A 59,790-nucleotide genomic window follows, 5' to 3' on the forward strand; every position below is an offset into this window, starting at 1 on the left:
TGTTGTCATAGATGGGCTGTGATACCACTGGATCCAGAGCGAACAGCTCCCCTGTAGGCAGAGTGATGGAGGCCTGGAAGCAAAGCCGAACTGAGTTCAGGTCAAACTCTTCCTCCCACACCTTCGCCTCGGGAACTGCAGCAAAGATACAGCAGGGAAAGGGTGGAGTTCACAATCAGGCAACACAGCCGCCGAGCACAGCATCCGGCCAAATGGCTATCAGTATTTAAACATCAGTCAAGGGTGAAGGTTACAAATTACACTTCCTGCTGTTATTGTTACTGTACATACAGTATTTTTTTGCTCACAGTGCAAACAACTGGTTATCAGTCAGATCATTTTTTCTGTGAGTAGTACTTATCTCTCTTTTGTGTTCGAGCACATTCAGTGACCTCGGTTAAACAGTGGCGATGAGTTGTCTTGCTGCCTTTAAATAGGGTTGTGTATATTGTGTTCATGAGAAAGTCCATAGGAATGCCACCTCTTGCGTTATTCACAACCTCACAAGTGGAAAATTTCCCAAACTTCTGAGATGACAAGCAATGACGTCATGGCTAACATTTTCAGAAATGGCAGAGGCCATTGGACGTCGTATAGAGTTTTTCTTTCTTTCATTCTTCTTAATTTTATCATATTTCTGAGAAAAAATGTTGATATGTTAAGTGGCCTCATCTTCACCTCTGTTATTGTACCTTTGCATTCACTGCATTACATTTCCAGCTCGCTAGCTTGCGAAATTGTTAGCATTTATGGCTTTTAGACGCCAACAGCAATTGTTAATATTATCGTCCATATTGCCATTGCCTAGCAGTGATTTTCTCACGACTTGAATGCATATTGTGTGTACCATTTCTCATGTTGAACCACAAGCGTACAAGTTCCTTTTGAAGGCAGCATCTGTATTGCTATAGTGGCTATCGCTGCTCATGCTAACTATACGGTTAGCTAGCTCTGAACAAAGCACAGGTAAGAGCTAAAATAGCATCTCGCATTGGTTTTTGGATCATTGCAGAAAATAAACTCTGTGGCAAACACACATTTCTGATGCTTACATGTTTTGTTCAGTGGGATAATCTTCACAAATTAATGTCCACTTTTATTATGTTTGAAGCATTAATGCAGCAGACGAAATAAAAGCTAACGTCACAGCTGTTTTGCTTCAGACGGTCTCCGACAAGCTAACCAGCTGTTTTGACAAGCTAGGGGGTCCGTAGCCTAATAAATTGTTTATTAAGATAATTAACAATCTACATGAGTTTGCAAGAGCACTGAAAAACACGACTTGAGGCTGTGAGGCGGACTAGAGAGAGAGTTCCTGTCCATGTCTGGCGTGATGACGTGTAATGCCCCGACAACCACTGTAGTCTCTTTTAGCCACTTGTTAGCAACCGCCTTTTTAAGGACACGTAAAAACTCCAAAATCAACAGGTGGGGTATTTACGAACGTATTTTATGTCGTACAACTAAACGCAAACATCTCTTCAGCTTGTGTTAACCACAGACTTTTTTCAGGCATCTACCAAAAAACCCATACAAAATACTCATTAAGTTTGAGAGAATAGTTCCCAGGGAGCTTAAGTTTAAGAACTCATTCCTGTAGCGCCCTATAGAGTGAAGATATCACACTCTCCATAAAAGGTGTCCATTACAGTAGCTAGCTTGACATTAGCAAAATGCATCTACCTAGCTACAGTATTTCACCATTGTTTTGGATAAGAACAGCCATTTTAAGCTAGTTTCTTAGCCTTGCTAAGAAATGTAACAGTAAAGTTAGATATTTCTTTAGTTAGTAATTTTTCAAACACATGACATAATATGATTTTTAAATTGCTCATGCTAACTACCCAGTTAACAAAACTGTTGTATTAATAAGAGAACAGAGAGACACAAGAAGGAAAGGACATCACATTCTGAGTAAAATGTATCCATGCAGGAGCAAGTTTGATATGAGGCAAAAATAATCTATCTAGCTACATTATTTTACCATTGTCTTGTATAAAACCAGCCATTTTAAGCTTGTTTGTTTGACTTGCAAACAAATTCAAGGTCATGAAAAGTGCTTTTAGTGCAAAGCTAGTAGCAATACTAGTAGTCATTTTTAAGAAGATTTTTTTCCCCCCCCGACAGATGAAATCATGACATGATATTAGAAGTTTTCATTGCTGCTAGAGAGTTAGCTAGTTCCTAACACAGCAAAGGTACAAGCTACACTGGCAGCAGGTTTAAATAGGAAGACACAATTCAAAGAAGGGAAAGGAGATCATAGTCTCTATTAAATTAATCCATGACAGTAGCTAGTTTTACTTTAGGCAAAAAACATCTATCTAACTAACATTATTAACTACCATTATTATTATTGCCTTATAAAAAAATCCATTTCAAACTAACTTTGTTTGTTAATTGCAAATTAATAAAAATGTAGCTGCAAACAGACTTTTCTTCAAATTCTCACTTTAAAATTGAATGACTAATTCTGGTTTCAGTACATTTAAAATGAGATTCTTTTGACTTTTATCAATAAATATCCATTCTAGTTCAGTGAAATTGAGTTGAGGACATTTAGGGACTCCCTCCACATCTCACAATAACTTTTTCGCACGAAGATAGATTTAACAGAGAAAGTGCAGCGACACAGAAAGTGCTTTGTGTCGCACACTCATCTTTCAGCTGAGCCACTTACTGTTGAAGGGGTTGTTATTGGTCTGCAGCCTACAAGTGATGGCCTCAACCACATCCTTCTTCTTGACACACTGTATGCCCAGGTTCTGAAAACTGAAAGCAGATACAGTGTAAGGCAGATACAGTGTAAGACAGAAACCAAAAGACAGAAACCACCGAAGCATGCATGTACTTTCTGAACTGATACTATGAATTCTAAAAGGTTTTTTGGTGATGTGAAACAAAATACTGTGGGACCTGCATAACATAACGGTCAAACATCCATTTTACTGTTCACACATAGTGCAAGTGTCTCTCCATTAACCATAGTTTTAATCTTCTTTGCACCTCCACTTTGGACGCTTTTGCTCCCATAAAAGCCACATTTAAAAAATAATGAAGCGTCATCGCTATGGGTCACTGACCACATCTGCGCTTTGAGAGGACAGTTAAGAGTGGAAAAATACTGGAGTTGAAGTGCACTAACGATAGATTAAGACATTTCAGACATCCACTAATATAATACTATAATGTTACAGACTTTTAAACTGATATTTCTAATTTATTATTTCCTGTTATCTATGTGTATATATTATATTCTCTCTCCTAATCCTCATATTACCTCACTATACAGTACAGGCCAAAAGTTTGGACACACCCATCTCATTCAATGCGTTTTCTTTATTTTCATGACTATTTACATTGTAGATTCTCACTGAAGGCATCAAAACTACGAATGAACACATATGGAATTATGTACTTAACAAAAAAAGTGTGAAATAACTGAAAACATGTCTTGTATTTTAGATTCCTCAAAGTAGCCACCCTTTGCTTACTAGAATATACGACATGTTTTCAGTTATTTCACACTTTTTTGTTAAGTACATAATTCCATATGTGTTCATTAATAGTTTTGATGAATCTACAATGTAAATAGTCATGAAAATAAAGGAAAAACATTGAATGAGAAGGTGTGTCCAAACTTTTGGCCTGTACTGTATCTGCTATAACCTGCGTTAGAAACCTTCCTCGTTGAGACTTCCATAGAAATATTGTCATTTATACTACAGTGTAGGTTTATTTAACTTTTTACTCGATGCGGTATACATCTTTCCACGTGAAATACTAATGACTAATATAAACAAGTGCAATGAATCACAATATTGGCAGTGGAGGGCTGCACACACTGTCTATCTTTGTCAGAAGTGTGTTGAAATGCAAACAGACAGACAGACTGATGTCATAAGTTTAAACATTAAGCAATTTAAAGTTCCTCGTCAGTCACTGTTGTTGCGCTTTCTTTCTTCAAAGCCTTTCAGACTTGTATTACTTAACTTCTCTGAGCAGTGGCTCAGACTAGACTATAAACAAGCAGAGGTAAACTTGTCATGAGGTGGTTTTTATGCTGTTAATATTTTACTCATCTCCAAACCCCAAGGTAAAGCCAGCGACTAGTTTAAACAAGGTGACAGTAAACACGTCATCACTTACAAATAAAGTCCTTATCTCGGTCAATCTCAGGCTTTGCCACCATGTTTTTATGTGGAACTGCAGTTTCCTTGAGGCACTTCAGTGTAATTTTGAACAAAAAGTGTCATCATTTCCTTGTGTGTGAGACCCAGAGCAGCACATTCTCTCTCCAGTCTACCTGTGTATTCGTCTCTCCTGCAGGTCTGCTTCGTAGTATCCATGCTTGCAGTCTTTCCCCACCAGCTCGTGGGGGTGGGGCTTGTGCGGCGTGTTCTTCGTCACCAGCGAGATGCGAACACGCAGTGGGCCGCTGTAGTTGTGCACCTGGAGGGGAAACATGTCACACATTAGTGATTCCAAATAAGTAAAGGGCACTTTAGTAACGTGGTTGCTTGCTTCCAATTTACAGTCAGATCTTACTCACACAGCCGGTTGCTCAAACGGAGAATGTAATCATTTATAAATGCCATATAGCATACAACATGTTGTGCTTGATGGCTATTACTGTGAAGCATTTTGTAACTTCTGTATTTATCCACTCCACCAGTTATATTTTTGATTAAGAGATTGATCTTGTCTACAAATGTCAAATAATTAAAATAATAATAAAAATAACATTTTATGTATATATACATAGGAACGGAAAAAAATATTAGACCATTGTTTTCTTCAATTTCTTTTAAATGTACCTTTAGTTGTACCAGACATTAAATGAACAAGAAAGCAAGGAGAAAACAAGGGTGGTCTAATATTTTTTTCCCATGACTGTAAATGATGTGAATGACAATGAACTCTTGGTATTTACAATAATAATAATAACAATTGCCAAGGTATTTAATTTGGAGTGGGAATTTCACTGGATTTCACTAGATAGATAGATAGATAGATAGATAGATAGATAGATAGATAGATAGATAGATAGATAGATAGATAGATAGATAGATAGATAGATAGATAGATAGATAGATAGATAGATAGATAGATAGATAGATAGATAGATAGATAGATAGATAGATAGATAAATTTAACTTTATTAATCCCTTGGGAAGGTTCCCTCAGGAAATTGGCAATTCCAGCAGCAGCAGTACAACACCAATACAATAAAATAGAATAAATAGAATAAAATTATTAACTAGTCATACTGTGCAAAATAAGAGAGTTCAAGACACAATAAAAATACAGGTAACGCTTTATAATAAGGTCCTTAATAACCATTAATTAACAAGTAATAAGGCATTGTTCTCGCTTTAGATCCGGTAGTTGCAAAAAACATAGTTAACTTATAGTTAACTTATAATAGATGAGCAATAAAGTATATTTTAATATCAATAAGCAAACAAAATAAGATTAATAAAGGCATGGCAAAGACATAATGGGTGGGTCATGGGTGTTTGTAATGCCATTATTAACACTTATATAAGCTTATAAACACACAATAATGTTTATAAGCATCTTGTAAGGACTTACAAGGGCCTTATTACTTGTTAATTAATGGTTATTACAAGGACCTTAATATAAAGCGTTACCAAAATACAATATGAAATATAAAAACAAGGAGATATTATAAATTATGTTATAAATGCAAGGAAATATATACTATAACTATAAGAACAGTACTTGGTTAGTGCAAGTGTAAGTGTATACAGCAGCCATCATAGTACCATATTCATTTTAATGTTGTTGTTTTTTTACCCAAGCTTGTAGATCACATGGCTACTATAAAATCTGAGCTACATTAGATGGATCACAGCAGGAAACTATGCAGAATAAGTTGCAGCCGTCTAAGGACCTCATGCTGTATTTAGACCTGGAGAAAATTAAATATAATCTGAGGGGAACGCCTGAAAAATGTGTTTCTGTTTGGGGCTGTATGATTAGTTACATAGCTAAACTGAAGACGCTACAGGATAAATAAAATGCTCTCCCCTGACAATTAACCTCTCACCATATTTAATTTCTCTCTCTGCCTCATTTCAACCCATGGACAATGCTATATCTCTGTATGTTGTTGTTTTTCATGTACTCATTTATTTTTCTATCTGCTCATGGTAAAAAAGAAGGATGTGTATTATTTCTAATTTTCTCTGATTTGTAACAAGACTATGTAGGACTGGGAGGGGGGGAGGAGGGGAAAAGGGGTTGTTTTTTGTTTTGGGAAAAAGAAAAAAAGTCTTTATCTCTCACTGTGTGTACTTTTGCCTGTCGAATGAATAAAAACATTTATAAAAAAAAAAAAAAAAGAATAAGCTGCAGCCGTCTCACCTTGATGGCTGGGTGGGTCTTAGTGGTGTCGTTGCTCTTCTCTCCGGGGATGCTGCCGGCCGAGCGGCCCTCACACTTATAGCGAAACCTCATGCCCCTCTGCTTCGGCTGCTCGATGATCTCTATGAAGGGGTTCGCTGTTTGGACTGATGGACATGTGGAAGTGTCATTGTGTATTTTGGAAATACATAAAAACACAACATCTGAGATTTTTGGAAAAATTGTTTTTTTTATTTTCAATTTTTGACGACTCTTCACTTCTTTTTTTCCAGATGTGTATTTGCTACATCACTGTCAATTGTAATGGGACAGAGCATTTTCATTGTATTGTCTGTATTATGTAATAAGTAATTGGATATTTGTTTTCTGTGGCCACAGTGTGTTGTTTGTTGTTTTTGTCTATGTTGGAAAATGCAATAAAAAATATTAATTTAGTGGGTGCACATGTGTGAGTAAGTAAGTGTATATGTGGTGAATATGGAATAGCTTGTCTACCTGCACTCTTCAATTAATTTGTAATCGATTTTTGTTTGATTTTTCTGTGTTTTTTGTTGTTGTTGTTGTTGTTGTTGTTGTTGTTGTTTTTAACTGTAATTATGTGTATTGTGAAGCACATTGAGTCTGCCTTGTGCATGAAATGCGCTCTATAAATAAAGTTGAATTGAATTGAATTGAATTAATTTAAAAAAAAACAAAAAAAAACACAACATCCAGATTGTGCAGCACGGCCTGTCTGCACTGATTTGTGTGAATCAGTGTGTCAACACAGAAACAGCTCTGTTATCGATCGTCGGTACACAGAGTGATGAAATGTTTACTCATGGAAGGTATCTAAGTCAGTCCTGGTTCGTGCACTCATTTACAAGAAAAAGCTTCTTACCTGGGTGGAGTGGGTTCAGGCCCCATCCTCCATACACACCTGTGGTGGACAGGAAACAAGAAAAGACATGTCAACCACTCCTTAGTCCAAGTCCTACAGCGATTAGTGGTTCACCATGCACAGTACATGACACACAGCATACAGTGGCAGCAACGATGACAAAAACCAAAAGCTGCTTTCAGCACATATTTGTGGTTTAGTAAGAGTTTGTCATTTGCTCTGTGGTCGGGGTGGAAATCTACCAGACGGTGCAGCGTCCAAAGAGGTCATAGGGTGCTGAGATACAAGGGCTTCCCAGCTAAATATAATTGCTCTCCATAAAAGCGCGGAAAAAAAAGAAGAAGTGCAGAATAAAGCAAACAATGACAGGCAGGGTGTAATATCGGTGTCAAGTTACCCGCCTTGTTGCGAGGACTCTCCCATTGTGAGTGAAGAGAGGGAAGCGCTCCAGTTTCAGCTATGCAGTTAATGAATTGTTGAGATTCAGTGAAAGAAGCAAGGTGTGACACGAGATCAGGTGGCCAAAGCTCCACCCATCAGCTAGTAGGACTTGTTAAATGTGAAAGCAAAAGCATGGACAGCATGCTTTCCATGTTGGAACATGCCTGCTTCCCAGCTTCAGACCAAACTAACAGAACATGGATCAAAAGACTACAGTACCAGATTCTTGGGGTCCTGGAGACTGTTTTTTAAAAGAAAATGGCTCTAAACTTCAAAGTCATGTACCTATGTGATCTGGACGGACTTGAATATGCTAAGCGGGACAAATACCTTTTGAGAGTGTTGTTAGTGGGGGGAAAAAGGCTCTGACCAGGAAATGGCTCAAGAAAGACAAACCGACAACAAATGATTGGATTGATGTCATTTACAATATATATGTTATGGAGAGAATTACATTTAAACTAAGAAACCAAACTGATGTTTTTGAAGAGAACTGGTCGAAATGGCTCAGCTATGTCCCTCAAAATCCAGACTGACAAATTTTCTAGAATATGGTCTAAATGGACTGGGTATGTTGATCATATAGGCTTAAGATCAGATTTTGTTTGAGTATTTTTTGTTTTTGTCTTGTTGTAATTATCTATGTGTATGCATGTCCCTTTTTCTTTATTTATTTTCTTTCAGAGAATTAAAGTGAAACTCCCTCTTATGTTCGAACTGTTCATAATGTTAATACATAAAAATGTTAAAAAATTGGGCCTGGGAAGAAAACTGATGTTGATGTATATCTATGGGTACAGAATGAAAATCCTGATGGTTATCTTTTCTATGATTTAGTTTTGTTTTCCTTTCTTTGCTTTTCCTATGTATCAGGAACCTGTACATATAAAGAAATTATGTTGTTGTTTTTTTTTAAGAAGGGAAAATATCCTATGTTGTATGTAACCTGTTGGCCTCACTAAAGAAAAAACATTTTTTTTTTAAATGGCTCAGCTATGTGTTAACTGTAAGACCTGATTTCATATAGATCGCAAAGATAACATCAAACCCTCTATTAAGATTTTTTTTTTTTTTTTTTTTAAATGACTTCGCTATTTTCAAGCAGCATCCTTATATTTTTATGTATGATGTGCTTATGTCGACTCTGCTGTTTTACTTAATGCACAATCCTCCCCTTGTTATGTTATGTTTATGTTTACGTTATGCTGTATGTTCTTGTGCCCACTGGCACTTATGTGTATGTTACTAAGAAAAAACGAATAAAAAGTAAATAATAATTTAAAAAAAAGACTATATACTTTGACTTTTACTTATATCACATAGGCGCGGCGCTGCTGCTGACCCTGTGTTTCACCTGTTCTGGCATGTCTATTTTATTTGTGTTTTCATTTGTTTTTGAATGAATGGACGTGGATTTTGAGTGGGAAAATGAAGATTATGCTTGGAATGATTTTGTGGCTGGCTTTGTGCCTTGTTGGATGGCTGGTTGCCGAAGGACGAGGTGCTGTAGGCTATTTTATATTTTCCTATCCTTGAAATGTTTTTCTTTATTGTTTTACTATTTATTCTGTTTGTTTTGAGACATGTCTATGGTGAAACCAAAGAGGAATTTCCACTCAGTGGATAATAAAGTTTTCCTATTCGTATTCGTATCATATGAATTAATGTGGAACTTTAAATTAGACAAAGCATGAATTGTGTAATACTTTCACTTTTGACTTTCTGAGGGTCTAATTATTGAGTCTGACGTTGTGAAAGTGAAACTAAATGTCTACCACAAGTTTGCCTTCATAAATCACTAAATGCACCAATATTAAATCAGTGCTGAAGCATCTGAGACACATGTGGGAATAGATTTCACTAGAATTGCCCCAACAAAGGCTTCCACATGTTGTTGACTTCTTGTGATATGGATTTGTCTTAGAAATCATAATACATGCATGATCATAGCTCATCAATTTGACTCTCCTCTCCCTAGCCATATTCTGAGAAGGTAAAATTGTATTTAAGCAAGTCAGGATGTGGAAAATATACAACCTGATAGCACTTATGTCCCAATCGACTCAAACTTAACCCTTAGCATGTACTCATGTGTTGTCTTTTGATTTCATATTTGCTTGTGTTGTGTTAACTCTCAAATGTACGTCACTTTGGATAAACGCATCTGCTAAATTATATGATAGGATTGTTGAAATAGCTCCTAAATTATCAAACACCATTATGAAATAGTGCAATTTAATGTTCTTTAGCTTATAGGCAAAGGTAAATGTGACATGAAATAGAAAAAAATATCAGCTTCTAAATCGTCTCATAATACTCTTCACATCTGCATTAATACGTTATACTTGTACCAAATTATGGTGCTATTTCCATCATTTCTATATAGATTTTATTCCACGAAAGTGCTGTTACATCAGTTTAAAGTTGACATTGAGGTGGAATGTGGTTTTTGTGATCTGAACCCTGAAACTAGCTCACATTTATTTTGGTCTTGTGAATTTACATAGAAACTCTAGAAGGACATTGCGTCATTTGTGAACAAAAATCTTTTCACTGGTTTTACTATGCATTATAAATATGTCATATTTGGCTGTTTTGATCACAAAAAGAAGGAGGATGATGCATATTTTCTTATAAATTTAATTTTTCTTTTTGCCAAATACCACATACACAAATGTAAGTTTTCAAGTAAAAAAAACAAATTCCTTTTTGTTGAAGTCAAAGTTTAAACAGTATATCTCAACTCTCTTCTGCCTACAAAACAAAAAAGCAGTGAAGATTGCCAACACATGCACTTAACATGTAATCTTGCGTCTGTTTATTTTATTATTTATGTATTTGTTTATTAGTTTTTGTTTCATTCTTTTCCATTTAATTATTCTTCTATTTTATTTCTTTAAATATTATTTACTTCTATTTTATTTTTTGCATTGTTTATCTTTCTGTAACTCGTTTCTTCTTCTTTGTAACTGTGCACTGTATTGCTGTTTGATATAAATAAATAAAAATTAAAAAAAAAAAAATAAATTCCATCATTTCCGTCCACTAAAAACTAAGGTGGGCGTTTGCGTGCAGAGGGGACCAATCATGATGTACCAATTTTTAATTAAAACAAGTTATTCCTGGTGTGTTATTTGTCCGCCGAAGCCAAGATTCGGTATTGAATATAACAGACAATAATATTATTCAACATATATTTTCATAAATAAACGGATGACCAATAAATTGACAGATATTTGAACGGAGTCTGGCACTATCCATGAGGTGGACAAACCCAACAGGCCTCTTAGAGGCAGCTCGAGACTGTTTAGTCCGCGCGTGCCAGGTGAGTTAGCTGGCACGCGCGACACACACACACACAGGGTAAAAATGCACCCAACTCTCACTCTCATATGGCAGGGACACGTAATATAAATCACAAAGGTCTGTCAAACTTCCTACTGTACGTTAGCTCACTATCCGGGAACAGTCCCTCTGTTAGCGCAAACCCAGTGATAGCGGGGCTTTCCCCTGTGCGCAAAACAACTCCCTGTTAGTTCCACCTCCACGGTCTAAACTGAGTAAAAAAGGCCGAGCAAAGAAACCCATTTCCGCTTACCTTCCATGGTTGTGTCCGGGTCCGACACACGCTTCTCCGTCGACACCACTGTTTATCTATTGTTTGTTTGTTTGTTTTTATTCTGCTAAAAAGGACGCGACAGTGAAGACTCTCTTAACAACTTCTTGACATTGCTGTTCGGTCGCCTCCTTCGCTCCGCCCACAGCTGTCTGTGTGACACTTTGCGGATGGTTGTGAAGCTGCACAACGCAACGACAGCACGAGCCTTCCGGTGAGAAAAGTGCAGAAGAAGAAGTCCAACTGCTTGCGTAATGCACCGTCAACGTGGTGACTTCACTGTTTACAGGAACGTCTGACATGTGAAAAGTTTCACTTTAGTGTCTTCATCGAAATATCTCTGTCAATAATAATAATATTAATATTATTATTATTATTAATAATAATAATAATAATAATAATAATAATAATAATAATAATAATGATGATGATGATGATAATAATGAAAACTCAGATTCAGATTCAGATTTGACTTTATTAATCCCACAGTGGGGAAATTTCTTTGTTACAGCCGCAAAAGGTTCACACAATTAAGATAAAGATAAAAAATAAACAATCTAAGAAAAGACATATTAACAATATACAAATATACAATAATAATAATAGTAATAATATACTATATACAACTTAGTGCAAATTTAAGTGGAGAAATGTGCAGAGTGCAGATTTATGCAAAAATGTTCAGGTTGTGACTTCACTTTAAGAATGCAATTTTAATGCAATTTTAATTAATTACAAAAAGCCGAACGTAATAAAAGCTATACTCTTTCCTCCACTTAAAATAATAAATACTTAATACTTATTATTATTTATCATTTATAGAATTAATAATAATAATAATAATTATTATTATTATTATTATTATTATAGAATGAAATACTGGATTTTTACTTAGACTGTTCTCAGACTGTTGTCACAGTCTAAAAATATCATATCATTAGATAAAGAGTGTAATTTTAATTATATACATAGATTTTTACATCTACAGTAGTAGTAGTAGTAGTAATAATAATAATATTGTAATCAGTAGTGTAATTTTAATTATAATAAATTACAAAAAGGCAAACATTACATAAGCTATAATATTTCCTGCCATTAAAAAAAAACTTAATACTTCAATACATTTTAATGTTTCAGTTAGGATATTTGAAGTGTTCTCAGTGTTGTCACAGTCCAAATATATAAACAAAACACCTCACACCACAAGATAAAAATCATTTTATTTATATAAATAGATCTTACATTTACAATAATATTAATATTAATAATAATAATAATAATAATAATAATAATAATAATAATAATAATAATAATAACAATGAAAAACTGAATTTTAGGCATTTACTTATTAGAAATAATACATTAAAAAAATCATAATAAAAAGCTTATATAATATTTCCTCTAATATCAAACAAAATACTTTAAAAAATACAATTAATTATGCATCACACAACATATCAATGTCAATCACTTATAAATCTTTATTGAGAAAGATATTTTGACAATAAAGTACTTTTTTATATAACTTTATTATATGTACCATGTTATATTAAAGTTGAACTGATTCCAAGTGTTTCCCCCTAATATTGCACAATAATGGTGACGACACTGTTTAGGAAATGTCAAAAGTATTTAAGTAATTACCTAAACAATAAACACTGATCTTAATTTAGCAATATTAACCCATATGTGCCCAAAGACTATATTATACTACAATTACGACATATGCCACATATGTTCGGTTTCAAATTTTTTGTGTCTTTCTGTCTATGTCCTTTCAGGTTATATTTCCCAGAGTCATCTCAGATTTTGGACATTATTTGGGGAATTTTGGGCTGTCTGGGGAACAAATACTAGTGATTTATTTTGAGTTAAAATAATATAATTCAATAAAAAGTTATTAGATGTATCATGCACTTATTCTACACATATTCATAAATCGCATATCTTATATAGTTTGAATAAAATACTCAGTTAAACTTTTAATTCAAGTAATTATTAAATTATAGAGTTGCTGTTATTGCAATGCATACAGTGTCCTTCATGTTTTGTTTTGGTTCTTGTTTCTTTTGTTTTTTTGTTTTTGTTTTTGATTTTTGGGGGGGGGATTCATACAAAAACAAAAAATTATGTGGGCATTGGTCCAAGTTTTCTTTTGTGAATGTTGTATTTTTGTACATGTTCTGTACTATCAGCGCTCAATAAAAATAAATGTCAAATTATAGAGTTGCATTTGTATTTATTATTTTGAAGGGGAAAGTCGTCTGTTTCCGGTGCTGTCGCCTTGCTAACTTGACGGAGCTGCACAGTTTCGACTTTCCTCTGCCGTGCAACTTGCCACCACCCACTCAAAACAGTGCGGAAATACCCAGATGACGCACTTGAAAGCAACAGAAAAATAGGTTGTGAGTGGGAGAGGCAACAACATAACTTGTGGCTTTAGTCATAACCTGGAGAGAGTTTTAGTCTGGTCCACTCAAAACAATCTCTGTTCCAGGCCTCAACAATGGCAAAGTAGTGCCGATAAACATGAAGGGATCCTACCTCTTTTAAATAATTTTTATTTTTATTTTTTCTAATTATTGGTTCCACTTAATAAAATGATGAAATAGTCCCAACAGTTTATTTAAGACCTAAACATTATTCGCATCTTGGTCAGAAGAGGGCGCTGTAAGTATATAAATAAAATAAATCTACTCTCACTGTCCATTTATTCCTGATCATATTTAGTGACTGTGCTTTTTGTAAACTTTCCAACACGTTTCTTCATTTTAAACTTACTTGTGTCAATAGAAATGGATCTACAAACAGTATCGGATTCAGATTATAATTTTCTTTGTGATAACTTTATTAATTACTTTATAATAAATTATAATTTATATTTAAAGAGTCTAAGTTATTTACTTGTTGCACTCTTAGTTCTTAAATTAGTTATTTGAAAGTATTATAACAATTATTATCACATTAACAATATTCTTATTTTAAAATATCACAGTAACCTGTTGCAAAAGCCCTGGCTCCATGGTGCTTTCAAGTACGGTCGGAAATCACACTACAAGTTGAGAAAACAGCAACAAAATGCAATTCAAAAGGTGGAAATTGTCCATTACAGTTTCCATTGATTCATTGTTGTCCACTTGTTTCCATTGGGGTCCTTTTGGTTTTGTTTGTGACAATTTGTATCCTTTTTGTGACTTTCAAATGCTGATTACAAAGAGAAAAATGGTTACAAATAGGGGCCAAGTATCACAGGCAAAAGATACTAAACAGCTGCAAATAGACACAAAGAAACTATGAAAAGGGGCAAAACAACTACAAAGAGACACAAATTGGCTACAGAATGGGGCAAAAACAACCACAGAAAAAAATAGAGCAACAATAGACCATCAATTTAAAGGAGAAATTGACTAAGAAGAGACACAAAATGGGCACAAAAAGATGCAGAACAACCACAGACAATATCACGTACAATAGACCAAATATTACGAAGAGACACCAAAAAGCAGCAAAGCGACTTAAATCTTCTATGAAAAGAGGCCAAACAAATACTAAGAGACTCAAATGGAGTACAAGGAGACACAAATTACTACAAAGAGGCACAGAATTACTACAAAGAGAAACAAATGGGTTACAAAAAGGTGGAAAACATCATAGAAAAAAATATAGCTACAGTAGACCAATAAGAACAACTACAAAGAGACTCAAACAGCTCACAACGACTATGAAGGGCTAAACAACTACAAAGAGGCACAAATTGGCTACACAATAAGCAAAACAAACCTGGACGTAAAATAACCACAATAGACTAGATAATTAGTGACCCAAAATAACTGCAAAGAGACCAAAAATGGCAATAAATAATCAAAAAACCTCAGAAAGATGTGTAACGACTACGAAGAGACACATAACAACAACAAAAAGATAGATTTAGAGCAGATAAATCCACATTGCCTGTGGGGAAATGCAGCTAAGTACATTTACTCAAATACTGCACTTAAGTACAATTTTGAGGCAAATATTGTACGTTCACTCCACTACATTTAGCAGCCAGCGTTAGTTATTTAGTTTTCAGAGATTTAATATGAAAAAATACAATTCATATAGAATAATTACACATTACCTTTATAAAGTCAACTACATAACAGTATCCTTAGTAGTTAAAATGAGCCCTACCTTGCTTACATAAATGCATCAATAATAATAATAATACAATAATATATTTGGAATATAAATATCAATCTTCTGCATTTACTTTTGATTGACTTTAAGTACATTTTGATACTGGTCATTTTGTACTTTTACTTAAGTAAGTTTTGAATGCAGTATGGAAGATGATTGGGGCTAGGTAGGAGAAAAAAATAATGAGAGGAGGAATTATTTTTAAATTATGCAATAAAGTTAAAATATGATTTCGAGAAATACAGTCAAAATGGCGATCAATAAAGTCAACTTTTTGTGCAAGCTACAAATCTGATTTTCATCAATGCCATAAAATAAGCAATAACTATAACAGTAACAATATTTAAGGGTGCAGTAGTACTAAAATCCCCAGACACACAAATTATTATTATTATTTTTTTTGACATACAGTCATGGAAAAAATTATTAGACCAACCTTCTTCAGTTTATTGTTCATTTTAATTCTTGGTACAACTAAAGGTACATTTGTTTGGACAAATATAACGATAACAACAAAAATAGCTCATAAGAGTTTATTTTAAGAGCTGATATCTAGACATTTTCCATGTTTTTCTTGATAATAACCAAAATAATGTTAAAGAAAACCATGGACAATGGCTAGATATTATTAGACGTATTGAGGAAAATCAGGTTGTAGCTTGCAGTTTACCTTTTCGAACTCAAAAAGTTGACTTTATTCTCGGCATTTCAACTTTTTTTTCTTGACATTGTATTTCGACTTTATTCTCGTCATTTCCACTTTTTTCTTGACATTGTATTTCGACTTTATTCTCGTCATTTCAACTTTTTTCTTGACATTGTATTTCGACTTTATTCTCGGCATTTCAATTTTTTTTTCTTGACATTGTATTTCGACTTTATTCTCGTCATTTCAACTTTTTTTTTCTTGACATTGTATTTCGACTTTATTCTCGGCATTTCAACTTTTTTTTCTTGACATTGTATTTCGACTTTATTCTCGTCATTTCCATTTATTGTCGAAGTACATAATACATTTTTTTCTCTCCCCTCATTTTTTTTTCTCCTACCTGGTCCTAATCCTCTTCGATAACAACAAAATAGCTCATAAGAGTTTATTTTAAGAGCTGATATCTAGACATTTTCTACGGAAGCCCTGAACCGCAAGTGAAGAAATTTTTTTTGGAGATGTTATCTTGTTATTTCGAGATCATATCTCGTTATTTCAAGATAATATCTCATTATTTCGAGATAATACACATATGTAAAAAAAAAAAATAAGAATTAAAAAAAAGAAAATCTTCCAAAATTTTTTTTTTCTTCAGATATTATCTCATTATTTCGAGATAATATCTCGTTATTTCGAGATAATATCTTGTTATTTCGAGATAATTTCAACTTTTTCTTGACATTGTATTTCGACTTTATTCTCGTCATTTCCATTTATTGTCGAAGTGCATAATACATTTTTTTTTCTCCCCTCATTATTTTTTTTCTCTCCTACCTGGCCCTAATCCTCTTCCGTAGTTAACGTCTTTCACGGTTAATTAAAAGCTCTACTTTATGTGTTGGAAGCTAGAGAATCCGAGGCGCACTCTAACGCAGCATAATAAGTCCTAAACGTAGGTATTTCGACTTTATTCTCGTCATTTCAACTTTTTTCTTGACATTGTATTTCGACTTTGTTCTCGGCATTTCAACTTTTTTTTTCTTGACATTGTATTTCGACTTTATTCTCGGCATTTCAACTTTTTTTTCTTGACATTGTATTTCGACTTTATTCTCATCATTTCCATTTATTGTCGAAGTGCATAAAACATTTTTTTCTCTCCCCTCATTATTTTTTTTCTCCTACCTGGTCCTAATCCTCTTCCGCAGTTAAGGTCTTTCATGGTTGGTTAATTAAAAGCTCTACTTTGTTGGAAGCTAGAGAATCCGAGGCGCACTCGAACGCAGCATAATAAGTCCTAAACGTAGGTATTTCGACTTTATTCTCGTCATTTCAACTTTTTTTTCTTGACATTGTATTTCGACTTTATTCTCGGCATTTCAACTTTTTTTTTCTTGACGTTGTATTTCGACTTTATTCTCGGCATTTCAACTTTTTTTTCTTGACATTGTATTTCGACTTTATTCTCGGCATTTCAACTTTTTTTTCTTGACATTGTATTTCGACTTTATTCTCGTCATTTCCATTTATTGTCGAAGTGCATAATACATTTTTTTCTCTCCCCTCATTATTTTTTTCCCTCCTACCTGGCCCTAATCCTCTTCCGTAGTTAACGTCTTTCATGGTTAATTAAAAGCTCTACTTTCTGTGTTGGAAGCTAGAGAATCCGAGGCGCACTCTAACGCAGCATAATAAGTCCTAAACGTAGGTATTTCGACTTTATTCTCGTCATTTCAACTTTTTTCTTGACATTGTATTTCGACTTTATTCTCGGCATTTCAACTTTTTTCTTGACATTGTATTTCGACTTTATTCTCGGCATTTCAACTTTTTTTTCTTGACATTGTATTTCGACTTTATTCTCGTCATTTCCATTTATTGTCGAAGTGCATAATAAATTTTTTTCTCTCCCCTCATTATTTTTTTCCCTCCTACCTGGCCCTAATCCTCTTCCGTAGTTAACGTCTTTCATGGTTAATTAAAAGCTCTACTTTCTGTGTTGGAAGCTAGAGAATCCGAGGCGCACTCTAACGCAGCATAATAAGTCCTAAACGTAGGTATTTCGACTTTATTCTCGTCATTTCAACTTTTTTTTCTTGACATTGTATTTCGACTTTATTCTCGTCATTTCAACTTTTTTTTCTTGACATTGTATTTCGACTTTATTCTCGTTATTTCCATTTATTGTCGAAGTGCATAATACATTTTTTTTTCTCTCCCCTCATTATTTTTTTCTTCTCCTACCTGGCCCTAATCCTCTTCCGTCTTTCATGGTTAATTAAAAGCTACTCTACTTTATGTGTTGGAAGCTAGAGAATCCGAGGCGTACTCTAACGCAGCATAATAAGTCCTAAACGGGAGGCCAGAGTCTTTTTTTTTCGACTTTATTCTCGTCATTTCAACTTTTTTCTTGACATTGTATTTCGACTTTATTCTCGGCATTTCAATTTTTTTTCTTGACATTGTATTTCGACTTTATTCTCGGCATTTCAATTTTTTTGTGCAAAATAATACATTTTTTTTCTCTCCCCTCATTATTATTTTTTTCCCTCCTACCTGGCCCTAATCCTCTTCCGTAGTTAACGTCTTTCCTGGTTAATTTAAAGCTCTACTACTTTATGTGTTGGAAGCTAGAGAATCCGAGGCGCACTCTAACGCAGCATAATAAGTCCTAAACGGGAGGCCAGAGTGGGAGGAGGTTGGCGGTGCGTTTGTGTGCAGTGAGGCGGTGCCTGCCCTGCCTGCTCCAGACTGCGGCGGGCTGAGCTGTTTGCTACAGAAATGGCGGAGGGGGAGTTGGACGTCGACTCGCTGATTTCCAGGCTTTTAGAGGGTGAGTTTACATCCACACTACAGTCATGTTACCCCGCTGTTTGCTGCTAAAGTCCTCCAGGATTATTGAGTTTAGCTTTTGACACCAGTGAGACAGAAAAGGGCCCGCTACATAGTATCCCGGTGTAGGAGTGAACAGGACTAGTCCCGTATGTGAGCTATGAAATCATACCTAATGGCATGTGATACTTTTTGATAAATGGAGTTATGAGAATAAAAAAGTGCGGCTTCACGATTGAAGGAAAGTTATAGTTGGAGAACTGTTTTGTTCCCCGACAGGTCGAGTATGGTAGACAACACTAGACCAACCTTAAAACTAAGTAGCAAATTATTGTTGCCTTCATTAATGTCGCAACACTTATGTTGCACCATTATTGCTCTCATTACTTTGGCATTTGCAAGCTTACAAGCCTTAAACATAAAAACGGGTCTGCCTAATGTGTCCACAAGATTTTAAGAACAAAATACAGCATTATGGGCGGTAGCTTGCTGTCCCATAAGTTGACATTTATTTTATAATAAAGTGCTGATTGGTAAATAAAGTGTGCCGAAATTTTAAGCACACTTGTCTGATCTCTGGGGACACATAAACGTATAGTTTTAGTGTCTATATATTGTTTGCCACAGTCATAAACAAAAAAATGTGAAGTTTTCAGACGGGATTTGGCACGAGGGTTTCTCAGCTGAAAAAGGAAGGCACGTCACAGGGTTTTCGTGGTGTTTATGTGGGAATATTGCTGAATGGTAATGTTTACACAAGCCACAGGCCTTGATGATGTTACACTTTAAATAGATCTGCAGAGTTTGTACCCTGTAAGTGTTTTAAAAAGTTTGTCAGTCCATGTATTGTGTAAAAAGTTTACTTTGCTTCAACATAACAGTGCATGGATTTTTTTACATTACATTACATGTCATTTAGCAGACGCTTTTGTCCAAAGTGACTTACAATAAGTGCATTCAACCTGATGGTACTATACATAGACCATAGGAATCAAGTAAGTACATAACTTTAAGAGCTAACTGTCATTGCTAAGGAGTGCTATATGTTAAAGAAGAAAAGAAGAGAAAAGAATATGTTTTTTTTAGTTTTTTTTAAATATATCTGTTTGGTGACCATTTGATTTGATCCTTTTAAAGATTTTAACATTAATTCACCTGCGGGCAGATAATAAGCTGAACTTTATTATTATTATTATTACTTTTTTTTAATCATAATACAAATGTTGAGATATAATTTGTGTTGTTTCGTTTTAAAGCCATTAGTTTGAGTCTGTTTAACTGCACAAAAGTAACCTCGGTACAGAAAGAGTTGCTGCTCCTCCACCACTGTTATGTGTTGGGTATCAGTGGATTTTTATGGTGCTAAATAAGGGATCCTGAGATAAGTGAGCTGATATGCAAAACCATCCGTCTCCTGAGAACACAGAGACAGTGTCCCTCTGTGTCTTCAGTAAACATGTGGACAGGCGAGGCAGCAGTGAACAAACATTCAAAGTGCTAAAAATCACACGCGCATAGAAAGTGTTTGGCACAATGTGGATCAACATGTCAGTAAAGCCCAATCATCTGGATTGATTGGGGCCAGTTATAGAATAGTGCTTGTTGTGTGTCAGCTGTTCAGTGGCAACAATGTGAGCGGGCAGTCAGCTGGGCAAGGCCGTAGCCTACTGTAGCTAGTCGTTAGCTGCCTACATATTTAGTTGCTTTTTTATGCAACAACTAGGAAACCTCAGCGGAGGAAATTGGAGGGATCGGGCCCTAAAGGCTTCCAGATGTGAGCGGTGAATATATCCAACCATCCATCTTCTTTCAGCCACTTTCTCTTTCCATCTACAGCTAGTTTTATGATTCCGGTTGGCTCATTTTAGGTCGCAGATAATAAGCACATTTTTCTGCTGAAGTTCTCAAAGGCTTAGTGTCGTCCAAACACAAACCAAGAAGTTTTTTTTTTACCAGTTTTAGAACATTTTATTTTGGCAGAGTACAATAATCTCCTCTAATCGTCTGTTCTTTTTCATCGTCATCAGCAGATGAACTTTGCTCGTTGCCACTGTACAGTGGGTGTTCATGTTTTCCATTATTCTTCGCACTTTCATTGTCCCTTTTTGCAGAATTTAGATTTGGCTCAGGAACTGACTGATCAAAATAGGTCTGTCTGTGTTGGTTATTTTCAATGTTGATTAACCCATTGAAGCCTGGAAAGCAGATACGTCGTTTTGTAGTATTTCTATAAGCTCTCATACTTTTTCAATTTCATTTCTATCTGCTACAGAGGCTGAAAAATCTATTATTTAGTAGAAGCGTTGACACTTCTGTTGAATTTCCAGAAAAACTTCAGGTTTTAGGGGCTTATTTTAAAATCGCCCAGAGGTTTTACAGGCGTTTTAGGCGTCAGTTGGTTAAGAGAATCAATATCAGTTTTAGTGACCGCAAGGTAAAACAGTGAAAGTGTTCTAAATATAGCATACAGACAGACCTTTCTGACAGGGAACTGAAGCTGTTAAATGCTTTCTTTAAAGCCACCAGACTCCATTAACAAAAAAAGGAATTTTACCTTGCAGAACTCGAGTTACTGGTCTACCGCTGCACAGATTTGTTTGTTTAATTGTGCTGTTTGGTGAATCTAAACCAACTCTTTAATACGGCAAAGTCAGACAATAACACAAACTAACTCTGGTTCTGCAAGGTAAAATTACTGTTTTTGTTGATGGAGTCTGGTGGCTTTGAAGGGAGCGTAGGTGGAAGTAGCGGCTTCAGTTTGCCACGTGTTCGGGCTGTCTAATGGCAATATTCTAAATATAACATACACTTTTTTTTTTGGTGGCTAAAGTACATGTCGCTGCTGACTGCTTCTCCAAATTGGGGCCATGCCAACATCATCTAGATACAACCCTTCTACCTAAAAACATGCACACCTAAGAAAAATCTCTATCAGTTGAAGTGCACGCTATATTTGGAATATTTTCACCGTTTTGCCTCGCCAATAGACAGCCCTTTCTAACGTAGAAATGAAACTGTTACCAGGCTTCTTTGACAAAAACAGTTATTTTACTTCTTTTTAAAAAAATCAAAACTAACCCTTTACAACAACAATAACACAAACTAACCATTTAAGCTAGTGGTAGAAGGGAAGGCCTCCTCTTTTCTTCTGCAAGGTAAAATTCCTGATTTTCTCAAAGAAGTCTGGTACAGGGTAGAACGTAGAAACATGATCTCCAACCTAAACGACAGAGCAGACCGTTTGTAAAAACCACCCATAACGACATGTGAGCGTTTGTTAAAATGAGCGTTTCACTGCTCTTGGTACTGCGGAGCGTTCTAAAAATAGCATGCAGGTCGTTATACATACATGTACGTAGGGATGGCTACCTTTCACATTTGAACCGATACGGTACCGGTACCTGGGAATCGGTACCGGTACTCAATGGTACAAATTTTCGGTACTTTTGCGTTTGTTTGTGTGGTAATAAATGTCAATTTGTTTAATAATAAAATCTAATTTTTTCAATTCAACATATTTATTTCTCAAAATATAAACTTCAAAACAATATAAAATCCAGGATGAGCAGTGCTGTATTGTTGAGCAAACATGCATTTTGTAACATGAAGGTTGCAGTTTAAAGTTAACGCCGTTTAGGTACCGAAACATGGTACCGTTTGATTTTTCATGAATCGGTACTCGGTAGTACCGGCGGAATTCCGTCGGTACCTATAAAAGTACCGAATTCGGTACCCATCCCTACATGTACGGTTCACGATTGTAAAACATTTTTTAAAAAAGGCTGCAGTTTCTGTAAATTTAGGCTAAAAAACCACTGACTTAGGTTTAGGGTAATAAAACTTCCTGGTATGGCGTTCTAAAAGACAGTTTAAACAGTAAATACATGTACGTCAATGCCGGAAGTGAAGTAGGTACAAGGGTGAGCCACGTAAATTCCGTTAAAAAAAAAAAGGAAGTTACCTAAAAAGTTCTTTACTTTAGTTTTCACATGTGACACGAACCCCATTTTCTTGGCTGAAAGTCCGCCATGTGTGATATCCGCCATTTAAACATCGCCGTCGATTAAGATGTCTGCGGAGGACAGTCGAAAACATAAATGAGTCGTATTTTGCCGCCCGTACAAACGCCTTATATTAACTTTTTTGAGGGGAGAACAGTCTGAACGTAGGTAATACACACTATGGTTCATTAAACCCCACTTAACAAAGATCCAAACTATCTCTTTACATCAATTAGATGTTAGATGTCGTCTATAAAATCTCAGAAAATGGTGAAAAGTGCATGTCATGATCTGCTAAATCTCAAGCGAATATATTAAAAAAAAGTTTATCAAAACCAGCAAGTGTCGTCCTGCTCTCTTCTGCAAATGTAAGATGTAATCGAGCTGTATCATATCAGGTGGCTAATGCTATGCTAATAGAGACACACAGGCAAAAAATACACCAGTTTGTCTTTACTTGTCTGTAAGGGCTGCGTTTTATTTTAAGACCTGACCTTTCAACAACACAAAGACGTCTCACAGGTTTTCCTTACTGATGAAACCTTGATATCCTTCATCCGAGCTTACTTTACAAGATCACATCTACAGCCTGCTTTGATTTAGATGTTTACTAAATGGGCCGTCGGTGGCTTTCTGCTGGCATTCGGCTCAGGATTCAGTCCCTGCCGGCTTTTTTCGCTTTTTCTTCTCTGCAACAATAAAGGGAGATTTTCCCCCGAAGCGAGGATGGGACTTCTATTAATCACTTGGATAGGACTCTGATCTGATCTCTCACTTTTCCAAACGGTGCCAGTTGGGAACCTACATGCTCGTGCACACAGGCGCCCATATGGAGAGCTCTCTGATCTCCTATTAAATGTCAACAGGCACAGCTGTCCCTGGTAGAAATTAACCTACCCTTTTGGTGACACACACAGGGGGAGAGTGTAAAAAGGGCAATACAGTAGACTTTCTGCTCCTCTCCGATGAGGTCCTCGTGTCTCTATATGTATATGTATGTATCATATATGTGATAACGTGTGTTAAAGATTCTGGAGTTTGTTATTATATGAAGTCAACACACAAATAAATTCACCCTTCCCATCAGAGATAGATAGATAGATAGATAGATAGATAGATAGATAGATAGATAGATAGATAGATAGATAGATAGATAGATAGATAGATAGATAGATAGATAGATAGATAGATAGATAGATAGATAGATAGATAGATAGATAGATAGATAGATAGATAGATTAGCTTAACTCAAAATCCGTGGAATAGCCAGAATCACTAAAATTTCCGTGAAACTGACACGGATTTCGCTACAATGCAAATTAATGATGGAATAGCCACGGGATATGACTATTGGTTTGTTCCAAGTCACGTGACTTTCAAGGTTCCGGCGGTCAGAACAAAAAACATGGCGGACAGTTCTCTCATTTTAAGTGAAAAGATCAATATTTTGACTTAGTTGCTGCATAAAAATGGATTTTGATCACATTTCTAGCAAGAAATATATGTTTTATTTTCTAAATATTCACTCAGTGAATGTACATAATCACTTTGTATGTTGGAATAGCCACGGGATATGACTGTCATTAACTTGCATTGTAGCTAAATCCGTGTCAGTTTCACGGAAATTTGAGTTATTCCGTGGCTATTCCACGGATTCCTGTGAGACCAGGTTGATGGATGGATGGATAGATAGATAGATAGATTGATTACTTTAGTCATCCCCGAAGGGAAATTCGGTTGTCACAGCAGTCCGGTATTTAAGTACAATAAAAATAAAATACAATAGAATAAAATAAAATACTGAGGTAGCATAAATAAAAACAACAATAGAAAAAAACACAGAATAGAACAGAACAAGGACACTTAAGAAGTTAAAAAAAAAAAAAAAGTGCTCCTTCTGAACGCCAGCATGTGCTCAGTTTATCGTCCCTCTCACCCCCACAGTCTGTCTCTAATACATCCATGGCCTGTCCCCTGTCCACGTCCCCCTGTCCCCCCGTCCACAAGCACAAACAGAACAGTGTTGTGTCGTTTGTATGAGTCACATTGTTTGTTTCCCATGTACAGAGCCAGGCCTGTGTATGAACTAGAGCTGTCAGTTTTTCTCTATAATCCCATCCAAATTCCTTTTTTTTTTTTTTTTTCAAACTTCTCTTTATTGGGTTTTTATTCTTTCGTTCACATACAAAAATAAAGAATGTACATGTTCATTTATGCTTAAAATCAACACGAAAGAACAGAATTATAGTAGAAAAATAAAAGCAATAAAAAAAAAGCCACAAAAAAAACAAAAACAAAACAACAACAACAACAACAAAAAAAACCCTAGGTGGAGTCAAATCAAATATCAAAACAAAAATAAGGTTTACAAATAAAAAAGATTTAAATATTAATAATACAACTCGGAGGATGTCAAGTTTTCCAAAATTTACATTTGTTAATTTTTCATGGGGTTATATTTAGTATAATAATCCATAAATGGCTGCCATATCGTGTAAAAGGTATCTATCTTACCTCTCAGGGTGAATTTTATTTTTTCTAACTGCAAATGTTTCATTATATCATTCATTAAAGTTTGATAGACTGGAGGATTTTTTTGTTTCCAGTTCAGCAGAATTATTCTTCTCGCTAACAGTGTCACAAAACAAATCACATTCTTTTGGTTGTTTGACAAAGAGAGCTCCATGGCAACTGACCCAACCCCAAACACTGCAAGAACTGGGTCTGGTTTAATTTGTCCAAATTCCTTTTGACTATTATTTATAATATTCAAATTATAATAGGAATTGTAATTCTCAAATGTAGTGTATTATTTACATTTACTGTGAAGCTATACGCTGTATATACAGGCCTACACTGTAATAAATTATTCTGTAATCATTTAATTTTACTTAATATATTTGATAAAATGTATTAAATATAAATGCGTCCTTGATTTTGAGGCAGTTGTTTAACTAATTTTAATTTTAAAAATGTTTATGATGGTAGAATCTACTTATTTTGACCACATTAAATATAATCTTTATGTGTATGTAATTCTAAATCGAGAGAATTTTGAATGAATCCAACACAATAGAATTAGTCCGTTTTTAATTAACAGGCACTTCCTGTTAAGTTATTAACTCAACTTGTAACTTAGTTAGATTTAATTAACAATATTGCATGCAATCTGTTGCCTAAATTTAATTGAGTAGCTATTGTTTATCTTTTTTTTTTACAGTGTACGCAGATGCCACAGGCAGCATGTGGTTGTTAATTGATCACTTTAATCTATAAGGTCAAACAAAAATATTGTGTACATTACAAGAGCCATTTGAAACTTTTGATCACATGTTTTAATAACTAAATTGTATTTTAAATGGGACTGAAATCAATATGTAGCCAGTGTCTGCTCAGCTGGAGTGGCTTCACAAACACGGAGTGTGCGGTAACTTAATGACGTTATTTGAATAAATGACAGCGGGGACTGTGATATGAGTTGGCTGGCAACTACATATTTGAATAGATATATTTAATTTTTTTATTAACTATGCAATTTATATCAACCCGAACTAAACTGCAACCTCCAGGGCTGAATAATGAAGCCAATGTGGAAGTGCCTAAACTGCAGTTCCTTGAATGTCCACTTGAGGCTGGCTCCAAAAGGGAGTTGATCCACATAGACCCCCTATGGTAAATTACTCAACTTTACAGCAGAAATAAACATGTTTACAACTTTCTTTTTTTTTTTTTTTTTTTAAAAAGCAAATTTCCTGTTCATGACAACTGAATTTCTATCTAACTCAAATAATATTAAGCCTTAAAATTAGAGTCAGGGGACTGTGGGGAGATTTTCTCAATTAAACAGAAATTGCATTGGATTACAATCTTAGATCTTAATTTAGAAACAAAAGTAAGAATCTTAAGACATTCCAGCAGCTTTGATAAACTGTGGGTTGTGCTAAATGCTAATTGCAGCAAGCTATGACGCTAACTTACCAGTGTTTAATAGGTGTATTATTTAAAATGCACTTCAAAGCATGTGCTAATTGGCACAAAACTCAAAGCTAACATCGATGGGAATGTCTTTAGTGTTTGAGTTGTGTAGATAAGACACAGATTTCAGATTGATCCAAAGACACTCTTTCTTTGCATGTGTCCTCCAGCAGTTGTTTGGTGAAGCGGTTGACAGGCGTTGTACAGCCGACAGGCTAAACCTGATCAACTGACAACACCGTTTACAATCACTGAAACCTCCTCGGTGGCCTCCGCGTGCAGGTTTCTGCCCTCTGGTTTCATTTGTCACTCTGAATACAATTTCTTGTCTTTTTCTGTCTTGTGACCAGTCAGAGTTGAAATGGTGTATAGATGGAAGCTATTTGTCTGTATAAATAAATGGCATTTGTATGTCTGGCTCTATCTTTACCTTTTTCCACAAAGGTAGTTCCAAGGTAGTTAATCTTGAACCAGTTATTCGCTTTTCGACTGCCAAAGAAGCAGCTCTCTGCCAGGAAAACTGGTTCCAGAGCGTCACCAAGTCTTTGCTGGTCTTGAACCACAAACAACTTTGGGGGCTGGGGGCGGACCAATGAAAGCGTGTATCATTCATTTGATTTGATTTGTTTAACTGCAATGTTGTGGCTCGGCTGTGGCTCAGTTAGTAGAGTTGGTTGGCCCCCAACCGAAGGGTTGGTGGTTCGACCCCTGACCATCGCAGCCTACATGTCGAGGTATCCTTGAGCAAGATACTGAACCCCAAATTGCTCCCGATGCTGCGTTCTTCGGTGTGTGAATGAATTCCTAATGGTGGCAGGTGGGACCGTTTAGGGTAGCCTCTGCCACCAGTATGAATGTGTGTGTGAAAGGGTGAATGAGCATAGTCTGTAGTGTAAAGCGATTTGAGTGGTCGCAAAGCAACTAGAAAAGCGCTATATAAGTGCAGGTGCATTTACCATTTACCAAGTGCAGGTCCATCGATATGTGCTCACATTAGCTGGTTAGCATTAGCGGTCTAGCCTATCATAAGTTTACAACAAAGTCTAGCATTAACATCTTGCATTCAGTGTTATTAAGAACTTAATTGCCGTCCATCAAGACGAAATTAATGTGTTGTACATGTCACGTTTGGATGCCAACGTAGGCTCGTAAAGCCAGGAGCAACATTTATAAAGAGATTATGTAGTCCAACATTGTTATTATACTTGCTGAGAGAGCGGAGACGTTTCCAGACGTATACAGTGCCTAATGACGTCTCGAGCCTGTGGAAAAACAACCAGGTTCTGAGACGGTTCTGGGTTGAACCAACTGTGAACCAGCAGCAGCCCAGCAACAGAACTAGCTTGGTGTTGCACTGCAAAAAAGCTGACTTGTACTTTTTGGCCTAAAACAGTGATTTAATTTGGTAAAACTTGGAAATATAAATTATTAACATTTAGGGCAATAATGTAAGTTAGCACAACAAAGGAAGCCAGTTGTTTGCTCAAAAACAAGTTTGTGAGTTGTTGTTACTTATATCTTTAAGTTGGGGTTCACAACAAGGGACAAAAGTTCTGATAACTCTTATTTCTTTGTTGTGAAATTTGGTCATTAGCGACAGCTAGCGGCTAACTGATGCTAGCGGCTAACTGATGCTAGCGGCGCTGCTTGTTACAGCTACAAGAGTAGCCATTAGCGTATCAATGCTAACTCAAAATTGTGGTCACAACATTAACTGACATTTCATAGTGGCGTTACAATCGTGCCAGAGAAATTCAGAGTTGAGCAAACTCTAAAACAAAAATTAAAATATTTAGTTTAATTGTCCAACTTAAAATTTTATCGAAGTTTGTTGCCTTGAAATTTTGAGTTCACCCAACTTTTTTTGCAGTGTGGTCTAAAAGGGGTATTTTCGGGTGACTGCAGGGAGAATCAGTCAATACTGTCACAGCCACGTTACACACTAACGCGTGTCACTATTGGAAACCGGTCATCTGTTTTAGTACAACTCACAGTAATGTGTTTCAGGTTTCACAGCAGAATCATGGAGTTGGCTGCAACACATTTGAGCTGACGTTGCAGTTTTCACAGTATTCATAGAAATCCTTCAGTTGTGTCTACAGTGAGATGGCCCGTTTCTCTCCCCTTGTTTCTCTGTTTGTTTGTTGAGTTCTCCATAACAGGCCCCACCTTCTCCTGCTCATTAGTGTTTACTAGTGCTGTGTCTCTGTCCTGTGATTCAGCAAAGCAGCTATTACAGCTTTCCCAACATGCCCACGCTAAGCCCACACTGGGCCTGGCTTTAGCGACAACAGGCCCTCTGTCTGGCCTGCCAGCTCAGGTGCTCTGTAGGCTTTATGTGGCACAATCAACACCAAGGCCCCATACATGAGCCGGGAAGAGGGGGAGGCGGGATGGAAAGTCGCAATTCGGAGCCATATTGTCATTTTAGTTTATGGGCAAAGGAGTCAGCCAAGTTGTAACCCAGTACGGGTGCATGAAGTCTTTATAAAGGGCATTTCTTTATTTAGGAGCTGTCCGGGTTGTCTTTATTTCCTGAAGTGGAATCCTCACTGTTTTTGTTTTTGGACTGATAATCAATGCATGATAAAGGCATGTTAGGGTCAAATCTAAAAGACGGATACTTTTTATTATTTTCCATTTTTTTTGTTTTGAACCCAGTTCCTATAGTGTTTTTATATCTGGAAATATAAAGGAGATCCAACCAAAAAAGTAGCTCAGTAAGATAATGGTTAGGGCTTGACAGATATATCTGTGTGTTGATCGATATAATTGGCCGATATTGGTTTATATGTTTACCAATGTGTTATTATGAAAACTTTTTTTAACATAATATATAATGCAGCAAAATGTTGTTTGTTGTGATTTTTTTTAAATAGTCAGCAAATGAGTGACACTGAGCAGTAATGATGTTTATTTATTTAATTACTATTTATTATTTATTTTCTTCGTTATCATTTATATAATTGGCTGACAATGAAGTGCATTGTTTGTATAATGTATAACAATGTTAAATATTATTGAATTAAGTTTTATGTTGAATGACATTTGCAGAGTGGTAACAAATTGCTGCACAATCCACATAAAAAAAAAAAAAAGGTCTGTCATTCCAGCTAAATTTCTTTTTACTATATCGGCCATCATATAGAATAGAATAGAATAGAATAGCCTTTATTGTCATTGTATATATACACAACGAAATTGGAGTGCAACTCCCATTGGTGCAAAATAAGAAACTCAAAATATATATATATATACAAACACGGAAAAAAAAAGAAAATAAAAATAGAATAAATAAATAAATCAAAACAAAATAGTCTTTTTACATGGGCTGTGCTTAAAAGTGTGTCCTCAGATATTGTTCAGTAAATTGTCCTTGTGGAGTATCAGCATATCGGTTATCAATTAATTTTCCCCCTCTAAATATCAGCATCTGTCTAAAAAATCCCACACTGGTCAGGCTCTAATAATAACATGATAATAATATGCCATCAATGTTATTGTTTACCTCCCACCAGCAGCAGCTGTGAGTGACGCCGCCCACTCCGTCACCACTAAACTCCAGACTATTCAGAATGTGCCAGTGTCTCCTTCGTCAGGGACAATGTGACATATTATAGTTTCATTTGTCTTAATAATTGGACACAAATGGTCCACAACGTAAAGTTTGCAAACAGTCAAACAAAGTCAATTGTCAGCTATGTAGACTGGTCCTCTTTATGAAGTTAATTTATACATTAGTTTAATGCTGCATGTTCTTCAAAGGGTTCTTGAAGTGTTGTTGTTGATTCAATTAAGCCGAGTTTTTCCCTTTTTGCTTTATTCACCAACCATAAAAAGAAAACAACCGAACCATGCATTTCTGTTATCAAATCCCTTCAATTTAACTATTTTTGTTCAACATTATTCCCATTCTTTTTTTATTTTATTTTATTTTTTTTATTTTTTTTTAGAGATTCTATAAAATCAAAGTCAAGTCAAGTCAAAGTTTATTTATAGAGCACATTTAAAAACAACCTCAGTTAACCAAAGTGCTGTACAGTTATTAAAATAGAATAAACCATACACAAATAGGTATAAATAAAAACAATGAAAACAATAAAATGCTAAAAACAATCAAAGTGCAACAAGTTCTTAAAGGGATAGGTCAGAGTTTTTGAAGTGTGGTTGTTTCTGGTTTTAGCCATGGGGGAAAAAATCAGTTTAAGCATATGACATTTTTCAAACTTTTTCACCACTGTACCTTGCTGTGACATAGCCGTGTGTGAGTTTACACATGGGGAACCAAAGTCATCAGATCCATCTATGTGCTCTTCAAAAGCTACCAGACTCCATTGAGAAAAACAGTACATTTTAACTTGTGGTTAGTTTGTTTGTATTCTTATGACTTTGGAGTTCAGAATCACCAATGTCACAAAGTAACCCAAACGCTGTGTTCTGTGAGGTAAAATGTTTTTTTTAATGGAGTCTGGTGTCTTTGAATGGAGCATAGCTGTACAGGTGCATCTCAATAAATTAGAATATCATAGAAAAGTTAATTTATGTCAGTAATTCAATTCAAAAAGTGGAAATAACAAATTCTATAGACCCATTACACACTGAATGAAACATTCATGTCTTCATTAATTCTAATTATAATGATTATGGCTTACATTTAATGAGTGTCTCAAAAAAATTAGTAATACAAAAGACCAATTTTAAAAAGTATGTTTAATATGAAAATGTTGGCCTCTGAAAAGTATGTCCATCTATATGCACTCAATACTTGGTTGGGGCTGTTTGACATGAACTGGAAATTGGACTTTTCCATCATATTCTAATGAATTGAGATGCACCATAACGGATATGATATATAGATCTCTAAAATGCATTTAGCTGCTTCCCCATCCACAGCAGTGCATTGCTTAGCTTCCGTGTCAGTACTCCTGGCTGCTTCTAATGGATTTAGTTTTGTCCTTTGTACAGTAATGTCTGGCTAAATTAAGCTAGCAGCAGCTAACATTAGCCATCATAAGCAACATGGTCTCACAGAAATCCGTGGAATAGCCACGGAATCGCTCAAATTTCCGTGAAACTGACACGGATTTCGCTACAATGCAAGTTAATGACAGTCATATCCCGTGGCTATTCCAACATACAAAGTGATTATGTACATTCACTGAGTGAATATTTAGAAAATAAAACATATACTTCTCGCTAGAAATGTCATCAAAATCCATTTTTATGCAGAAACTAAGTCAAAATATTGATTTTTGTCACTAAAAATGAGAGAACTGTCCGCCATGTTTTTTGTTCTGACCGCCGGGACCTTGAAAGTCACGTGACTTGGAACAAACCAATAGGAACAAATATTCATGGAATAGCCACGGGATATGACTATCACTATGTGGTGAAGATCTCGCCAGAAAAATATGACTGTCATTAACTTGCATTGTAGCGAAATCCGTGTCAGTTTCACGGAAATTTGAGCGATTCCGTGGCTATTCCACGGATTTTGAGTTAAGCGAAACCCGTGGCTATTTCACGGATTTCTGTGAGACCAGGTTCATCATAAGATATGCAAGTGAGTGAGTGAGAGAGGACTTCTTCATCTACTTTTAATGGTGTGTGATAACCAGAAAAGTTCAACAACAAATAGAATATTCTGCTCTTTCCTAACACACTGTACGTTGGGGTCGCCCTTCTTGTTTTGGTCGGGCTGCTGCTGCGTTGCGTGGTGTCGAGGCTGCTGGCGTGGCATTCTGTTATGGAAACAACAATGGTGGAGCCTGTTTGGCGGGGAGCGTTCACCCCCTGGCACCAAACGTGGCACAGAGCTCACCCAGGCTTTCAGCTGCCCAGCTAGCCTTTCCAATAAACCCTCCCTCCCCTTTCCTTCCATTCACTCCCTCGCCGTCTTCGTCTCCCCCACTCGAGCTTCACTCTCCCCCGACATTTCTCTCGTTTTCTTCTCCTCTCCATCTCTCCCACTCTCTGTGCCCTCCTGTTTATTTCTCTCCTCTCAATTTCATCCTTTCTCTTGGCCCTCACAAAGACAGCCATTCACCCGTGGCACTTAAACTCGAACAAAACGTCCTCTGAAAATGCGAAAAGCCTGCACAGAAATGCCATCACAGTCAGGATTTCTGCCTTAAGATTCTCTCCCGCACTCTCCTCGCCAGAGTTGCTTTGTGTTTCTCGTTCACTGAGGGGTCAGTGTTTTCCATCGGGCCTGTGTGGGAGAGAGGGATAGACGGAGGAGAGGAGGGGAGCCGCTGGCCTCGTGCCCAGTTGGAAAGAATAGAGAAGGGAGGGCGAGAGCTAAAAAAGGTCTGACAGGGCATCTTTATTGGTGCAGCAGTGACGAAAACATGCACATGTCATACCTGCTTAACATTCATGGCTCTGCTTGACCCGTTCCAAGTCCCTTTGCATCTGTTTGCTTGCCAATTACAGATAAGAAAATGAAAAAAATGTTGATCTGAACTTCAAGTAAGAACATGTGTATGTATGTATATATATATATATATATATATATATATATATACACTACTGGTCAAAAGTTTTAGAACACACCAACTTTTCCAGAATTTAATTGAAAATGATGCAGTTTAATGTCTCAGTGTACTCTGAAATTAATGCACATTTGCAACATTTAAAATTCTTTATTGAGCATGATAGTGTTTTGAAAGTAAAAAAAAGATTCAAAATCACATTTTATGTTGGACTAAAGGACTAAAAAAGACACAAAATGACCAAAAAAAAGACACAAAATGACAAAAAAAGACACCAAAAGACACAAAATGACAAAAATGAGATACAAAGACATGAAAAGAATTAAAAAATTGACAAAATAGCCCAAGACTCCATAGAGTTAAGTTGTTAACCCATTTCTTGTTCCCTGAAAAAGGCCTACTTGTATAACTCTGAAATGTACATTATTTTTTAGTTTTGGTTAACCTTACCTTTTTTTATTTACCTCTGGCAGTTCACCACTTACCTTTGTACCCTTTCAAGCTGTTCATTTGACTTGAACTGCTTGAATTTCAATAAAAAACTGGAAAAATTGGGGTGTTCTAAAACTTTTGACCGGTAGTGTATATATTGTGAAAAGTGACCACTCCACAGAGATTTGTCTCCTGTCTGCGGGGAGCTTCAGCTCATTATTCAGAGCAGACTGGGCTTTTTCAAGAGGAGGTTTAAAGATATGGACCTCAATTTCAGCGGATTTTCATGAAATTGTTTTTATGAAGTCACACTTCAACCTCCAATCTCCAACCTAAAGATAGAATAGATTGTTTTTCAACACCACCCATAACGACTCATATGAGCGTTTGTCAAAATGAGCGTTTCACGGCTTATGGTACCACGGAGCGTTCTAAAAATAGCACACATCATTATACATACACGTATACGTTACGGTTGTAAAAAAGGCTACAGTCTCTGAATTCAGGCTACAAAACCACTGACCTAGGTTTCGGAAAAAACTTGGATTGTAATATTTAAAATTGTTTTTTATTAGTGTATAATAACCTTAAGAAAGTAGGAGTCATGAATAGTATTTTTTTCATTAGCTTCAAATGAGCCCTTCGTCTACATCTACAGTAGCCCAGAATGAACAAACTAAACACTGGCTCTAGAGAGGACCATTTTAATATTATAATTATTATTATTATTATTACATTTTTATGTCATCTGAAAGCCATATTAGGTTCTCTACATGTTCAGGAAGGGAGGGGTGAGAAGAATTGTATCTGTTCTTTGTTTCGTAGTTCTCATCAACTTCAGCTTCAATTAGCTGTTTTTTGGGGGTTTTTTTGCAAAAAAAGCTCTCCAATCTTCTGTACACAGCTGACAAAGGAGTTAGCCACTAGCTGGTGAACATAGTGGAGTATTTAGCAGCTAAAGAACCAGACATTTGCCTCTCCAAGAGTTGGTGGAGATTTAAAAAAAACAAAAAAAACGGGGAAAAAGTGAATATTGGACTACATGGGTGATGATTTCTCTGTGTGCTGGTAAAATCTAACCAGAACCTAAGACAGAAAATAAAGCAGCAGCTAAAGTAGAATGATTTGCTGTGTTGGAGCAGTGTACAGTAGTAGTGAGATGAGTGTACAGTGTGAGAGTTACAGCTCTCAGCAGTGCAGCTGCTGGCTGCTCTGTGCCGGGCGAGTCGCTCCCTCTTTGTCCCGGCTGACGAGCTCACTTCCTCCTTCCTCCAAACAGCAGTGCCCATATATGGTAATGCCTTCAAGAAGCAATCTGTCTGAAATCCACTCATCTGTTGCTCTGTTTGGCTCCAACACACACTGTTGCAGTGAACTCTGCTCTTTTTAAATGAACGGAAAAATAGTTGACCTCTGTGACCCGGAGCTTAGTGAGCGACCAGAGAGGCAGAACAAATGATGACTCCAGCTTGATTAAAGTTAAAGTTAGTTGGTAGACAAGTTTGATTGTGTGGTCGGAGTGTGTTAAGGTGTGTGTGGAACAACTGTGGTGTGGCTCAACACGCAGCACAATGGTGGGTTGGGCTCAATCCTACCAAATATTTAGTGGTTTAATTTAGCAACTCCCATCAGGCAGCTGGACAGCTGATGAGCTAATGAGACAGATTAACTGCTGGTACACAGGTGAGTGACTGCTGTAGTACATTATTTTTTTTTATTTTTTTTATTTATTGTTGTTTGCACTTAAAAAACATACAATCGTTAGGAAATAACAGTACAAGAAACAGTAAAAAAAAATGCAGGAAAGATCAAAAAGCCCAAAGGGCTTATACGCGACCCTCCCTCTTAAACCTATAAGTAACTATACTTTACTTAAATTACATAGCAAGATGAAAATAAAAAAATACAAACAAAATTTAACATCTATTTTGATAGATTTTTGAGCTTGATCTTAAAAGTATTTAAAGAGGAACATGATTCTGTTAGATGTTTTATGTCATTCCACAGCACCATAATAAACAAATGAGAATTTGGCCACAGAGGTCCTACAGAAAGGAATATGTAAATCAGTCTTTCTTCTTGTAAGATGTGCATGTTAATGAGAATTAAACTCAAAGTAACTATGAAAAAAGTTAGGTAAGGATGCAGGAAGGCAAATTACTTTATACATAAGAACCCCTGTTTGATACTTATTCACCTCATAAATTGTAAGTAGTTGCAATTGTTTAAATAATGGTTTAGTTGGGGCTAAATAAGAAGAGTTCATGGCAATTCTTACAAAGGATTTCTGAAATCTATGAATTGCCTGTAAAGAAGAATGGTAAGTGCTCGCCCAAATTATATCACAGTAAGATATGTAAGGATAAATTAAACTGTAATACAATGTTAGAAGTGTGCTTTTTTCAAATGGTGTTTAGCCCTTTTTATAATGCCCAACGATTTTGAAACCTTTTTACAGACAAGTTCACAATGATTCTTAAAACAGAGTTTTTCATCAATGTAGACACCTAAGAACTTTACTGATGAAACTTCTGCAAGTGCACTGTCATTGATATATATTTTGGCTCTCTCTGCATTATAAATCTTGTTCTTATTTCTAAAAACAATAAAGTTAGATTTCTTGACATAAAAAACCCTGAACCCCCAAACTGTTATATTTTATATTGTATTATAATTTAATCAACAGAAATTGTAAAAGCGGTCATTATCATCTGATTTTCAACTTGCCAACTGTCCTTGAATGTGTCATATTTGACAATCACTGAATCTTAAAATGGAGATATTTCTTTATCTTTCTTTTCTTAATCTCATTTAAAATTTTGCAAAAATTAAACCATTTCCACTCACTAGATCCTGTGAAAAACACTTCATTCTGCCACCATCAGCACAATTAACAAGCCTTGATTGACTCTGACCCTGATATAAACAGTCTGAAGCTGAACTGCAGGCTGTTTACACAGAGCAGAGAGGAGAGGACAAGAGAGGTTGTAAAAAGTTAAATGTGTATAGCATGTGGAGCCCCCAACACTTGTGGGCAGTTGGAAAAATATAGTATATATAGATTTTAATTTTCTAAATTCTTTTGTGAAGTACATTTTCAAAGAAATTAAAATGGCCTTTTTTTCCCCTTTTTTTTTATGATTTATTGCACTATAGCTGTGTTACATTCATTTTTTACATTTTTTTTTAGATTTCCGTACTTTTAGCCATGATGATGATTTCTGTATTGCAGTGAAAAATGAGGATACGGAGAGTAAAATGTGACAAACTCTCTGGAACATCTTGGTTTGGATTACTTTGTTAAATAAGTAATTTCACACAAAATCTGCAACTATTTTTTTAATCAATTAATAGAACAAACGGCTGACTTTCACCCAGGAACTTCCGTGGCTCACAGTTTGTGAATTATGATTTATTTACGTAATTCTGTTGTTAATGTTACTTCCGTTTGGGAATCACGTTTTTTTCATTACTTGTGTTTTTTTTCCCGTAACTTCCATTTTTTCCGTAACCTCCATGGCTCACGTCACTCTCATAACTACTTCACTTCCATTTTAATGCATTTACATACATTTATTTACTGTTTAAACTGTCTTTTATAACGCGTAACCAGGAAGTTTTTTGCCCTAAACCTAGGTCAGTGGTTTTGTAGCCTAAATTCACAGAAACTGTGCTATTTTTAGAACGCTCGGCAGCACCGTGAGCCATTTAACACTCTTATGTGTCGTATGGGTGGTATTGACAAATGGACTATTCTGTTGTTTAGGTTGTTGGTAATTTCCTCTTTTTTTAAATGTGACTTTTTGCTTCTTTTCTATATTTGAAAACTGCATTTAAAAAAAAATTGTTTTGGACTGTTGGTCGTACAGAACAAGATGTCTGAGGACATCATATAGAGAAATAAGATGCATTTTCATTCTTTTCTAGCGTAAATTATGAACTGTTAAATAATCTGTAGAAGGTCTGAAAAGCCAAATGAAACGGCAGCTTTAGTTTTTATTTTTATTTTTATTTATATTTATAGAGCACATTTAAAAAACAACCTCAGTTGACCAAAGTGCTGTACAGTTATTAAAATAGAATACATCATACACAAATAGGTATAAATAAAAACAATGAAAACGATACTAAAAACAGTAAAACAATAAAATAAAATAGAATAAAATAGTAATAAAAGCTCAATCCAAAACAGAGTTGGAGATAAAAAAAAAGACAAATAAAAGGGTAAAAAAGAAAGCCAAGGATTCTTGCCTAGCTGGGACTGAACGCCAAGGAGAATAAATAGCTTTAGTGTTTGTTTCAGCAGCTTAAGATCTGTTAAAAACGTTGTGGTTTCCTTTCTTTCCTAGTAAGGTATCATGTTGGTCAAACTGTCCTACAGGCCGAATCCCATCCAGGACCAACATTGATTTCATTTTAAAAGTATTTTAAAACGTTTTAGATCTTTATGCATGTTGAAGTGTGTACCCCCGTTCAGCCAGAGCTGTTTAGGTCTGAGAGGGTCTGTGATCTGTCTGGAATGCAGAGACTCTGCACCTCTGGGAGGGGGACGAGGCCGTCCTCTGACGTCAGCACGGTTCACAAGGAGAGGCGGAGGAGGGCCATGACCCAGGAGTTCAGCCTCAGCCAAGAATGCAACTTAAAGATAAATAGATGGAGAGGAAAGGGAAAGGGAGGGTGCAGAGGTGAAGGAAAAGACAGAAACGTATATATAAAGAGAGAAGAGCTGTGATCTAGCAAGAGAAAAAGACACGGCATACAGTCTGAAGAGGTCACGGACCAAAACTTTAAAGCTCAGGCAGACCGACACATGCACCTGACCAAATTAGGAGAGATGAATGGGAACACAGGGAGCTTTGTCAGAGAGGAGATTTCCTCTAATCTTTCATAAGAACCAGCTGGGAAATGCCAGTGGAACATCAGTCCAGATGTTTTTAGCCAGAGACCTGATCCATTCTCACTGCTGCTACCGAGGAAGTGGTGACACTTACTGCTAAATGTTGTGTATCTGTTGGGTTGTCAGTTATTGAGCTTGTGTGTGCGTGTATTTGATAAGCGGGCCTTAGTACTTGATTTATAAATGCATCTGAATCATTGTTCTCAGGATTGCTGGAGTACAGGACAGTTTGTTCTTATTAGTCTAATAGTTTTTTAGTTAAACCTTTAGATTGAAAAACAGGTTTTTCAGAAACTGCCAGAAAACTTAATGTTGCACCAAACTGCATGCTCTTAAACTCATTCGCACTGATAGCATGGAGCTGTGAGCCCATAGCCCCTTTCATAGTGTATGGCGTCATATTTGAGTCAAAAGTCGCGCGAGCGATAACACATCTGAACGCCGACCTCGTTCGCGGCAGTTAGCTACAGTTAGCTCTGTAGCAGTACAGCGTGTATGTGCTGCTGCTGCAGGAGGTGTTCACTTAGCGATCTCTGTTTGTTTCATAGACTGTATATAAATAAACTTCAGGTCTGTCCCCGCCCATCATGACGTCTTCAAGTTGTGAAATACGTTAACCTGAGGTACTTTATTTTGAAAATGTTTTATTTTGTGTCCGTGCACGACTTCCTGTCCCGAACGATCTGCTCTGTGCTGAAAAGGCACCCACATGGAGGGCTGGAAAATGACCAATCATAAGAGGCCTGGGGTCAGCCTTGGCCCCGCCCCCAATGTGTCAAAAGTCCTCGCTCCGCGCGAGCAGAGTTCCACCACGAGCAAGCACGGGGGAGAATCTGCTTCACTCGGTTGCTGAGCGCGAAGATCAAAAAAGTGCGCGCGCGCAGTTGAAATCTGCATGCGTGACACGAAATAAATGCGCGTGCAGATGTGTTATCGCTCGCGCGACTTTTGACTCAAATATGACGCCATAATAGTGCCGTTTCATGCCGGGACATTTATGGCTCTGTAACGTCTCGCCTCCACTATGAACGTGCCCGAAGCAGGGTGCTGGGATCAAATGATCCCACCAATAGGTAGTCACAGAGGCGGAAAATTGGTGGGACTGTTGGAAGCTGGACCACTATGAATGGGTCCCGACAAGGCGGATTATTTGACGTCGCTCATGACGTCTAACACACACCGCCCACTTTGTCCGACAGTCATTGTATCACTGTTCACTGCGGCCACAGTCGCTAACTGTGCTTATTGTAAACAAGCGGGCATGCTAACTGTACACGTGGTGTCTGCCACTGATCGTAAACAAACCGGCATCGCTAACTGTGCACAGTGTCCGGTGCTTGTTGTAAACAGAGGTCGCTAAGTGAACACATCCTGCTGCAGCACATACACACTGTACAGCTACAGAGCTAACTGTTAGCCTATTAGCACTGTGCTACTGTGCAGCACTGCTGCACAGTAGCACAGTGCTTTTTTTTCTTCCGACAATACAGCTGGACCGCACTATAAAAGGGGCTCATGACGGCAGTAAAAAATAAAGTGGAGACAATGTGCTTGTTAGATTATTTAGGTGGTCAGATTAGACAGTTTATGGAGACAAGGCTTGGACCCAGTGTCCAAATAAAAGCAGATGGTATTATTGATTTGCCTGCTGTGTTTGAGCTGTTAGCTCTGTAAGCTCTTTTGGCAAAACGAAAAGATCAATAAGTCAACAACATCCCTTTTGAAACACTCTCGGTGTGGTATGAAGCCATGTGGAGGACAGAACGCTCTGTGACAGAGCTATGCAGCCAAACACTCTGTTGGCTGCTAAGAGCTAACGGATATCTAGCTCTCCTCGTACTGACTTCCACACAGATTTGATGTTCAGAGAGATTAGCTGCGGACTGACAGACACACACAAAAATGCAGACACGCGACCAAATGTATGATCCCCTCCAGGCTGACGCCTCGCTCCAGAGTAGCTCCCACACCCTAAAAGTCAGACACAGACACAACAGCTAGAAGTTTTTGTGCCTAGTCATGCTGCTAATAGAAAGTGCTATTCCAGTGATTTTAGTATTATACTCAAAATTAAGGGAACTACGAGAGACATGCTAGACTTATAAAAAATAAAAGATATTGCTCATAGATGGTGCAAAAACACAGGATCCACACACATTTATAAACTTTATGCCAACTAATTAAAAACCTAAAACAGTTTTTCTTTTACCTGCAAAACAGTGCTGGGAAGTACATTTAATCAACTGCACTTAAGTACAATTTTAGAATTATGCTTACATAAATGCATCAATAACAATCCAATAATATATCTGGAATATATCAAACAATTCTGCATAAAAAAAGTACTTTTACTTTTGATACTTTTGTACTTTGCTAAAGTAAGTTTTGAATGCAGGACTTTTACTTGTTGTGGAGTAATTTCATAGTGTGTACTTTTACTTCAGTAAGGGATCTGAATACGTCTTCATACACTGCTGCAAAAGTTCTCCCCTGCATATTTTCTGTATGAATATCAGCTAAAACACAGCCAGCAGCAAGGCAAGGTGGGGAGTTGTTACCTGTTGCTGTCCTTCCTGTTGGTGTGTGTGTGAGTGTGTGTGGGTGTATGTAAAGCAGTAGAGTGGGAAAAAAGTGATTACAGCAGCAATATTAAATCCTAATAACAGAGTGTATTTTGGCTGTGTTGTGGCGCTCCAGTGGAGCAGCGTGTTAGTATGCAGGGCGTGGGCTGGAGGAGACGCCACTTTATCTACAAATCAGCACATATAGCAGCAGCAGCAGCAGCTCGGCTCACCAGCACCTTCCAGGCTGGAAATTGGTCTTGCTGGGTTGCCATGGTGATCAGATGTGGGGAACCCCCACCCCCCTTCTTTCTCTTCACTGGGGAAGCTGCAGTGCAGTGGTGACAGGAGTAAAGGATGCTGGGATACTTCCCCGCAAGCCCGTTAGTGGTACGATCTGAAGTCAAGGTCACTTGATCAGTATCTGTGTGTGTGTTTTCCTGACTCTGCCTCAACTTTACCATATGATGAAAGGGGATCCTCCCAGGCAAGGGGTACTTGTGTGTGTGTGTGTGTGTGTGTGTGTGTGTGTGTGTATGCGAATGTGTGTGTGTGTGTCCTATATTAGGCCTTCTTGCCTGTCAGCTGAGCCAGCACAGACCTGCAAACGCGTCATCGCAGAGCTGAAAGGGAGGGGTGTGAAATCACACTCGGCAACACACACACACACACACACACACACACACACTTCTTGCTTGTGTATTGTGCTCACTGTAGGCTAATTGTTCATACAGACCAATATTAAGCTTTAAAGCTGATGATAAATGTTAATTGGACCTTTGGACAGTCTAAATATAGCCCTGTGCAGGTGTGTGTGTGTGTGTGTGTGTGTGTGTGTACTTGTCTTTATATAGTTGTGAGGGCCAACCCCTGGCAGAAGACCAACATTGTGAGGACATTTGTAGTTGTGAGGACATTTTGCCCGGTCCTCACAAAGAAAATGCTAGGATAGCCTCAAAAGGCCTTAATTAATCATCTGTATGAATTTCAGGGAAAGTCCTAACAGAGGTGGTAAACCATGAAATGTGTATGTTGGGTGGTGGTCCTCACAAACAACTCAACGATCGTGGCCCTCACAACTATATAAAGACGTGTGTGTGTGTGTGTGTGTGTGTGTGTTTATCACCTCAGGCCTCCAGGTAGAAATAGCAGGGTCATGTTGCACATGTACACACACATTGTTGTGCTTTAAAACTGGATGTAAAATACCTTGAGAGCTGCAAGGAACAGACACCTGCAGGCCTCACATACTTCTCCTTTCTAAAAACAAACAAACTGGTCTGGCTGTGGAGCTGCAGGGTTCCTCTCACCCGTCTGTTTGATTTACCTATTAAGTGGCGTTTGACGCCCGCTAGGATTTCCATCATGCTGCTGTGGTGTCGTCTGACAGCAGCGGTCTTAGTCAGCTGTGGCCCACTTCTGAGCTTTAAACAGGAGTCTGTGCACTGGGAATATATAGGGCAGCAGCAGAACATGGAAACACTGCAGGGAAAGTTAAACGTTTTCTTTAGTTGCGGTTATGGGAGAATATTTTGTTATAGATTCATTAACCCATAAGAACCCATGGTGACACCAGTGTAACAAACACTGTAAATCTTCTAGAATCTCTCATATTCAGCTTTATGCTTCACATTAACTCATTAAATACTTAAGTGATGTATACTCAACACCCTGGTGTGGTGGTCATGTGACTTTAACAGGAAGTGACTTCTCCAAAATGTAGCTGTGACTGGGAACAGAAATGTGAAAAAGTAGCTAATTTTAAAAAGCTTATTTTTTGTTACTTGGCTAAATTTAAACCCATTTAATAATTTTAATCCGTTAATAGGGAACTGAACAAATTAAAGTCACAATTTTGATATATGTTATGGAGATGCAAATGAAAAAGACACATTTCCTGCTTACAGAGACACCAATTTGCCTATTTTTTTTCTATTTTAAAATAAGAAATATCATAAACATAAATACCATAAACGGCCAATGTAACGTTCATATGTCACATCACAGATCTTTGGCATTTAGGGGTAGCATTTAAAAAATAAAAAAAAACATCAGAAATGTGTTTTATGTGGTCAATTTATAGAACACATCCTTTAAGGATAACTGGCTCTGGGTTCTTATGGGTTAAGCCCAAGGTGACCTCTTATAATGTCCTTTTGCCCAACCAACAGTCCAAACCTTTACCACATGCATTGGTTGTAATTGGTCTCGGGTGGACTTCTTCAAGTTTTGTTTTTGGGTGTTTTTATTTGATAAATATTGGATATTTTATGTCTATTCTAGCTTTTCCAACTTTTTGTACACATATTTTATAATGACTATAATAATGGCCCAAAAAAATAATGTGAAATGTCATATCTTTTTATTGGAAAATGTAAATATTTGTCTGATTCCGATATATTTAGGCTGAATATCAATATACGATGTATATCCCGATATTTTTTATGGCAAAGTGAGAGCAAATGTTCAGTCAAAGTCAAATATGACGTGTCACAAGTAGTTTTATTGAAACCGTTTATTTTAGTGAACATAAATACTGTATAACAGGAGTACCTTTTTTTTTTTTTTTTTTAAATCAAAGCCCCATAAAGTGCACATTTAAATAAAAAATATCTTAAATAAAAAAAAGCCTATGAAATAAAACAATCTTTTATCGAAATAAATATATTTATATGAGGAAAAAAATAACGAACATTACAAAATAACTAAATATGACAAACCCTAGTAAGGGCATCATTTATATATAAAGCAGCTTGTCTGGAGGAAGGATCACAGCACAAATTTGAACTTTATCGATATATGCAATATGGGCTAATTCCATATCACATTTAAAAATATATCGATACATTTTGTATATATCAATAAATCTCCTAGCCCTATATGGGAGGATGCCAGAACCATTTTCACCACCTCCTGCTGCATATGTGCTGATATGTTTTTCACAAACCCTGGAAAAGCTCTGTCCTCTACTGAAGAGGGTTAGGGCCAGGACAAAAGGGGGACAAAAAAATAACGAGAGGAGGGAAAAAATGCAAAAAAGAAAATGCATTAATGCACTTGGAGAAAAAAGTAGAAATGACCAGAATAAAGTTGGAATACATTGTCGCTAAAAAAAGTCAACTTTTTGAGTTTGGTACAGTAGACTGCAAGCTACAACCTGATTTTCCTCAACACATCTGATATACACTACTGGTCAAAAGTTTTAGAACACACCAACTTTTCCAGAATTTAATTGAAAATTATGCAGTTTAATGTCTCAGTGTACTCTGAAATTAATGCACATTTGCAACATTTAAAATTCTTTATTGAGCATGATAGTGTTTTGAAAGTTAAAAAAAGGTTCAAAATCACATTTTATGTTGGACTAAAGGACAAAAAAAGGACACAAAATGACCAAAAAAAGACACCAAAAGATACAACATGACTAAAAAAAGACACAAAATGACTTACAAAGACATGAAAATAATTCAAAAATGGACAAAATAGCCCAAGACTCCATAGAGTTAAGTTGTTAACCCATTTCTTGTTCCCTGAAAAAAAGGCCTACTTGTATAATTCTGAAATGTACGTTATTTTTCAGTTTTGGTTAACCTTACCTTTTTTATTTACCTCTGGCAGTTCACCACTTACCTTTGTACCCTTTCAAGCTGTTCATTTGACTTGAACTGTTTGAATTTCAATAAAAAACTGGAATAATTGGGGTGTTCTAAAACTTTTGACCGGTAGTGTATGTATATGTTGGGACAGACGTGCTGTTTCTCTGAAACAATGTTCCTCTGATGACTCATTGATGTTGGCAAAAATGCATGTGTTTTGGAATTAGTGAGCATAAAAGTGGATAAATGAGACCTGGATTATACCTTTTAAAGTTTCAGTAGATGTTTCGATATAGTTTTGCTGTTAAATTAAGCTACCGCTTACTTTAATTCATTAAGGATTTAGCACATTTTCATACTTGATTTTCAACATATTCTGATGTTTCATTGGCACAATCACTCATGTAAACCAACGTATATTACTTTACTTTTACTATTTGAAAGGAAACAGTATAGTCATGTTTGTCTGTTGAGTAACATTAACCCAGATCAAATATACAGTGAAAAGCTGGTAAAATAAATGTCAATATACATTTATGGATTGAGTGAAAATTCTGTAAATGTGACTCCTTGCAGTTGCATTTATAGTAACAATTAAGCTGCCATGATAAAGGCTTTGAGAGTCTAGATACTTTCGGTTTGCAAAGTGCTTGAATTTGTTCTTGATTTTGCTAGCTGATATTTAGTGAAAAGGTGATAAATGACTGATTAGAGAAGTCAAGAATCAATTAACCTCATTTATCAAGCTTTGCTGAGCCCCTGACTGTATTACAAGTCTCGTATCTGATCCGTCTGATATGTAATCTGGATGCTCCGGCGTGACCCCCCCCCCCCTCTCTCTGCCTCAGTTACACAACAGGAAGTCGTCTCCAAAACACTCCCAACAACATGAACAAAGCCCACACAAGCTGTTTCCATCCTCCGCCTGTTTACTAAACCGCATATTTAGTCTGAAGTTCATTTAAAAACGCATGCAGTTGTTCTTTAACCGTCCTCTGTAATTCCTCCACCAGTGCGAGGATGTCGTCCAGGGAAGATAGTCCAGATGACGGAGGCCGAGGTGCGAGGCCTCTGCATCAAGTCCCGGGAGATCTTCCTCAGCCAGCCGATCCTTCTGGAGCTGGAGGCTCCACTCAAAATCTGTGGTTAGTAGCCTCCCGTTTAGTCTTGGTCGTTTCTATGGTAACACTTTACAATAACCATCATTTATAAATGGTAAATAGATAGTTTATTAACCCTATAAAGCCTGAACCACTAAATAATTGCCAGAATTTTTTTTTTAAACTTGAGTGTTTATTGAACCTGCTGACAGATAATTAAAAAAAAAATCCAAAAACAATAGGGATATATGATTCTAATGTGTATCATATTTGATACATCAGTTCTTTTTGTGCAATTTGTTGCTTACAGTTTGTTTTTCTTGAACTAACAAAAACATATAAAACCCAACATTTTTAACCTTTTAAGGCTTTACTTTCTTTTAACATTTTCCTCAACCATGCAAAATATTTTTTTTCCATATAACACAACATCATACATCTGCTGATATGAAGTTTTCACGCAGCAATGACTGATCCACCAGTGGAACCTGCATATAAATTTTGCTATATCTTGTATTTTTGTGCAATTTGTTGCTCAGTTTTTTTTTCTTCCACACATGTATACATCAGGTTTTTCAGGAAAAAAATATCACACTGATGATGTATAGGTCTCAAAAACTTGGCTTTATAGGGTTAATGTTTAATTATCATTTATAAACCGTATATAAACCATTTAGAATGGTAAATACATAATTTATTGATGTTTAACTAACCAAATGATTTATAAATGGCAAATAGATGGTATATTAATGTAAGTTTATAGTTACTTTACCATTAACAAACAATTCAATTATAATTAATAGCTTTAGTTTTACTCATGATAACATTTTTAACACCATATTAAGTATGTTAATGATTTTTAAATTATTCATATACCTTTAAGAAACTGGTTGAAAACATTTAAAGATGAAATATGTATAGCACTTTGTAAATGGTTAATAACTGGTTTATAAACCATCTATAAACATCACTTAGATGGTTATTGTAAAGTGTTATCCTATTTTACTACATATTTTTTATTTCAAATATTAAGGCAATTGAAATATGTAAATTAATATAATGGGACATTACAAATTAATTTTTTAGTGTTTTTTTGTTGTATTATTATTATTATTATTTTTACAGTAATCTTCAATTTTCAGTTTCATGGCTTCGGCCTCTTAGTCAACTAAGATCACTTTGTAAATGGTTAATAATTGGTTTATAAACCATCTATAAACATTACTCAGTTGGTTATTGTAAAGTGTTACCGTTTCTTTTTTGTTCATAATCCCCTTCTAATCCATCCCTGCCTCCTCTCCACCCTCCAGGTGATATCCATGGACAGTACACAGACCTGCTGAGGCTCTTCGAGTACGGCGGTTTCCCTCCGGAGGCTAACTACCTGTTCCTGGGCGACTACGTGGACAGAGGGAAGCAGTCTCTGGAGACCATCTGCCTTCTGCTGGCCTACAAGATCAAATACCCCGAGAACTTCTTCCTGCTCAGGGGCAACCACGAGTGTGCCTCCATCAACCGCATCTATGGCTTCTACGACGAGTGTGAGTGCTTTGTTCTCGTACCGTGGAGCCGTTTCAGTACATCTGGTTCTGTTATGTAGAACTTAGAACAGACAATAAGGTTCGTAGGAAGGTTATAATAGCTTTGGATTTTTCATTAGTTTTAGTTTTAATTTTGTTGTGAATTTTTGTCTTCAAATTCAGTTAGTTTTAGTTAGTTTTTAGAGTGAGTTTTCTAGTTTTAGTTTAGTTTTTATTTTTTGAAAATGCTTAGTTTTAGTTTAGTTTTTATTAGTTTTAGTGTTAGTTTTAGTTTTTTTGTAATGGGCTATGTGTTGGGTGCCCGATTCAAAGAGGTCATAATAAATTTTGCCTTTATTTCCTTTGGTTTATCATCTCAGCCTCAATAAGGTTATTAACTCTTACAGTTCTGAGTGTTTTGAATTTTGGTTTGAGTGTAGACAGTCTCAGTAAACATATTTACCATGTGTTGCATGTTCAAATAGAAACACTGAATTATGAATGAAAAAAGTTGACAAAAACGAAAACTAAGGACATTTTCACTATAATTTTAGTTAGTTTTCGTTAGTTTTGTAACCACACAATACAGTTTCAATTAGTTATCGTTTTTTAAAAAACTCTAGTTTTTATTTTTATTTCAGTTAACGAAAATGTTTTTTCAATTTTAGTTTTCGTTATTTCGTTAGTTTTCGTTAACTATAATAACCATGGTTCGTAGCTGCACTCCAAAGGAATAAAAAAATAACTTTTTAAACGTAAAGTTTGGTAATAACAGCCTTGATGCAAACATTTAACAGAATAGTTTTGATTTTGTAATGAAAGAAAAATAATCATGAGTCAAGTCATAAAATTAAGGAGATTATTATCTTTTCAATAATTGTGCAATAGCTATGGACAACGATTACGTTCTTAACATTGAACGTTAGATTGTTAATGTAAGCCTTTGTTGTAAGCTAACGCTAGCGCCCTATTGATCACATTGCAGCCAAACAAATCAAATACAATCAATGATAGATGGTTTTATTGGTCTTTTTGGTCAGATAATCCCGCCCCAAGCCCCTGATGTAAGTTGTTCGTGATTCAAGACCAGCAAAGAGTTGGTGCCACTCTGGAACCAGTTTTTCAGGCTGAGAGACGGTTCTTTGGATGTAAAGAACTGGTTCAAGATCAGGCACCAGCTCTGATCAGGACCTGGAACTATTTAGTCAATGGGCCAAAAGCGCACAGATCTTGTGTTTGTTCTGGTGCTCTGTACAGAATCGACATACAGTTGAAACCAGAAGTTTACATACACTATATAAAAAGACGCATATGCTTTTTTTCTCACTGTCTGACATGAAATCAGACAATCACTTTTCCTGTTTTAGGTCCATTAGGATTACCAAAATTATTTCTATTTGCTAAATGCCAGAATAATGAGGGAAGGATTTTTTTAGACAATTTTTTATTACTTTCTTCAAAGTCAGAAGTTTACACACACTAACATTATTATGCCTTGAAACAATTTGGGAAAGCTCAGATGATGCTGTCATGTCTTTGGAAGCTAAACTTCTGGTTTCAACTGTACATCTACACATGGCAGTTGGTATGATCAACACAATGAGAATATGACAAATGCAGCAATAACACCATGAGTTTACTTATCGGAGGCAAATGTCCTCACTGTGGCCTCCGTTATTCTATGTCATTATTTTGAGAGAATCTCATTATAATGACGTACAGAATGTTTTCTTTTCATCGTATTGACAGAAAGGGCTTCTACTGTTTCACTGAAATGTATTGTGAAGTCAAAGTCTTTCGTAAGAAGTGAATCAATAATACTCACACTGACTGTCATGGATTCTGCAGGTAAACGCAGATTCAACATCAAGCTGTGGAAGACATTCACCGACTGCTTCAACTGCCTGCCCATCGCCGCCATAGTGGACGAGAAGATCTTCTGCTGTCACGGAGGTATTCATGTTGGTGAACTGGTGGTGATTATGCATGTCACCAGACTGGAGTTTCATACTCTAAACCATTTTTGATACCACACGGGGGAAATTACAAAAAAATTAAAGGGGCATAATTATTTTATTTAAATAAACAATAGCATCAATGATATCATGCTACAAACAAAGACAGTAACTTAACTGTGTGGTACGGGGTGAAAAATGTATATATATATATATATATATATATATATATATATATATATTTACAATTAAACATTAACTTTCTAGGAAAAATGCTCAATTCAAAAGGTTCAATTCACACAGCAAAAGGTATATATTCAATAGATTTGTGCAAAAAAAGAGGTATATAGTGCAAAAAATTCCCCTAACAACAATGACAAGAAATTATTATTAGTTGTCTGAGGGAGTGGAAAGATCACTAGCGGCAAGTAAGGAAGTCAGATAAAAAATACCCAGTAAAATAATATAAGTGTGGCTAACTAACATTACATACAGGCAGGACTGACAAAGTTTGCTGCTACATAAACGTTACCCATTTTATTATTAGCCGTTAGCTTAACAGACAGCTAATGTTGCTATCAGTTAATTACTTATAGTTGAAACAGCTGACATTAGAGACAGGCAGGACTGGTAACTTTTTGCTGCCTAGCTAGTTTTATTATTAGCTGCTAGCTTAAAGATAACTTAACAGACGGCTAATGTTGCTATTGGCTGATTACGAACAGTTTGCCACCACTCGGTAGCATTTGTTGTAAATAGACTTATTGACACCGTTTGCCTTCTCCTGGTACGATAAATATTTCCATATGGCACTTCTACTTTATTTATTTAAGACCACAAAACGTGCCATGTTTGTTTTGAATGTCAACTAGCGTTCACGTGTTTGCTAATGAGGGAAGGGGGCGCACAGCCGTAATTAAACAGTGCAGTTCTGTTAATACTGATGCAAATTACCATCTAATCAAATACAAATTTTTGGTATCCGAGTATCGATTTATGCATTATATATCTGCTTGTTATTTTGTACTGGGAGCTCCTAATGTAGACGTTTGTCTGGTAAATCTCATAATATTTGCACAATTCCTGGATTTTACGTCTGCATCCTGGATGTTTTGTCCTCGGGCCTCACTGTTCTGTCCTGTTTGCTGCCGTAATATTTGATCAACAGTATGAAAGATAAAGTTCATGAACCTTATCTGCTGTAGACTAATCTGATGTGAGCTAAATGGGTCAGAGCACAGTGATATGGGTTAATACCTGCAGAGGAGCAGGTGGAGGTTTGTGAACAGATTGACTGTCTGTGGTGGTTTAATGTCTTTGGTTTGCCCACAGGTCTGTCTCCAGACCTGCAGTCTATGGAGCAGATCAGACGCATCATGAGACCCACAGACGTGCCCGACACAGGTAGGTCAACACACACACACACACACACACACACACACACAGTCTTGTACTTCTATCTTTGTGAGGACCCTCATTGGAACAGTGAATTCCCTGCTCAGGTTATAATAGTTTTGGATTTTTCATTAGTTTTAGTTTTAATTTCGTTGTGAATTTTTTTTTTTTCAAATTCAGTTAGTTTTAAGAGTCAGTTTGCTAGTTTTAGTTTAGTATTTATTTTTTGAAATGCTTTAGTTTTAGTGTTAGTTGTAGTTTTTTGTAATGGGGTATTTGTTGGGTGGGAGATTAAAAGAGGTCACAGTAAATGTTGCCTTTATTTCCTTTGCCTTATCCATCTTCATTATGTATGAAAAAAGTTGACAAAGACGAAAACAAAGGACATTTTCACTATAATTTTAGTTAGTTTTGTAACCACACAATACAGTTTCAGATAATTATCATCATCATGTAACCTTTAACCCTAAAAAACAAAGTCTGAAATCTAAAAAAAGCCTTTAAAGAAGTGAGGGCCGGCCGAAATATACTCACTTTGTAAAAATGTCCTCACAATGTTGGTTAAAAACGTGTTCTGGTCCTCACTATGTAGGAAGTACAAGAACACACACACATACACACACACACGCACAAAACTTGACCATGTGCCATTGTAATGGAGTATTTCTTCCGTAGTATTGCTGCTTCTTGACTAAAATAAAACCCTTTTTTGTATTTAATTCATTTAGGGCCACTCTGTCCTTAGAGCCTGACTGATGCAGGGTTTTTGGGATACCAATATTAGAGAGTGGAAAATTCAACATCGTTGGATTGGCTGATATTGAATTTATACATGTATATACACTGATCGCTACAGACAAATTAGGTTTACTGTATTATTTTTTTAATTCTACCAAATCTAAAAGCAGAAGAGACTGAGAGACAAAAAGCTGCTCTCTGTGAAATCAACCCCATATCATTCAACACAGAGCAGAGCTGTCCTATCAAATAAAGGCAAAAAGTTAAAAAAAAAAAAAAAAAAACTTCCATAAATGGAGAGACAACATAAAACTCCAGACTTAACCAACTATTTAGCCCATTCTGCCTTGTAACATAAATACAACCCTGATTCCACAAAAGTTAATACAATTTGTGACATATATTCCATTGAAAACTTTACAAACACTCCACCAACCCCGATTTAAAAAAAAAAAAAAAAAAAAAGTTGGAATGCTAAAAAAAACATACAGTACCAGTCAAAAGTTTGGAAATATTTCTCATTCAATAGTTTTAACCAATTCATTGTAGATTAGTACTGAAGACATCAAAACTGTTAAAAAAAGGACACATAAGGAATTATGTAGTGTAAAAAAAGTGTTACACAAACCAGAATATGTTCTTTTGCTTTGATGACAGCTCTGCTCACTTTGAGCTGGTCACCTGGAACGGTTTACCAGGTGCGCCTCGTTAAGAGTTAATTAGTGGTTTCTTAATGTGTTTGAGTACATCAAAGCAACAGGTGCTACTTTGAAGAATCGAAAACATGTTCTGGTTTGTTTTAACACTTTTTGTTTTTACTATACGATTCCACGTGTTCCATCATAGTCCACTTTTTTTTAAATAGCAATTTACAATGTGTAAAATATAATAAAAATAAAGAAAAACCATTGAATGAGAAGGTGTGTTGACTGGTACTGTTTCCAGTAACGGAAAGTGTTTACAGTATTTACAAAAACAAAAGTTTTTCACTTTGAACATAAAATATACTGAATCATTGAAATCAGGATTATATTTATGTTACAAGGCAGAATGGGCAAAATAGTTGTTTAAGTTTTCTGTGTCCTATGTTCCAAAATGCAAATGTAACTTTCTTTTTTTGTTAGATTTTTTTATATTCTTTTTTTATTTGATAGAACAGCTGTAGATGGACATTCTGTGTTAAATGATAACGCGTCACCACTAAATTCAAAGTCAAAACGCATTTTATTATTATATTTTTTGAAAGAAAAACAATAAACCGATGGGTCGAAAACAAATTTAGGCACATACACTACTGGTCAAAAGTTTTAGAACACACTTTTCCAGAATTTAATTGAAAATGATGCAGTTTAATGTCTCAGTGTACTCTGAAATTAATGCACATTTGCAACATTTAAAATTCTTTATTGAGCATGATAGTGTTTTGAAAGTTAAAAAAAAGATTCAAAACCACATTTTATGTTGGACTAAAGGACTAAAAAAAGACACAAAATGACAAAAAAAAAGACACAAAATGACAAAAAAAGACACAAAATGACTAAAAAGACACCAAAAGACACAAAATGAAAAAAAAAAAGACACAAAATAACCAAAAAAAGACACAAAATGACTTACAAAGACATGAAAAGAATAAAAATGGACAAAATAGCCCAAGACTCCATAGAGTTAAGTTGTTAACCCACTTCTTGTTCCCTGAAAAAGGCCTACTTGTATAATTCTGAAATGTACATTATTTTTCAGTTTTGGTTAAGCTTACCTTTTTTTATTTACCTCTGGCAGTTCACCACTTAACTTTGTACCCTTTCAAGCTGTTCATTTGACTTGAACTGCTTGAATTTCAATAAAAAACTGGAAAAATTGGGGTGTTCTAAAACTTTTGACCGGTAGTGTACTTCTGAATCTTCTCAGGGTAGGAAATGGTCCCGTACTGGCTAAAAAAGTCTCAGAATGACGCATGCTTGCTTCTATTTTTAGCCGAGGAGTAAAAACATTCACTCCTCTTTCTTATGCAATGATCCCTCCCTATATGTGCTGATGTGTAGGACAGATGTTTATTAGTGATAAGGAGTTTATTAAAAGATTCCTCAGCTACTGGTGGACTGGTGCTGTTCTGCAGTAAACCAGTGGAAGTGAGACTCGTTGCCCCCCATTCACTGACCAGGTGTCCTTATAAGGCAGCCAGTGTTCAGAGCCTGGCAGACGCTGGCTCTCACATCCTCTTATGGTCTTTCTCGGAGACTCAGAGTGCGGAGGTGAAGACGACGTGTGTATACAAAGAGCAGCCTTGGTGTTCTAATACCTGACGTATTGTAAAGGCAGAAGAACATATAACTTTATGGTGCCACAATGAACGAGGGGCAGCAAAGGCCTCTCAGACAGCACTAAGTGTCAGGAAGATGGACTTAACCTTTCTCTTTTGTTAGCTTTGTTAGCTCTTTTTGTTAGCTTTTTTGTTAGCTAACTATCCCAATCCAATCCAATCCCCCTTTATTTGTATAGCACATTTAAACAACACAAACGTCTCCAAAGTGCTGTACATAAAATCAACAATAAAACAAACAATTCCATATACCAATCAGCAATAAATAATAAGTGTATAAATCTAAAATGATGCCATAAATAAAACAATACAATCAAAACAGATAAACATAGTAAAATAAAATAAAAGACGTAGTTAAAAGTAGTAAAAGAAATAAAAGAAATAAAAGACACAGAGGACCACAAAACTCACGCAGTGTTAAAAAGCCAAGGAATAAAAATGGGTCTTGAGACGAGACTTAAAACATTCCCTGTATTAAATGATTCATAAAATACCCTCAAAACAATTATTTATCATCCAATTTGTTTCTTACCTCTTGTTGTTAGAATTCCTAATGAATGAAAGTTTTAATATTTTTGGTGTGGGCTTTTCTTTTGACAGCATACATCTTATTTAAATTTTTCTTTAAATGGTAAAAATGAACCTCAAGAGAATATATTATAAATAAATAAAATGTTGTTATGTTACCTGACCGTTACTGAGGGGTATTGGATGACATCTCTCAAATATTTAATTTTTTTTGTATGTGTGATTTTTTGATATTATTAACTTCTATGGTGTTAGGGTCAGTTTTGACCTGTATATATTTACTTTTTCTTTCAAAAATAGAACTTAAATACAAATACAAAATGAAAAGCAGAATAAGTAAAAATACAAAACGTAGATTTGCAAACAAACAACAACCAATAAAGCAAATCAAACCAACTAAATAGAGATCAAAGAAAACATGCCACAAACTCAAAAAGCCTTGATGGAATAAAGAAAAGTTTTGTGGTACTTTTATGCATTTGAAACCTAAAACGGATTTTCAAGTTGCCTATCAATTTAGGTATAAGTATGCTTTTGCAAGGATGTGATTTTGATTTTATTGATATTATTTTTTTTATTTTTATTTTTTAAAACCATTTCTTTCTTTTTATGTTTTGATGAAAAGACTTGACATGTTTACAAGATGTAGAGCAACATGTATGTGCTGTTTTGTTTTTCTTCAAATAAAAAGTTTAATAACAAAAAACCTAAAACGGGTCGGCGCTGACACCCTTACACCAGAGGAAGGTTAACATTGTGTTGTTTTTTCCTCCCAGGCCTGCTGTGTGACCTGCTGTGGTCTGATCCCGATAAGGACGTCCAGGGCTGGGGAGAGAACGACCGCGGCGTCTCCTTCACATTCGGAGCCGACGTGGTCAGCAAGTTCCTGAACCGCCACGACCTGGACCTCATCTGCAGAGCCCACCAGGTGGTTATATACACAAAACATGCACAGCCTCATGTTATCTGTGTTAAGTATACACGGTGGCGGTTCTAGATCAATTTTACTGTGGGGGGCCAAACAGGGGCCAGTGTTTAATCAGAGGGGCACATTAAAAAACGGAAAAGATGATATTTAAGCATTCAAAATCAAAATGTGCTGTGTGTGAGTCTGAGTGTGTGCGTGCGTGTCTATGTGCATGTGTGTGTACGTACAGATGTGTATGTGGGGATGGGAAGGGTGGGTTTTGTCATTGTTATTGTCTGTTTTTATCCTTATTTTTTGTAAAGCACTTTGTGTTACATTTCTTTGTATGAAAAGCGCTATATAAATAAAAAGTAAAGTTTGAAAATCTTTATTTTAGCTTATTTAAAAATCTCAAGTATCTCAAGTAATCTAGTATATTTGGAAGATGCAAATACATTGATTAAAACAATGAGACTTACCAACTATAACAATTATTTTTGTACGACAATGACATTTCTCATTTTTGTGCACAATTACTTTTTTTATTTTGAAAGTGCAGCACAGTGAGAGTGATCTTTTTTAGCTTTTATTGCACAATTAAACTATTGTACAATGTACACATTTTGGGTTCATTTTGTGCACAATGAGATATTGTTTGAACAAGAAACAGGTCAGAATTGTTCTGTCGTTCATCGTTATGAATTGTTCATTTTATTTTTAATTTGACTGATGTGTGTCTGGCGCCCCCAGGTGGTAGAAGATGGTTATGAGTTCTTTGCCAAGCGGCAGCTGGTGACTCTGTTCTCGGCTCCAAACTACTGTGGAGAGTTCGACAACGCCGGCGGCATGATGAGCGTGGATGAAACCCTGATGTGCTCCTTCCAGGTAGGATTAGCTCAAAGCACTGACATGGCTGTGTAAACAGTCATGGAAAAAAATATCAGACCACCCTTGTTTTCTTCATTTTCTCGTTTCACTATTTTAGATTCCTCAAAGTAACCACACTTTGCTTACTAGAATATAAGTCATGTTTTCAGTGATTTCACACTTTTTTGTTAAGTCCATAATTCCATATGTGTTCATTCATAGTTTTGATGAATTTACAATGTAAATAGTCATGAAAATAAAGGAAACGCATTGAATGAGAAGGTGTGTCCAAACTTTTGGCCTGTACTGTACGAAGGCAGCAGTCCCAATATTGCCTTATAAATGAAAGTATACCAATGACTAGCCCTTCGAGTGGCCAGAGCAGGCCATTCTACCCCAGAATATAATTCACAATGGTGAGTGGACATCTTACAGTTAGTAATGAACCTCAAAGAAGCATGATAAACAATATCAATCATTCTAAGACATTTAGCAGCAGCATTCACGTACAACATATTGTTATGATATCTTTAACCCATAAGAACCCACGGTGACACAGGTGTCACAAACATTTTAAATGTTTTAGTAATGTTCATGTATGTTTTTCTCAAGTACATAAGTGTGTTTGTTAGTGTCCTGCAGCTACAGTAGCTTGTTGAGAAGCCGTCAAATAAGGCAGTGTTATTTATATTTATTTATTATCGTTTTATTATTATTTTGTTACTTAAAAACAAATCTGAAATGGAATTTGTTGTCTAACAGCACTATTAAAGTCACAATTGTGATATATGTTATGGAGATGAATACAAAAAAAGCAGATGGTTATTTGTTTTATTTATTATTGATTTAATATTATTTTGTTAGTTAAAAACAAATCTAAAAAAAGAATTTATTGTTAAACAGCGCTATTAATGTCACAATTTTTATATATGTTGTGGAGATGCAAAGAAAAAGGCAACATTGTGTTTCTAGTTTCTTTATTTAAAAATAAGAAATATCATAAGGTCCACTTGGTCTGTGATATATCCGCCATAACTTTTTTCCTTTTTTAAGGATTACTGGGTCTGGGTTCTTATGGGTTAAATAAAGCTTCCTGTCTTCCCCGCGTCTGTTCTTCAGATCCTGAAGCCATCTGAGAAGAAAGCCAAGTACCAGTACGGAGGGATGAACTCGGGTCGGCCCATCACTCCTCCCCGCACAGCCCAACCTCCAAAGAAACGATGAAGAAGGACAGAGGGAGGAAGAGACGCAGAGAGAGAGAGAGAGAGAGACGATTGTCTCCTGATGGCTTTTCACAACACAAAACCAGTAAAAGCAACATTTGGCAGAGAGGGAAAACGGATGAACACAACTATTTTAAAAGACACGCCCCAAACCTGTCTTTCTTTTTTTCTTTCTTATCTCCCTCTGAACTGCTGTCACTCTCTTCTTCTTCCTCAATGCTTTTTTTTTCTGCATCTGTGTAACATTTTTTAAAAAGTGTTAAAAGAAAAAATACGAGGGTGTCATTCTGTAGCATATCGGAGTGTTTTTTTGTTTGTTTTTTTTGTCTTTTTGTCCTTTTGCCTTTTATTTTCTTTACAACAGAATGACGACTAGTTTAGTTTACCACATCTCTTTACTCCCCCGCCTGTACAGACACAACAGGTATTAATAATGACGACTGCTGGGTTTTCAATAAATAATACAGGAAATGTATCAGTCTCTGTGTTCTGTGTGTTTTTTCCTGTTAAATCACTTCTTCAGACACATTAACACCTCACATTAAATGGGTCTTGTCCTGTTGGAACCAAGGTTATAATAGTTTTGGATTTTTCATTAGTTTTAGTTTTAATTTCGTTGTGAATTTTTGTTTTCAGATTCAATTAGTTTTAGTTATTTTTTAGAGTGAGTTTGCTAGTTTTGGTTTATTTTTTATTTATTGAAAATGCTTAGTTTTAGTTTAGTTTTTATTAGTTTTAGTTTTTTTGTAATGGGTATGTGCCTTTATTTCCTTTGGTTTATCATCTCAGCCCCAATAAGGTTATTAACTCTTACAGTTCTGAGTGTTTTGTATTTTGGTTGGAGTGTAGACATCCCAGTCACAGTAAACATATTTACCATGTCTTCCATGTTGAAATAGAAAAACTGAATTATGAATGAAAAAAGTTGACAAAGATGAAAACTAAGGACATTTTCACTATAATTTTAGTTAGTTTTAGTTAGTTTTGTAACCTCACAATACAGTTTCAGTTAGTTATCGTTTTTTTTTTTAAAACTCTTGTTTTTATTTTTATTTCAGTTAACAAAAATGTTTTTTCAATTTTAGTTTTCGTTATTTTGTTAGTTTTCGTTAACTATAATAACCTTGGTTGGAACCTGGTTTAACTAATCCAGACTAACATGTTAGCCAGATGTGATGATCCAGATAAGATAACTTCAGGTTTGATGTCTGATTTAGCAGTATGCTTTAAAGTTAACAAAAATGACTCGGACTGAATTAACTGACAATATGAACAGTTTATCATTGATCTTCATGAAAAAAGAAAAAAATCTTCATGGGACTATTAAATCTATGTGATATTATATTTCAACTCCAAAACTTCTTTTAATCACAACTTTTTTTTTTGAGTTTAGTGCTCATTTTTGCAATTATACAGTATGTATGTTTATTTGAAGCCTCACCAACTCATTTACTATTTATTATTAGGGTTTGTTATTAATTAGGGCCCAAGCAGCAACCACAAGGGTCGGTGAGGACCCTGTTGGAATTGCAGGAATTATTATTTTCTCTAAATAAATCGACTTTCGGGGGGCTTTATTGTACTTAAAAAGTCAGTCATCTTGAGTTGAATGAGCAAATTTTGGATGTCTTGGGCCATATATATATATATATATATATATATATATATATATATAATTGGAAATTAGCATTCATAAGCATCAGTACAAGACATAACTTATTCCACAGCTGTTTTCCACATTTTTGTTTTTTAAAGGGTACATTAGAACAAAGAACCACAAAAAAGACAACCCACAAAACAAAAATAAAAATAAATACAAAACAAAACAAAAAACATAGTATTATAATAATATATAGGGAGGCAAAAAAGCAGAGAAACAGAAACATTAACAATTATACTAATAACACCAATACATAAATAAACACAGGATGCCAAGTATGCTCATTAATAAAAAAATAAAAAAAGATTTTAAAAAAATACCTTAATAAAATAAATGAAAATTGGATGCATCAAATCGTCTCAGCTGGGGTCCAGAGAGGTGAGGGTACTCACATATGTGATGACAGGCTGCCATCTTTTATAAAAATTGGCTGCTGAGCCTCTCAAGGAATATTTAATTTTTTCTAAAGACACATTGTCTAATCTCACTCATGCATGATGAGAGTCCGGACCTGAACGCATCATGTCAATACTGACACATAGCCATCATAACTCATGCACCACTTGTTGATACTTTTGGACAGAGAGAGCTAAATATGAGATACCCAGATAATGAGTCAATGGCCCAACATGCG

The 59,790-nt window shown here is 36.0% G+C and overlaps 2 protein-coding genes across 3 annotated transcripts in view; one reads left to right on the forward strand and one right to left on the reverse strand.

The window, feature by feature from the left end:
* Positions 1-11,504, reverse strand: part of rela (v-rel avian reticuloendotheliosis viral oncogene homolog A) — a 21,069-nt gene extending 9,565 nt beyond the window's left edge. The window contains exons 1-6 of one of the 2 annotated variants that reach the window (XM_059355191.1): positions 11,310-11,504; positions 7,271-7,309; positions 6,391-6,536; positions 4,307-4,452; positions 2,681-2,772; positions 1-135 (exon numbers count right to left, since the gene is read on the reverse strand). In XM_059355191.1, the coding sequence (XP_059211174.1) occupies positions 1-135; positions 2,681-2,772; positions 4,307-4,452; positions 6,391-6,536; positions 7,271-7,309; positions 11,310-11,316 (565 nt within the window). In that variant the 5' untranslated portion in view covers positions 11,317-11,504. The remainder of the gene's footprint in view (positions 136-2,680; positions 2,773-4,306; positions 4,453-6,390; positions 6,537-7,270; positions 7,310-11,309) is intronic. The other variant, XM_059355189.1, reaches the window with a different exon arrangement.
* Positions 11,505-18,842: 7,338 nt separating this feature from the next.
* Positions 18,843-57,971, forward strand: LOC131989846 (serine/threonine-protein phosphatase PP1-beta catalytic subunit). The gene is made up of 8 exons (XM_059355193.1): positions 18,843-18,988; positions 45,957-46,088; positions 47,354-47,584; positions 49,412-49,516; positions 50,851-50,922; positions 55,276-55,427; positions 56,157-56,291; positions 57,393-57,971. The coding sequence occupies exons 1-8, from the start codon at positions 18,937-18,939 to the stop codon at positions 57,495-57,497; spliced, it is 984 nt and encodes a 327-aa protein (XP_059211176.1). The 5' UTR covers positions 18,843-18,936; the 3' UTR covers positions 57,498-57,971.
* The last annotated feature ends 1,819 nt before the right edge of the window (positions 57,972-59,790 follow it).

Source organism: Centropristis striata, chromosome 17 (genome assembly GCF_030273125.1).
Source record: "Centropristis striata isolate RG_2023a ecotype Rhode Island chromosome 17, C.striata_1.0, whole genome shotgun sequence".
Classification (NCBI taxonomy): domain Eukaryota; kingdom Metazoa; phylum Chordata; class Actinopteri; order Perciformes; family Serranidae; genus Centropristis; species Centropristis striata.

Bases quoted from the DNA above. Each gene is read 5' to 3' on its own strand.
- LOC131989846 (XM_059355193.1), top strand. From the start codon at position 18,937: ATGGCGGAGGGGGAGTTGGACGTCGACTCGCTGATTTCCAGGCTTTTA. The intron at 50,923-55,275 runs GTAGGTCAACAC...TTTTCCTCCCAG, and splicing joins CACAGACGTGCCCGACACAG to GCCTGCTGTGTGACCTGCTG. The intron at 55,428-56,156 runs GTGGTTATATAC...TGGCGCCCCCAG, and splicing joins TCATCTGCAGAGCCCACCAG to GTGGTAGAAGATGGTTATGA.